The sequence below is a fragment of the Bos taurus genome, chromosome 29 (genome assembly GCF_002263795.3).
Source record: "Bos taurus isolate L1 Dominette 01449 registration number 42190680 breed Hereford chromosome 29, ARS-UCD2.0, whole genome shotgun sequence".
In the NCBI taxonomy this organism is placed as follows: Eukaryota; Metazoa; Chordata; class Mammalia; order Artiodactyla; family Bovidae; genus Bos; species Bos taurus.
The window spans coordinates 26,898,514-26,963,000 of record NC_037356.1 but is presented as its reverse complement, the minus strand read 5'-3'; the positions used below and the strand labels follow the sequence as shown (position 1 = coordinate 26,963,000).

Here is a 64,487-nt window from a genome sequence, read left to right as displayed (position 1 = left end):
CCACTCCAGTATTCTTGTCTGGAGAACTTCATGGACAGAGGAGCCTGGTGAGCTATAGTCCATGGGGTCACAAAGAATCTGACACGACTGAGTGACTAACACTATTCACTATACTTGTAGCCTTGGGGATATAAGTCTTTGTTTTTTTTTTCAACAACTCCTAGACCAATAAAATGAGGACTTATTCAATGAAGACACTGGCGGAATCAAACACTGCGGCCAAGGTGAAGAAGCACCAGGGCAAAGGGGGAAAGAAGAGGAGGAGGGGCTGCAAGAGGATGACAGAAACAGATCTTGAGAAGCTGAAGAAGCAAAAAGTGGTCTCCCTCCTTCCCTTATCGGCAGCATGATAACACACACGTCCCAGGGTCAGAAAGCCAGCCCTAGAGTCTTCTTTCTGCCATTCACTCCTTATGTGTCCTTGCATACACGCGTGCGTGCTAAGTCACTTCAGTTTGTCCAACTCTTTATAAGCCCATGGACTGTAACCCACCAGGCTTCTCTGTCCATGGGATTCTCCAGGCAAGAATACTTGAGAGGGTTGCAGTGCCCTCCTTCAGGGGATCTTCCTGACCCAAGGATTGAACTCCCGTGTCTTATATCCCCTGTATAGACTGGCAGGTTCTTTACCACTACTGCCACCTGGAAGCCCTGTGTGTCCTTAACAAGCCATTTTATCGCTTCCAGTCTTAGTCCACACATCACAAAATGGATGTAATCATAGTAGTATCTGTCCTCTCAAAGATGTTTGTGAATATTACCATACAGTAATATTCCATAAACTATGAAGTACAGTTGAAGTAGTAGCTACTGATTTCTCTACCTCTGCTCAGGAAGGATGTCCAGCTGATAAAGGACCTTCCTCAGAGATGACTTCACCTCTTTATTCCTGAGGCTGTAGATCAGCGGGTTGAGCATGGGGGTGACCAGGTTATTCAGGATCTGAACAGTTGCATCCATCCAGGGGCTTGGGGTTGGCCGTAGGTAAATGAGGACCACTGGCATGTAGAAAAGCAGGATGGCAGTGAGGTGGGCGCTGCAGGTGGAGAAGGCGCGCTTTCGGCCGTCTGCAGAGCGGATCTGCAGGATGGAGCAGACGATGCGGCTGTAGGAGGTGAGGATGAGAAGGAAGCAGCTGAGGGGCATGAGGCCCACACTGATGAACCCCACCATCTCCAGGGCTGAGGTGTCTGCACAAGCCAGCTTCAGCATGACCGGGATATCACAGAAGAAATAATCCACTTCATTGGGGCCACAGTAGGGCAACTGGAAGGTGAGTGTAGTTAGAAATGTGGCCTGAATACAGCCAAAAAATGAGGTGCCCGTGGCCAGGATGGCACACGCTCTGTGACTCATGATTATTGTGTAGCGCAGAGGGTAACATATGGCAACAAAGCGATCATAGGCCATTACCGTGTACAGGAAACACTCGGTACAACCCAGGAAGTGGTAGAAGAAGAGCTGGGACACGCAGCCTGCGTAGGAGATGGCTCGGCTGTTCCCTGAGAGGTAGAAGAGCATCTTTGGGGAACTCACAGAGGGGAAAAACATGTCACACACAGACAGTTTACACAGGAAGAAGTACATGGGAGTGTGCAGCGGAGCGGAGGAGACAATTGCCAGTAGGATGAGCAGGTTCCCCATAAGGGTGAAGATGTAGAAGGACAGAAACAGGACAAAGAGCATGGTCTCCAGGTCCTCTGTGTGCGGGATGCCCAGCAGAATAAACTCAGTCACCACCGAGGCGTTCCTCATAGCTGTGATGAAGTCAGACCTTGAAAAGGGATCAGGAACACTGAGGTCTAAACACCAATATCAAATTATTAAGCTTTTTGCCAATGAGCACATTGGCTGTTTTTAACAAGCAACAACCTGCCTTCCTATGAATGGCAGGTTAAAAATATCATGTATTAAATATATCATATATTAAAAATATCATGTATTAAGAAAAGGCTATTTTACAGCCAGTTTATCAATCTCTTGGAAGGAATGTCTTGAGAGGCTGATGGTTGTTTATGACAAGACCAGAAGTTCCAAGATATATTCAAATCATTTTCCAGTCAAGTTAGAAACCACTTTACAGTTGTTTAATTCATGGATTCACTCTTTTCAGGAACACTTATATTTTGAAATCTCAAAATATCTTCGAGAGGCAAACTCCCACTATGCATTACCCTCTGAAAAATAATCAGGAAAAAATTGTGTTAGGAATCAGAACATTTAATTTTAATTCTGGCTTTGCCACTTATTAGCTATAGTAGTTCAAATAATTTATACAATATCTTCCATACATATACTTTTTTCATACACAAAATGAAAATAATAATTACCTTAGCAAAAACATCAACAACAAAGATACTCTGGTGCCATAGTAAAGTTAATGCAATTTCTATGAAAGTATCTGGGAAAAACATAAATCCTAATGAAAAGCATATTTTTATGTTTCTTAAATATATGTTTAAATATCTTTCTTCAATGTTGGCATTCTAAAATTATTTGCAAATACATGTTCTATGAAATAATATTATTAAATAGACTTACATCACATCCTCTTCAGATTACATCCTTCCAGACTTGGGAGGTACAATGTCCCCAACTCTATCAGGAGATGCTGCTCTGGTTCTTCTAGTCCTTTTAGCGTTTTCTGAGTGGACTTAGAAATATTAAGTCCCAAGGTGAATTTGGAATATTAAGTAAAAGAAAGAATAGCAGCAAGTAGTGTACCAAATACTACAATAACCTATGGTTCTATAATACTGTTTGATTTTTAAAGTCCATTTCAGGAAAAAGAAGCCTCAAGGACCAGGAAGGTCCCTTTATGTGGTCCCCGAGTGTGGGGGGTGGCGGCAGAAGTTAATGATAAGACATGGGCATGGGCAGAGGTTGAAACACTCACATAGTCCACCTGAGAATGGAGTCACATTCTCCAGTGTTATAACAGGACCACATGTTTACTGCCTCTGAGCAGAGAACAGAGTGCTCCAGCCAAACACACTTTAGTTCTCCTACTTATAAGGAATTGAATCTCTTAGGGTTTGTGCATTCGAGACCTATACACACTCCTGCTTCCAGGAGTGCTTCCTTGGAAGTTGATTCAGATCCCCTGAAGCTTTATTTGGGGATGAGTGATAGCTCTGAGGGAGCAATTAGTCTGTTGATCTTATTCATCATCCAGCTGTGAAATAATAGTAGTGCGATCATCAGAAAGGAATTCTCTGAAGTGGGAAATGTCTGTGTTCCTCCAGGAGTATTTGCATGGTAGCATGAGTTCCAATTCTAAGCTTAGATCACCTGCAATGCTATCTCTTTTTTGGTTGTCTTTTACACCTTCAAACTTTTCCTTGTGATATCCTTTGTCTACTGTTTTTGAAATTATCTATATATCCATGCAACTACGTGGTTATCTCTAATAAACATCACTTTTCCAGGTAGAAACTTCATCAGTTATTATTTGCTTTATATATACTATTATTATTTGTCCTTCAGGTCAATATTCCTAAAGACAAATATACATTCATGGAGGGTGATCAGTGTAAATAAAGGGGTTGGCTGAAAACCTTCTCCCCCAAAAAATGATTAACTAAATAGCTAATGTTCAGTTAAAAATTCACAGTAAGCATTTGCCACATGCTAAAGAAAAGTGAAAGTGTTAGTTGTTCAGTCATGTCTAACTCTTTGCAACCCCATGAACTGTAGCCTGCTAGGCTCCTCTGTGCATGGAATTCTCCAGGCAAGAAGACTGGAGTGCGCTGCCATTTCCTTCTCCAGGAGGTCTTTCTGACCTAGGGATTGAACCCCGGTAAGTGTTACGCTAATTCCTAAAATTTATTATTACATTTAATCTCCCAAAGAAACCACATAACAAAGAAACTGAAAAGCAGATTAAATAACTGATCACACAACTAAAAACTGACTGCACTGAGACTGTAATTTTAAAGCCAGTGTTTTTAAGCTCAACACTATGATGAACTCCAGAGATTTGAATTTTGTACCCAGACAGATTTGGGAGAACGGCATTGAAACATATATAATATTATATAAGAAATGAATTGCCAGTCCAGGTTCGATGCAGGATACAGGATGCTTGGGGTTGGTGCACTGGGATGACCCAGAGGGATGGTACGGGGAGGGAGGTGGGAGGGCGGTTCAGAATGGGGAATACGTGTACACCCATGGCAGATCCATGTTGATGTAGACGTTACTTTGCCAACAAAGGTCCGTTTAGTCAAGGCTATGGTTTTTCCTGTGGTCATGTATGGATGCAAGAGTTGGACTGTGAAGAAAGCCAAGCGCTGAAGAATTGATGCTTTTGAACTGTGGTGTTGGGAAGACTCTTGAGAGTCCCTTGGACTGCAAAGAGATCCAACCAGTCCACTGTAAAGGAGATCAGCCCTGGGATTTCTTTGGAAGGAATTATGCTAAAGCTGAAATTCCAGTACTTTGGCCACCTCATGCAAAGAGTTGACTCATTGGAAAAAACTCTGTTGCTGGGAGGGATTGGGGGCAGGAGAAAAAGGGGACAACAGAGGATGAGATGGCTGGATGGCATCACCAACTCAATGGACATGAGTTTGAGTGAACTCCGGGAGATGGTGATGGACAGGGAGGCCTGGCGTGCTGCGGTTCATGGGGTCGGGAAGAGTCGGACACGACTGAGCGACTGAACTGAACTGACTGATGGCAAAACCAATACAATATTGTAAATTAATTAGCCTCTAATTAAAATAAATAAATTTAAATTTTTTAAAAAGGCTTCCAGGGCTGATAGATAAACATTGTATGCACTCTTCCATGTGATGATTCAGGAATCATGGGTATATCTGGTAGAAAGACAGATTTATTTTCAATGCCAAAAATTTAATTACTAGAAATTATACATCAATGAAGTAAACAATCCTTATGATATAGTTGTTTCCTTGTCTGGAAATATCCAAGAAAAATGTAAAACAAATCATCCTTCAGGTATGCCATTAAGGCTTTTCTCAATTTGAATGAATCAGTCAGTTCAGTCACTCAGTCGTGTCCGACTCTTTGCGACCCCATCGCAGCACACCAGGCCTCCCTGTCCATCACTAACTCCGGGAGTTCACTGAGACTCACATCCATTGAGTCAGTGATGCCATCCAGCCATCTCATCCTCTGTCATCCCCTTTTCCTCCTGACCCCAATCCCTCCCAGCATCAGAGTCTTTTCCAATGAGTCAACTCTTCACATGAGGTGGCCTAAGTACTGGAGTTTCAGCTTTAGCATCGTTCCTTCCAAAGAAATCCCAGGGCTGATCTCCTTCAGAATGGACTGGTTGGATCTCCTTGCAGTCCAAGGGACTCTCAAGAGTCCTCTCCAACACCACAATTCAAAAGCATCAATTCTTTGGCGCTCAGCTTTCTTCACAGTCCAACTCTCACATCTATACATGACCACTGGAATTACTTTTAAAGAAATCTGGAACTATCTTAAAAAAAAAAAAAACTTTATTAATCTTATACATGACCACTGGAAAAACCATAGCCTTGACTGGATGGACCTTTGTTGGCAATTGAGTTCAAGTTCTTACTAATTTTGAAATTATTTTATTTATACTGGAAAGTTTATGTCCATTGAATTGGTGATGTTATCTAACCATCTCATCCTCTGCCGCCCTCCTTTCTTTTTGTCTTCAATCTTTTCCAGCATCAGGGTCTTTTCCAATGAGTCAACTCTTCACATCAGTAGCCAAAGTATTGGAGCTTCAATTTCAGAATCCATCCTTCCAATGAATATTCAGAGTTGATTTCCTTTAGGAAGGACTGGTTAGAAATCCTTGCTGTCCAAGGGACTCTCAAGAGTCTTCTCCAGCACCACATTTCAAAATCATCAATTCTTTGGCACTCAGCCATCTTGATGATCCAACTCTCATATCCATACATGACTACTGGAAAGACCATAGCTTTGACTATGTGGACTTTTATCAGCAAAATAATGTCTCTGCTTTTTAATATGCTGTCTAGGTTTGCCATGGCTTTCCTTTCAAGAATCAATAATCTTCTAATTTCATGGCTGCAGTCACCAGCCATGATTTTGGAGCTTCCACACCCTGAGAAAAGAAAATCTGTCACTGCTTCAACATTTTCGCCTTCTATTTGTCATGAAGTGATGAGACTGGAGGCCCTGATCTTAGTTTTCCGAATGTTGAGTTTTAAGCCAGCTTTTCACTCTCCTCTTTCACCCTCATCGAGACTCTTTAGTTCCTTTGTGAATATACCACAGTCTTAATAATAACTTATATTTATTGTGCACTTCCTGTATGCCAGAATTCTGCTGAGTGCTCTCCATTAAGTAAACACTATTATTTCCCTCATTTCTAGTAGAAAATTTAGTCTCAAAAAGTTTAAGTGACTTATCTAATGTAATCGAGTCAATTAATGGATCCAGAATGATATGACTCTTCCCTTTGAGTTATAAAGAAAAAAATAATTCAATCTTAAAAGAAATCAGTCCTGAATATTCATTGGAAGGACTAATGCTGTTGAAGCTCCCGTACTTTGGCCACCTGATGCAAAGAGCCAACTCATTAGAAAAGACCCTGATGCTGGAAAAGATTGAAGGCAGGAGGACAAGGGGATGATAGAGGATGAGATGATTGGATGGCATCACCAACTCAATGGACATGAGCTGAAACAAGCTCCGGGAGATGGTGAAGGACATCACCATCTCCTCGCATGCTGCAGTCCATGGTGTCGCAGAGAGTTGGACAGGACTGAGCGACTGAACAACAGCAATTCTGATTTTCATAACTAATATCACCTTACATTTGTGGTGGGTGAGTTTTTCAATGCAATTTCATGTTTTTAAAGTTAATTTTCTCAATAACTATGTAAGGTAGTTCTTATTAACTGCATTTTACAAGTAAAGCCATTGGACTCAGAGCACCTGTGACTTTTCTAAAATAAAGTTAGACAGCAGAACACAGTCATGTCCAAGCTTAGCCCTCTTTCACTGCATTATCACTGCTTCTCAAGACGACCCCGTGCAGAAAGCAGCTGGCCCTGTGCGAGAGAATTAATAGATTCACTCGAGGGTTTTGGAGGAGTGTTGTGTATGCTCTTAGTGTATGCCTTATTACCATTTTTATCGTGTATTCCATGGCAAGATGATATGAGAGAGAGAAAGAGAAGAAAACCTGTTCAGAATATGTCTTGTTTCATAGGAATCAAGTCTCAGAAATTTCAGTAGGTATTTCTCAAGGGAGCTGTCTTGCTACAATTTATTTGTAGGAAATCTTGCCTTATTTGGATCACTCTTGTTTTAATCAGAAAAAAGGCCCTGCCTTGTTTAATGCCTTTTTTCCTCTACTCCAAAACTCAAGTAAGTCACTAGCACATTCTTGCAACAACTGATTTCTCAACTAATCACTCAGCAGAACTTTCTGATTATAAATAGCAGGGCTAAGTCCAGGCATTCTCGGTCCAGTGACAGGTGCTTTATTGTTTGTTGGTAGGGATGGGGTCTGGCATGAGTAACCAAGTGAAAGTTCCTTCTTTCATCTGCAAAAACTCAGCAGTGAAGAAGTGGACTGTGAGCCAAAATGGAAGAGTAAGATATGGCTACTTACTTGGTCATAAATTTCTTAATCTGTTTTCCCCCTCCTTTCTTTTTCCTTTTTTCCTTCTGGTAAGAAAGTATTCATTTGCTTTACTGGGCTTCCTAACAATTTAATGGTTTCTCTGAAAGAAGTGGAACCCAGTTAATGGAGGAATTAAGTTAATAAATATAGGAATGAAACATACTTTCTGCATTTTTGTTTGGGAGAGACGGGTATGACAGAAATATCAGGGACTTGAATCCCAGGAAACTCTCTTGAGTGGCTTGGCACCTTAGTTATTACCAGTTCTTAAGCGATTCCTTGCATTTCTTTGTGGTCCCCATTCCCATGATGAGAGCTGGTCAACTGCTGGGATATGGTTCAGGTACCCTCAGCAGGCTACAGTACTGAAACAGCCCCTGTGTGTGATGGAGCAGACCAGGTGCTAGCAGAAAGATGACTGACCTAGCAGGTTTGAGATATAGCCCAGTCTGTCAAGCAAACTGCAGTATCCAATTTCCATGGAACAAGCAGACAAGCAGGCCATGGTTCAGAAAGAACAAAACTTTTAGTAACAGCTACCCTGAAAGATACAGGTTCAGGATGGGGAACACATGTATACCTGTGGCGGATTCATTTTGATATTTGGCAAAACTAATACAATTATGTAAAGTTTAAAAATAAAATAAAATTTAAAAAAAAAAGAAAAAAATATGGATAAAAAAGATGCATCTTTGTGTCACATATATGTAAATATATGTGTGTGTAACTATATATATTCAGGGTTTAATTGCTTAGCTTTTTATGTTTATATTCATTCCTGTTTTGCTCTCATTCATTCTAACAATATTAAATCCTGTCTTCATTCACATATTTACATTTCTAGTCCAGTTTCCCCCCTTGAATTCTAGACTTGTTATTCAATATCTCCGTGTAGGGGTCTGGATGTTAGGCATCTCAAACTCACTGTAACCAAAGAGGTACTCTTGTTTTTCCATTCCAAGCTTTCCCACAACTATCTCTAGCTTAGTAAATAAAATGCTACAAAAAACAAAAACAGAGAAAATCTTGAAAAAAGTCAGAGTCAAGCAAAACACTTTATCCACTAAGGAAAAAGGATAAGAATTACAACACATTTCTTGCCAAAAATTATACAACCAAGGAAAAAGTGGAGTGAAATGTTTAAAGTGTTGAAATAGTTAAGCACAGCATATTGAATTCAATAGCCAGTAAAACTATCCTTCAGAAGTGAAGGAGAAATAAATACTCTCAGACAAACAAAATCTGAGGAAATCTATTTCCAGGATAACTATTCTGCAAGAAATGTTAAAAGGAATTCTTCAGAAAGAAGGAAAATAATGTAGGTCAGAAACTCAGATCTACATAAAGAGAGAGTGTCAGAGAAGGAATAAATAAAGGTGAAATAAATCTTTTATTTTTCTTAATCTAAAAGATAACTTTTTAAAGTAATACTAATGCATTGGATAATTATAAAGAAATGAACAACAATGCCACAATGAATGAGATGAAAGAATTATGAAAACTCTCTAACTCATCAAGGTACCTGAACTACATGTAAAGTAAGATAGTGCTATTTGAAGGTGGACCTGATTTGTCTTAAATATATATTGCAAATTCTAAGGAAACAACTAAAAATACATATAAAGAAATATAATCGATATGTTGAGAATGGAGATAAAATGAAATCGCATATAATGCTTAATTAAAACCAAAAGAAGTGGGAAAATGTTTAAAAACAGATGTAAGAAATAGAAAGCAAACTTAGTAAATATTAAGCCAATTATATCACTGATTACAAAATGCGCTAACTAAAACTCAAAGATGGTCAGAGTAGCTAAAAACACGAGTGAAGTGAAGTCACTCAGTCTTGTCTGACTCTTTGCAACCCCATGGACTGTAGCATACCAGGCTCCTCTGTCCATGGGATTTTCCAGGCAAGAATACTGGAGTGGGTTGCCGGTGGTTAAGACTCCATGCTCCTAATGCCGAGGGCACAGGTTCACTCCCTAGTTGAGATACTAAGATCCTGCATGCTATACAGTGTGGCCAAAAAAAAAGGGTGTGTGTGTTTATGTGTACCACTAGAAATCCAATTTAATTATAAAGACATGTTAAAAGTAAAGGAATGGAGAAAGTTATATATCAGGCTGCTGCTGCTAAGTCGCTTCAATCGTGTCCGACTCTGTGCAACCCCATAGATGGCAGCCCACCAGGCTCCCCAGTCCCTGGGATTCTCCAAGCAAGAATACTGGAGTGGGTTGCCATTTCCTTCTCCAATGCATGCAAGTGAAAGGTCAAAGTGAAGTTGCTCAGTCATGTCCGACTCTTAGCGACCCCATGGACTGCAGCCCACCAGGCTCCTCCGCCCATGGGATTTTCCAGGCAAGAGTATTGGAGTGGGGTGCCATTGCCTTATCCAAGAGGATCTTCCTGACCCAGGGATCCATCCCAGGTCTCCTGCATTGGCAGGAGGATTCTTATGAATCTGAGCCACCAGGGAAGCCCTTGGTGAAAATAGCAATGGGTTTACTAATAAGTCTCTGTAGAACAGCGTACCCTGCCCTGAAGGCACTGGACTCAGTCTGAGTAGAAGAATCTTGAGGCCATGTTATCTGCCTTCCTTCTGGCCAAGTCTGCAGCAGCCAGGAAACAACTACAGGAACAGGGTAAGGAAAACCAGTATGAGAGCAGCTTCCTTCCCAGGCTCCTTGCCCAGATCATCAGTTCCTGACAGCACAGATGGTGTTTGATATTTTTCTAAAACACGAAGCACCAGCCTTGAAAGTGGGCTTCGGTGCAGGTGATAAAATATCTTTGTTGGTTCTGAAGATAGACACTTGTTTAGATCTGAGGAATTGATAGTTGGTACAACATTCCATAACACAAGAGCACAACTAGAAAAATAAAAGCATGGGTGTTTATAGTTTATACTTTAAAATGGGAGTTGATTCTGCAATTTAAAGAAGACATAAGTAAGATTATCCTTTGTTTTGTTTTTTGGTTTTTGCTCAGTTGCTCAGTCCTGGCTGACTCTTTGCAACCCCGTGGACTATAGCCCAGCAGGCTCCTCTATCCATGGGATCTTTCAGACAAGAATACTGGAGTGGGTTGCCATATCCTTCTTCTGTTTTTTGTTTTAGAAGTTCCTAAGTCTCAAGTCTGGAAGCTGAGGGTGACAAAGGAGAGACGAACAATGAATGGAATAGTCAACGTCCCACACAATAAATGTAAAGGACTGTCATTTTGTGGAAGAGGGTAATTGTGCAAGAGTCATGGTCCTTAAGAACCTGTCTTTTCTCTCATTACATTGATAGGGACTATCTAGATCATGGGTCTCCAGCTTCTGAGATCTAATGCTTGATGATCTGAGGTGGAGCTGATATAATAATAATAGAAATAAAGTGCACAATACATGTGCTTGAATTATCCTGAAACCAACTATCCCCGTCCCATCACCCCAGGTCCATGGAAAAATTCTTCCACAAAACTGGTCCTTGGTGCCCAAAAGTTGGGGGACCTCTGATCTAGATGACAAACTTGAATGCAAGCCTATTTTATGAAAAGACTAAGCCCTTATTTCTCTAAGTTCAATGTGTGTACAAATCACCTGGTGAACTTGTGAAAATGCAGATTTTGATACTGTAGTTTTGGGGGTTGCCTAAAATTCTGCATCTCTAGCAAGCTTCTCGGTGATGTCAGAGCCATATTGTGTGGGTTGCACTCAGCCATAGTAAACTTGGAAGAAAGTCTTGGGAGGTGAGTCACCACTGGCAAATCTTCCCAATGCCAGTTCATGCAAGAGCCAAATAGGACTCAGCTCTAGGTCATTCTCCACCTAAGTGAACAGACATTGTGGTCTTGCTCAGAATGCTTGACTATTCAAGATGAAAGTAATAATAGAATTCTAGTTTAATCCCTTAGTTGTAGGATGGGAATTCTAAGATCCTGAAGGTAAAATCATTTGTCCCTCCTCACATGACTAAATGTATGGTCAGGATTCCAACAGTGGTTTTCTGGCCAGTGCTCTTTACCTGCCTTATATAAGATAGGAAGCCAGGGACTCCCCTCGTGGTCCAGTGGTTAAGAATCCACTTGTGGTGCAGGGGACGCAGGTTCAATCCCTGGTCAGAGAACTAAGATCCCATATGCCTCAGGGCAACTGAGCCCATGCACCATGACTAGAAAGTCTATGTGCTGGAACAAAGATTACACAGGATACAGTAAAGACATACACACCACAACTAACACCCAATGCAACCAAAAAAAAAATATATATATATACATATATGTGTGTGTGTGTGTGTGTATATATATATTTCTCATTAAAAAAATGATAGGAAACCAGCTTACAACAGAAGATAGGAGGGAAGGACATAGCATGAACAGTAGAGGCACCAGAAAAGTTGGCTGGAAAAAACAAGGGATAATAAAAACTGATGCAGGTTCAGTGAGTAACTCTATAAATAAAGACCAAATACAACAAAGTGCAGGGTAGAGATGGCCATTTTAATATTGATATGATAGCATTTTAGAAGGCAACACATCAAAAAGGGTCATTTCCACCAGGATAGAGTATATGGGACGTAAGTTTCAGAAACACAAGGAGCTTCTTTCTTCCTCATGGGGTGAGTGTTCTAGGTTGAGGTCTCAGAGAAAATTGCCCTTCAACTTGTTTTTTCCTATATTATATGGGGTCAGATCTGGACTTAGAAGCCTCATGAGTTCAGACTAGGACTAAGGAGTCCATTAGTGCTTTCTTACTAAGATGTTTAAGGATTAAAGAAAGACAGGTCTCTAACAGACATAACTCAACCCAAGTCACCAAGGCAGTGGGAGGAAAGGCATGTAGCAGAGGCGAGCAAAGCCCAAGCAGGATCAATCAAGAAAGTCCCCAAGAAATAAAGGGTGGGATGAACTGGGACAGTAGCGTTAAAACATACATATTACAATATGTAAAACCAATAGCTAGTGGGAAGTTGCTGTATAATGCACGCAGCTCATCTCGGTACTCTGGGATAAGCTAGAGGGGTAGGATGGGGTGGAGGGTGGGAGGGAGGTTCAAGAGGGAGAGAGGCCTTATGTATACTATGGCTGATTCACATTGTTGTATGGCAGAAACCAACACAACACTGTAAAGCAATTATTCTCCAAATTAAAAAAAAAAAATTTTTTTTAAAAAGAAGCTCCCCAAGTGCCAGACCTCACAGTGGACCCCTGAGTCTCCCTCTTTGTGATCTTAAGCTTATATTCATCCCAGTGTTGGCTTTCTACCTCCCCTCCAACTCTTCTTCCTATCTAAAAATAGAAAACTGCAAAGTCCTGGTCCAGTCTGGTCCTGATGAGTACCTAAGAACAAAAATAAACAGGAAAAAAGTGCAGGAAATTCTCTAATTCAAGCGTTCCCTGAACATCATTGCTTCAATCTTTAGTCTGGAGTCTACATCACCTGTGTTCCATGTGGTCATTCTGGAAAGTTGAGAAGGAACGTTATAGCCTGGGAATGCTTTGAATTCCTCCAAGAAAGGGAACAGATTCTGGGACCCGTGACACTCAGCTGAGAGTATGAGCTGGGGAAGGAAAAGCACATTCGAAGAGAATCTGGCACTGAGAGGCAAGAGGGTGTGGCCGCCCACTATTGGTGTGATAAGAAGCTGCCAGGATAGGTGTAAACTACAGAAACATCAGAGCAGAAGAGACGGTGAAGGCAAGGACTGTAGCAAAGCAGAGGCACTTATTCTTCTGGATGGTCTCTTCAGGGGCCAAAGATGGCAGGATCCGCAGAAGATTTCATGAAAGCAACTGCAGCTTTCACAAGCTCGTGCCTGACGGACCCTGGTAGAAGGAGGAAACAAAAATGAGGGCTGAGGGACAGCAATGAGAGGACAGGCTCTCCTCCCAGGCTCCCCTAAACTCTTCAGCATCTTCTCTGAGCCCTACTTAGCTGTCTTCAATACCCCTGACTTTTTTCTCCCTACTGCCCAGGCTCCCTTTACTCTTCTCTGGCCCCAGAAATATTCAGCAGCATTGAAACGATAAATACCCAAGGAATAAGGGCTCCACAGCCAGTCCTGCACTCAGTACAGCACACTCTCACTTCACGTCCTTCTCACAGCTCACACTCCCCACCCATGTCCCCTTCCCTCTGCACCTACCTCCTCCACTCCCCCAATTTCAGACTGCACCCTCATCCAACCAGTTCGGGCATCAGGAAAGGTCTGAACCAGGATGGTTGGGAAGGGAAATATGGGAACCCTATCTTGGTAACCCTCTATCAGGCTTGGAGGCTCAATGCCTGGGATGATGGCTAGCTTCCTAAACACGGGGAAAGATGGGGTCTTAGGACTGGGTTCCTACCTGCGTGGATGTGAATCCAGGCCACTGCCTTCCTTTCCAGAAGTTCCCACTCACAAGCCATGTCCTTAGCATTGTCATGCAGCCAGAGTACTGCCAGGACTGTGGCCCAGCTTGAAGAATTCGCATCCTGTACCATAGAGAGAGATTTCCCTGAGGCCCCCACGTTAAGTTCAGGGACTCCCCTCAAGGCCCAGTGGTTAAGAACCTGCCTGCCAATGCAGGGCATTTGGGTTCGATTCCTGGTCAGGGAACTAAGATCCCATGTGCTGCAAATCAACTAAGCCCGTGCACCCTGCAGCTAGAGTCTGTGCACTGCAATGAAAGATCCCTCATAATGCAACTAAGACCTGACACAGTCAAATAAATAAGTATTTTTTAAAAATTCAGATTCCTCATTGAAGGACTCTTCATTCCCCTGATTTATTGATCCAGTTACCACGAGAAGGAAGGAAATGTTAGTCAGACATGTCTTGTTCTCAATGAAACCAAGTTAGAACTTCATGATTCTCATATCTTCTTCCACTTATTTGTAAATTATCCCTTTAATTATTTGTTTTAGAATAGTTATTTCAAGAGAAATATAATGCTAGACACATATATAACTTTAAATGCCCAAGCAGCCACATGTAAAAATAAAGACATAGAATTATTTAATATATTACATTTAACTTAATATATTCAAAATATTATTTTAACATGTAATCAATTTAAAAATAATTATCAAGAATGGTTTACATTTTTATGTTGTCTTTGAAATCAGTTTGTCTTTCACAACTATAGTACATTTCAGTTCAATGGAAAATTTAATTTCTCACTTGCAATTGTCACATTTCAAGCTCTTAGAGGCCACAGGTGACTAGTGGATACTATATTAGATGAGGCAATTATAGCATATTTAAAATTTATTTAATCACCTTCCACATTTTGAAAATTCAGAATGATGGGTGTCCTTCAAGTTTTTGGCATTTGTCTCATATGCCTCATTTGGCATATATCTCAATATTCAACAATTTCTCAATTAGAGGATTCAGTAAGTTACCTTGAAATTCTTGAACATAATTTGTCCTCATCAGCATACTTGAACACATTTGAAATAACTAAGTTGTCCCTATTGATACTTCACATATCCTAACTTTGGTTAAGATAACTTCACCTATCCTAAGTTCTAGACCACTCTGTTTAGAAGAAAGAACATAGATTCTGAAGACAGATAGTCCTAGATTGAATCCAGCTCTGCCACTGACTAGCTGAGTACACTCAAAGATATTGTCATACTTCTTTGAACCCTGGTTTATTCATCTATTAAGCACAGCATGAGTAGGATTTACCATATTTAATTGATTGATGAATAAATAAGGTCATGAAGGGCAGTGCAATGCACAGGGGCTGGCATAGAGTAATTGCTCAATAAATGTAAGTAATTATAACTAAGATGACTGGCAGAAAATGTAATTAAAGAGGATTTTTGCTTTCCCTCTGTCATCCATCAACTCTAAACTGTCAACTTCTACTAGCAGACTAATTCCTTGTTCTTTCTGTTCCAACACAGCCAGAAAAATCTTCAACTGCTATTTCTCAGAAGTTAATTTAGTCTATGACTTCTTGTATTCTCCTTCCTCAGGTGAGTCATGATTCACCCCAATTCTCAGTACTCACCTCAACCTCACAAAAATATACACACTCTCTTTTCTTCTCTGAACCTCACCTTGTCAGGAAGTGCAGCCTGTATGTCTTCCAACTTCATACCCAGGACCAAAGCCAGACCTTCATTCAGATCCCAGGAACCATCTGCCTTTTGAAGGGAAATCAACTCTACAAGACGATTATCTTCAACAACTGTAGGGGAGAAGAAAAGAGAGGATGAGAAATTATGGCGCTAGTGGCCCCTGAGCATCCTGAGAGACAGGTCTGAATTCAGAGACAGGATGCAGTGAGAGCCCAGCACTAAACAGATACCACAAGATCCTCATTTCAGTCGTGTCCCCTAGGACACATGCCCTCTCTCTGTGACAATGCAGGCCACTCAGGTGACATACTGACTGCACTGAAACATTCAGTAACAAGGGAAAGATACAGGCCACTAAAGACCCACAAGACGGTGCTGTTTAGGTCTTACCCAGTCCCGTTTATTTTATTTTTATTTTTTAAATTAATTTTTATTAGCATGTGTTTGCTTTACAATGTCATGTTAGTTTCTACTCTACAATAAAATAAACAGGACTGGGTAAGACTTAAACAGCACCATCATGTGGGTTCTTTAACGACCTGTATCTTTCCCTTGTTGAATTTTGAATTTCCTTCCCATTTAGGTCACTACAAAGCATTGAGTAGAGTTCCTTGGGCTACACATTCGGTTCTCACTAGTTATCTATTTTATACACAGCATCAGTCATGTTTAAATGGGTTTAACTTTAGGTATATTAAAAAAATTCTAGACAAATGTAGCTTGGGTTTCAATTATCAAAATTTCCAAAGAAAGCAGATATAATGGAAGCTGTCAACAGTCTATCTCAAAGAATAGCCTGGTGTCCAATCCTGGTGGTATGAAAATAGCTTAAAGGCCACAAAATTTTCATAGAAAGTATCTCACATCTGGCTATTAATCCTATGAGATGATGTACTTACAGCATCTTGGAAAATTAGTAGGTAAGAAAAACTGTAACCAGAGAAACAGTTCCACTTCAATGGAAAAAGAAAAAAATACCTAAGGCTCTGATTTCAACAGTCTTAGTTTGAAACTCAGCACTCTTAACACTCAAAATGTAACAGTTCTTTAACAGGAATCTCAGCCTTCTCTGTAAATTCAAGACAATAAAGCCTAACACATGACAAAGAATGTAAAGTACTTGGAAGGCCACTAATTAGCTCTCTACAAATAGTAATTGCTAATTAATTCATAAAAACCAGTACCTTATTTTCCTGGGTAATTTTTCTTTCTACTTTGGTAAAAGGATTCATAAGTTAGAAAGCTCAGAGTGGGGATATTCTAAGTTACTGAGATAGTACGACACTACAGACAACCAACACAAACTATTGGTTTGTCCAAAAAGTTTTTCAAAACATCTTATGGAAAAACCCAAATGAACTTTTTGGACAACCCAAGAAGGTTCTTGTGACAACCCAAGGAGGTGAGAAGCTGTGCAGATGAGCGAGCTAAGGCACTAATAAGTGAACTAATGTGCCTAAAACTCCACAACAAATGGGAGTACAGAGCTCTGAATCCACCTTAGACCCTGAAGCTGTGATAATCTAATGAGAATGAGTGCAAATAAGATTTTAAAGAATGAAATAATTGTACAGCACACACTCTGGCTACAAAACCGGAGAGACTAGAAAGAAATGTCCTATAGGCCTATTTTAATAGAAAAGACCTCCCTTCATGGTGAAATGTACTTAGATTCCATTTGTTATGTACATGAAAAGCCAGCTACTTGAAACAAAAGGCAGTGACCAAGAACACTCTTTGGTGACAGACGATCATCAGACAGTATCAGGAAGACCCATTTGTAAACCCAGTCTGTACAAGAATGGCAGTGTAGCAGGGGCCCACGCATGGTGGGTTGTGCAGGAGGAGGGCCCCAGCCCAGAGGCAAGGAGTGTGAGCTGAGATGGCAACGTGGTTTATTTATCTAGGGCTCAACTCAGACTCTACTGGGTAGGTTTCAGGGTCATAAGCTGTAGGGACTGACCCTGGCAAATATAGGGACTGGACAAATCTCACCCTCTGCCTGCTGCTTTTCAAACAGGTAACTCCTGGTAGAGAAAGTTACAGGGCTCCCCAGCTGGCTCAGGTGTAAAGAATCCACCTGCCAATGGAGGCGACACAGGTTCAATCCCTGGGTCGGGAAGATTCCCTGGAAAAGGAAATGGCAACCCGCTCTAGAATTCTTGCCTGGGAAATCCCATGGACAGAGGAGCCTGGCAGGGTACCGTGCAAAGAGTCAGACACAACTGAGCGACTAAATAACAACAACAAAGAAAGCCACAAGATAGCAGAGAATTGAAGATCTGTTCTTCAGTTCCCATAGAAAAGAGGATAAGACTGAGGCCCATCTCACCTGGACCATGAGTTTCCACATTGGTCTTTTTGGCAGAAGCACGAGACTTTGGCTTCTCAAGACGGGCCTCTGATAAGGAAGTGCATTTCTTCTCTTTTCTATGACCAAGACCCAGGTGTGTTCTTCGTCCTATACAGGTGGTAGACAAACACTGGTCAGAAAAAGTCCCTGGAAAGATGCTCACGTAGAGATAACAGGCTCTGTTTAATCACAGGCTTAAAAGGATCAGGATCACAATTATTCTGCTGGTGGGATACCCCTCAGTAATGAGTGATGATCAGTGGGACAAGAAGGAAGATGGAAGTAGGACAAGGCCTCTGAATGAGCTGAAAAACACCAGTGAAGACATAAAGACCAAGGCGCCCTCTATGTTCGGGTGTAGCCAAAGGCCCTGGATAATTTGAGACCCTCCTATCCAGATCAGTTCAGCCACTGTCTCTACTGTGCATTTTTTCTTCTATGATGAGCCCACTTACTGCACACAACATCACCCTCTGAGCGCTTTGTACTTTGTCTTCTGGAACTCTTGACACAGGACAAAGACCTCTTTTGCATCTTAAGTTTCATCACAAGAGGCTTCTTCCGACTATTTATCTTAACTTAAAACTGTTAAAACCTGTTCTTGCCCTACCCCCTCAAATTGCTCGAGGTGCCATATCCCAAGTTCCCAGGTTTGGGAGGTGTGGGTGGAAACCACTTCAGTCCCAATCGTTGCAGCCAGGTCACCAGTCTGCCAATCTCACCTGGGTTACCCTCCTCATATCCTTGCTGCTGGCAACCTCCAACCTCTCTGTCACTTCCCATCACCCACTGGAGTGTCTGAAAGATCACAGACTTGCACTTCATTGCAGGCTGCATCACCTTGAGAGATGTCAACACCTATCTATGCAGATAACCTGTCCAACACCTAATTTAAAACTTCTTGACTTCTTCAATCAAATGGCTTCAGCCTCCCCTTTACTTCACCACTCCCTCCCAAGTCAGAATCTTATTATCAAGCAAATTGTTCCACTTATACAAAATAAACTTTAAAAATATTCTACTTTTAAAATACAGGATCCAGTTCTTCCAGTTTCTTTTCTTTTTATTGATTATGTTTTTTAATTGGAGAATAAATGCTTTAGAATGTTGTGTTGGTTCCTGCTGTACAACAATTCAATTCAGTTGTAACTGTGTGTGTATACGTATGTATCTCCTACATCTGGAGCCTCCCTCACCCACTATTCCACCCCTCTAGGTCATCGCAGAGCACCGGGCTGGGTTCCCTGTGCTATGCAGCAGGTAGCTATCTTACACATGGTAGTGTATATATGGCAATGCTACTTTCTCAACTTGATCCACACTCTCCTTCCCTTCCTGTGTCTATTATGTCCATTCTCTACATCTACGTCTCTATTCCTGCCCTGCAAATAGATCCATCAGTACTATTTTTCTAGATTCCACATATATGCATTAACATAGTGATATTTGTTTTTCTCTTTCTGACTTACTCCACTCTGTATAACAGGCTCTATGTCTCTGACCTCATCTGGATTCTCAATCTGTTTCCTCTATTTTTTTTCCCAATGTAACACTTCCTTCTATCTTTACTTTCTTCCCCATTTAGCCTAAATCTCAGGTCCAACACTATACTACTCTCTTATCAATATCAACTCTATGTCCCTAATTTCCTTTTCATCACACCCATCTGACAAAACCCCAACCACAGTATAAGCCAACACTCTACCTGCTTCATTCTTATACCAAAGCTCCTGATTCCTTTTAGTAGTTCGGTGCCACTAAAAAAGTCAAAAAATCAAAACTAAACTGGACCTTCAACACCGTGCTGAGTCTCCATTGCTGTGTGTAGGTTTTCTCAAGTTGCAGCAGGCAGGCTTCTCATTGCAGTAGTTTCTCTTGTTGTGGATTCCAGGATGAGCAGGCTTCAGTAGTTGCAGCACATGGGTTCAGTGGTTGAAGCTCCTGAGTTCTAGAGCACAGGTTCAGTGGTCGCGGCTCATAGGCTTAGTTGTTTCACAGCATGTGTGATCTTCCTGGACCAGGGATCAAACCCGGGTCTCCTACACTGGCAGGTAGATTCTTAACCACTGAGTCATCAAAGGAGCCTCACTTATACCCTTTATCATCCTGTAATATGGACTGCTTCCTGATCCAAGCCAATAAAACTGTTCTTCATTAGATTGGCAAGGGCTTCTTTGATATTTATCCAGTAGCTCTTTTTCAGCTTTTACCTTGACTTTTCTGCAGTGTCTAATATTTTGATGACCCCATCTGAATATCCTTTGTTTTGAATACACATTCATTTATTATCTTCCCATTAAATTTCTTCTTAATTTCATTTGGAAAATCCTCTGCCATCTATCCCTAGATACTTGGGATACCTAGTCCATGGGATTGCAAAGAATCGGACATGTCTCAGTAACTGAACAACAAGGACCTTTCATAAACTTTTTCTTTAAATGCTGTGTTCAGATGTCCAGAGGCCCTTCTTTTGCATGAGTTTGAATGGGGTAAAACTTACCAGTTCCACACCTCGGTGGTGACAAGGATTGCATCACTGGGGTAGCATACATCAGCATTGGCCTTGGAACATCCCGAGGAGCCAGTGGCCCCTGAATTGGCTTGTTGAGATCCTTGTTGACAGCAATGAAAGCTGTGTGGGAGCTTATGACTCCACACTCCATGCTAACTTTCAACACATCTTTTTTATCACCTGCTGCAGTTTCCCTGAGGCCCATGTCCTTGGTCTGCAGAAAGGATTTGGCTGCAAGTCGGTGAATGGTGAGGCTAAAAAAAAAAAAATCCTGTGATTTAGGGACAAGCACACAAAAGTCAGTTGTACAGGACCCTCAAAAGTTAAGGCTGAAAAGGAGGGAAAAACCACATTAGGGGAAGAAAAAGAGACAAATGGGTTAGGAAGGAGAAGTGATGGTAGGGCCACTACTGAACCCCAAAATAAGAGAAGGAAATCAACCCTGAAGGATGGCAGAGACCAAACAAGAAAGAAAGAAAATAGCAAAGGAACACTGAATTCTCACTTGGCATCAAGCTTGGGTTGTAGGGAAAATGCCACTTTATTCTCCAGACTCTCTCCTTGGAGTGTGTACTTGAGGCAAACTTCTCCTGTTGCCTCTGCTGGCTACAAATTAGAGAAGGGTAAAAATGGCAAAGGAAGAGATTACCAAAAGAAAGGATAGATATGGGGCAGCTCCCCAACCCAACCCATTAAATTTCTGATAGGGAACCAGGCAATTCAAGAAGTCAGAGACTTGAAATAATAGAGAAGGGCCGGGCTGACTCTACCTGGCAAGGGAAATCTCTTGATGAAACTCTACCAGCTTTCATGGACTTGCCCAGAGCAGAGTTTAGGACAATAGCTACTCTGACTAGAGGAACAGACAAGAATGAGAACTCACCGGCATTGTCCCAGTCAACTGGGCATACAGGATTAATCTCTGACCCCTAAAGAGGACAGTCTGTTCTGGGGAAAGCATTTTAGCAGACAGCCCATCAGGCAAATCCCAGCTCAGAGAAACATCGTCTACCACGGGCTGCAGAGAACGTTTCAGGGCTCTAAGTGCCTGGTGAAGGAAAAAGACCAGAATAAGCACAAAACACAGAAACAGCAACAATACTACTACTAACTGAATATCACATGCCAGGTGTTATGCAATGCAATACGTGATACACCCATTCCTTAATACCATCTACACCAGGACATGGGCATTATTACTCTTTCTTTACAAATGAGGAAACTAACATTGAGAGATTGAATGACATAATTATGAAGGAAGGAAGGAAGGAAATGTCTGGGAAAGGAGACCCAGGAGAGGTAGGGATTAGATAAGAGATCTGGGAAAGAGGAATTTAGAAATATAACCAGAGGTGGAAGATGCCTTCCCTTGTGGATATGAAGCAAACGGACTATCAATCTACCACCTCTTCCAAACTACCAGACCTACTACTGCTGTTCTTTCATCTTTACTTTGTAGTATTTGTACAAAGGATGGGGTGCAATACCAAAAGAGGCCCTAAAGCAAACACCTAGAATCTCAGTCATGACATCAAAATTCAGTTTCTCTGTTTTAGGTCTTAAACCTAAAGCCCTAACCTATTGCAGCATCTTGGCTCTGGGCTTCCAACTACTAGAACCAGATGCCATTTCTCCCAAAACTATATCCTGGGCTCCTTCTGCATAAGGCTGAAAGTAGTCCCATTAAGTATATAGCCCAAGTTCTTGGGGATATAAGAAAACGAATGCTGGCAGGGAGTTGTTGCCGCACTCTGCTCCACACTCTGCTGATACTGCCACCTCTAGACACAAGGCCTGTCCCTCACCTTGGCCTGCATTCTCTCCTTGCCTGTGATAAATTCTGAAGTGCCCCGTGACGCCCGGGCAATGCCTTTTACGAGGCTGGTGGAGACTCCTTCACCAATACCAAATGAAAAACATCTGGAATTATAAAAGAAGATGTTAGAGACAGGCACTAAAAAGTGAATTTATAAAATTAACACAAAATGATGAAAAATACATAAAGAGATAGTTTTCTTCCTTGACCAAAAGTATGAGCTACCATTTATGGAGCATATTTCAGGGGACCAGATGCCTTAAATTAATGATGCAATTTAATCATCACAATGTTCCTAAGAGATAGGCTAATATCTCATTTTTGCAGGTAAGGAGCTAAGGCCCGAAGAACTTAAAAAACATGTCCAAGATCACGTATCTACAAAAAAGCAGAAATTGCATTGAGCACTATTCTGGTCATATGATGCTCCTGGCAAACCATTATATATTACACTGATTCTAGAAGCAGAAAAAAACAAATAGGACTGCATCCTCATCAATTATTTTAATAATCAATCCAAAGAATGAATCAGAAATCAGAAGTTAGGAAAAACAGACACTGCCATCAGTGCTTGACTAACACTGTACCGAAACCACATCTGCCCTCAAAAGGCTAGTCTTACGAGAAGGGAAAGTGTCAGTTGTTTAGTCATATCCGACTCTTTGCAACCCCATGGACCATAACTCCTCTGTCCATGGAATTCTCCAGGCAAGCATACTGGAGTGGGTTGCCATTCCCTTCTCCAGGAGAGCCTCCTGATTCAGGGATCAAACCCTGGTCTCCTGCACTGCAGGCAGATTCTTTACCATCTGAGCCACCAGAAAAAAGGTGCCTCCTGCTCTTTTAACTGGAGGGTCCTCTCCCCACCCTTGTTGATGTGCACCAAATAGCTTTTAAATCACAAACAGATTTCCAAATAAGACTGTCTATAAACAGAGATACTACAAATACAAGCATTTTTAAGGGTGTGACAAAAAAGTTATCATTATATGAAATTAATGCACTATAATTTTGGCCTATATATCCATCTCTTTTTAATCAGGTTAATGGGAGTCATCATCCCCATATCTAGTGATATCAGCCTCAAGATTAACACTCTAAACATGGAGATCTAAGAACCCGACATCCAACTGTAGGAACCTAACTGTGATCAAGCCCTCCGGAGATCACAGCCTGCCAGCATACTGGTATTATCTTCTTCAAATTCTCAACATGAACTCTAAATTGGTTTTTTGTTGTTGTTGTTTTTCGTAAGAAAGAACATATTCACAAACCACAGACATGTGAAAAAAAACACAGGAGCAAGTTAAAAGGGCTTCCACTGACCAAACCTAGAAATTCTGAGAATCTAAATAGATGATGAGAGCAATGAATCTTTAAAAAATGAAAAATAATAGAAGAATCCAAAAGTACACATTGATACGACAACAACAAAAAAGGTGGTCGGGGGGTGGACGGAGGTAGTCAGGAAGAGAAAATTCCTCTTTACAGTAGGATGCCAAGTAATGGAATATGGAAAAAATATGGAAAAGTTGACAGAATTGAAAAAATCACCATTTTGTAACCACTAACAGCAATCTGGGCAATAATCGTCAGTGAATACTAAAACTACTGGGTAAACATTGGCTGAAAACAAGATGTTTACAAAAATGTCAAAGTTATATGTCAGATATCACCTTTAACTAAGTGACAAAATTCACAGCCAGGCCCAAATTCACTTTGGAATATTTTTTGCAAAAATATTTAATATTAATCTAAACATAAACTTAAATAGTCAAACAAACATAATTGAAATTTTACAAAAATAACTAGCTAGTACTCTTTTAAAATATCAGTGTCATTAAAGATAATGAAAAGCCCAGAAACTACTCTAGAGGAAGAGAGATTAAAGAGGCATAATAACTAAATAAAATACTTATTATTGGATTTCCTCCTGAACAAAAATAAAAAAACAAACAAAATTCTATATGACATTATTAAAAAATTGGCAAAATGACCTATATTTAAATAATGTATTATATAAAAACTAAATATCCTGAATTGAGTATTGTTTTTTTAATTTACTTATTTCTTTTTGGCTGTGCTAAGTCTTTGTTGCTGTGTGTACTCTCCTCTAGTTGCAGTAAGAAGGGGCTACTCTCCAGCTGTGGTGTGTGGGCTCCTCACTGGAGCGGCTTCTTTTGCTGTGGAGTGCAGGCTCTAGGGCACACAGGCTTCAGGAGTTGTGGCATGTGGGCTCAGGAGTTGTAGCTCCTGGGCTCTAGAGCACTGGCTCAAGAGTTGTAGCCCATGGGCTTAGTTGCTCTGTGGCATGTGGGATCTTCCTGGATCAGGGATTGAACCCATGTCTCCTGCATTGGCAGGTGTTTTCTTCACCTCTGAGCCACCAAGGAAGCCCAAGCAGTTTTATTCTGGCTATTTGTTAGATATTCTTAGTTCTTAGAAGATGAATGCAAAATGATATGCATAAGAAAAGTCATGGCATCTGTGGCTTGCTTTCAACTATTTCAGACAAAAAAAAATTAAGTGAAATCAATATGTTAAAATGTTGATAACTGGTGGATGTGGGTGAACGGTATATGAACATCTATTGCTTTATTCTTGCAACTATTTGCTAGGTTTGGTAAATCTTTCAAAACAATACATAGGAAACACATATTTAGAAAAAATAAAGAAAGACCCAAATGAAAGGAAGGTCATATCATGTAGATAGAGGAAATGTTTGATACAGCAAATACTAAAGTTCTCCCAAAACTGACTTATAAAGAGAATACAATTCTAGTCAATATCCAAACATGTTTCCTCTTTTGGTAAAAACTGACAAGCTAATCATAAAATACAAAAAATCCAAGAATGACTAGGTCTTGAAAAAGAGCAAAGCTGAGGACTTACTCTACTAGAAATGAAAATTTATCAGAAAGTAACATTAATTTATACAGTGTATTGCTGGCACATGTCCAAATAGACAGACCAACAGAGGATCCAGAAACAAACCACACATGTATAGATGCTTGTTTGTGACAAAATGGCTCTGTACATCACTGAGGAAGGGACAAACTTTTAAATAAAAGATACAAGGTCAACATAATATCCACATGAAAAATAAAGAGAGAGAGAGAAAAGAACCCTGACCCCTGACTCATACAATTCACAAAAATAAATTTCAGATCAACTGTGATTCTAACTGTGAAAGAAAATACAATAAATCTTCAAGAAAATGACAAAGGCAAATAGCTTGAAGACCTTGGATAACAGAAGACTTTATAACAGAATAGAAAAAAATACTAATCATAAAGCAAATTACTAAAAGGGAAAAATATATCAAATTAAGAACAATTATTAATCAAAAGATACCCTCTTGAGGGAAAGCCATAAAACAGAATACTATATTTCTAGAACTTGTCAAAAAGTGTTTGTACCTAGACCATAGAATGAACTACAGATCAATTTAAAAAAAAGAAAATCTAATAGAAAAAAATTGGAAAGAGACTTGAAGATCACAAAAGGACATCCAAGTGGTCAATAAATATGAAAATGTGCTCAACTTCATTAATTAGGAAAATGTAAATTAAAACCATGATAAGATAGTACTATACACACCCACAAAAACAGTTACAGTTTTAACAGACAAATAATGCCAAATTTTGGATAAGTAAAGAGGCAACTGGAACCCTGATACAATGCTGGTATGTATTATATTAGCACAATAACTTGGAAAACTATTTGGTATACCCCCAAAATTTCACAACTATGTCAGTGTGTTTGAATTCTATATTATATGAGCATAGATATGTATGTATGTATTCATATATATGTATACACATGTTCATGTCCAAAAAATGCATGTAAAAGAATTAAAGAATGTTCAAAGAAGTATAATTTTTAACAACTAAACCAAAGACTATCAGCAGTAGAATCAATAAATAAATTATGGTATAATCACCCTATGGGATACTATATACCAATGAAAATTATGGCTCCATGCAAAATATGCATGAATCTCAACACACAGCTGAGGGAACAAAGCCAGATACACAGAAATAAAAAACATACATGGGGAACACGTGTACACCTGTGGCAGATGCATGTTAATGTATGGCAAAACCAATACAATATTGTAAAGTAAAAATAATAATAATAATTTAAAAAAAGGGAAAAAAAACAAAAACATACTGCATAACTCATTTATTTTCATTCAAAAACAAGCAAAAATAATCCACAGTGTTATTTTATTTCCTCTTTGGAGAGGAAAAAAATGAGTAGAGAATAAAATTAGGATGTGATGGAAATGGATAAAGAAGTAGGAACCATTCTGGGTCTAGACTTGTGTGGTGGTTACACATGTGTGTCGCTCTGATAATTCACCCAGCTGTATATTTAAAGTTGTGTAATTTTCTGTATTATTTTGATTGCAATGTTTATAATAAAGAAAAAAATCCTACTGTTCAGTTTTTGTTTCCATTGTGGTTTAGAGACACCACAAGATAACGATTTCATTGTGTTGTTGATATTATTTAGAAAACTACTTTTTTCTTTTAGTAGGAAGTAGATTAAATAGAAAAATATTTTCACTATTAAAACTAAAATACTTGAATCATTCTGTCGTCTGAAAGGAATATGAACACTGTTAATAGGTGGCACTAGATTGCATGTGACATTATGTGGGTCCAGGCACATTAAGTCATACCTGTGCCTTAGACGGTGGCTCTTAACTTCTCTAACGACAGTAAATGTATCAGTAACTTCTCCATCCGTAAAGACAAAAACCTGTAGAAAGAAAACATCCATCAAGTCTCTGAAGTATATTTAAAGACACCAGAACTTGCCCTTCAAAAACCTCAACTATTTCATTCCAGAGACTCATGTCACTTTAGACAGGTCAGTTCAGTTCAGTTCAGTTGCTCAGTCATGTCAGACTCTTTGCGACCCCATGAATCGCAGCACGCCAGGCCTCCCTGTCCATCACCAACTCCCAGAGTTCACCCAGACTCACGTCTGTCGAGTCAGTGATGCCATTCTCTGTCATCCCCTTCTCATCCTGCCCCTAATCCCTTCCAGCATCAGGGTCTTTTCCAGTGAGTCAACTCTTCACATGAGGTGGCCAAAGTACTGGAGTTTCAGCTTCAACATCACTCCTTACAATGAACACCGAGGACTGATCTCCTTTAGAATGGACTGGTTGGATCTCCTTGCAGTCCAAGGGACTCTCAAGAGTCTTCTCCAACACCACAGTAGAAAAGCATCAATTCTTCAGTGCTCAGCTTTCTTCATAGTCCAACTCTCACATCCATACATGACCACTGGAAAAACCATAGCCTTGACTAGACGGACCTTTGTTGGCAAAGTAATATGTCCGCTTTTCAATATACTATCTAGGTTGATCACAGCTTTCCTTTCAAGAAGTAAGCATCTTTTAATTTCATGGCTGATTTCACCATCGGCAGTGATTTTGAATCCCCAAAAAGTAAAGTCTGACACTGTTTCTGCTGTTTCCCCACCTATTTCCCATGAAGTGATAGGACCAGATGCCATGATCTTCGTTTTCTGAATGTTGAGCTTTAAGACAACTTTTTCACTCTCCTCTTTCACTTTCATCAACAGGCTTTTTAGTTCCTCTTCAATATTCCCATCTCTTTCAGAATTTTCCACAGTTTATTGTGATCCACACAGTCAAAGGCTTTGGCATAGTCAATAAAGCAGAAATAGATGTTTTTCTGGAACTCTCTTGATTTTTTGATGATCCAACAGATGTTGGCAATTTGATCTCTGGTTCCTCTGCCTTTTCTAAAACCAGCTTGAACATCTGGAAGTTCGCAGTCACATACTGCTGAAGCCTAGCTTAGAGAATTTTGAGCATTACTATACTAGCGTGTGAAATGAGTGCAATTGTGCAGTAGTTTGAGCATTCTTTGGCATTGCCTTTCTTTGGGACTGGAATGAAAACTGACCTTTTCCAGTCCTGTGGCCACTGCTGAGTTTTCCAAATTTGCTGGCATATTGAGTGCAGGATTTTCACAGCATCATCTTTCAGGATTTGAAAGAGCTCAACTGGAATTCCATCACCTCCACTAGCTTTGTTTGTAGTGATGTTTTCTAAGGCCCACTTGACTTCACATTCCAGGATGTCTGGCTCTAGAAGAGTGATCACACCATCGTGATTATCTTAGTCGTGAAGATCTTTTTTGTACAGTTTTTCTGTGTATTCTTGCCACCTCTTCTTAAAATCTTCTGCTTCTGTTAGGTCCATACCATTTCTGTCCTTTATTGAGCCCATCTTTGCATGAAATGTTCCCTTGGTATCCCTAATTTTCTTGAAGAGATCTCTAGTCTTTCCCATTCTGTTGTTTTCCTCTATTTTTTTGCATTGATCGCTGAGGAAGGCTTTCTTATCTCTTCTTGCTATTCTTTGGAACTCTGCATTCAGATGCTTATATCTGTCCTTTTCTCCTTTGCTTTTCACTTCTCTTCTTTTCACAGCTATTTGTAAGGCCTCCTCAGACAGCCATTTTGCTTTTTTGCATTTCTTTTCCAGGGGGATAGTCTTGATCCCTGTCTCCTGTACAATGTCACATAGTTCATCAGGCACTGTCTATCAGATATAGTCCCTTAAATCTATTTGTCACTTACACTGTATAATCATAAGGGATTTGATTTAGGTCATATCTGAATGGTCCAGTGGTTTTCCCCACTTTATTCAATTTAAGTCTGAATTTGGTAATAAGGAGTTCACAATCTGAGCCACAGTCAGCTCCCGGTCTTGTTTTTGCTGACTGTATACAGCTTCCCCATCTTTGGCTACAAAAAGATAATCAATCTGATTTCGGGGTTGACCACCTGGTGATGTCCATGTGTAGAGTCTTCTCTTATGTCGTTGGAAGATAGTGTTTGTTATGACCAGTGTATTCTCTTGGCAAAACTCTATTAGCCTTTGCCCTGCTTCATTCCGTACTCCAAGGCCAAATTTGCCTGTTACTCCAAGTGTTTCTTGACTTCCTACTTTTGCATTCCAGTTCCCTATAATGAAAAGGATATCTTTTTTGGGTGTTAGTTCAAAAAGGTCTTGTAAGTCTTCATAGAACCATTCAACAGCAGCTTTTCAGCGTTACTGGTTGGGGCATAGACTTGGATTACTGTGATATTGAATGGTTTGCCTTGGAAACGAACAGAGATCATTCTGTCATTTTTGAGATTGCATCCAAGTACTGCATTTCACTCTTTTGTTGACCATGATGGCTACTCCATTTCTTCTAAGAGATTCCTGCCCACAGTAGTAGATATAATGGTCATCTGAGTTAAATTCACCCATTCCAGTCCATTTTAGTTTGCTGATTCCTAGAATGTTGACGTTCACTCTTGCCATCTCCTGTTTGACCACTTCCAATTTGCCTTGATTCATGGACCTGACATTCCAGGTTCCTATGCAATATTGCTCTTTATAGCACTGGACCTTGCTTCTATCACCAGTCACATCCACAACTGGGTCTTGTTTTTTCTTTGGCTCCATCCCTTCATTCTTTCTGGAGTTACTTCTCCTCTAATCTCCAGTAGCATACTGGGCACCTACTGACCTGGGGAGTTCCTCTTTCAGTATCCTATCATTTTGCCTTTTCATACTATTCATGGGGTTCTCAAGGCAAGAATACTGAAGTGGTTTGCCATTCCCTTCTCCAGTGGACCACATTCTGTCAGACCTCTCCACCATGACCCACACAGCATGGCTTAGTTTCATTGAGTTAGACAAGGTGTGGTCCGTGTGATCAGATTGGCTAGTTTTTCTGTGATTATGGTTTTTGTGATTCAGACAGGTATGAGGTTCCTAATGTTCACATCCCTCACATGGTCTGATCAGAACCCTGAGAATATTCAGCATCTCCTCTGCTAGTTTCATGTAAGGCTTCTGTCGCACTTCCCAAAAGAGCTTCCTTCATCCATTGTCCATAGCATGGAGCTAAGGGAGAGGAATTCCATCAAATGCCTCATCTTAGTCTCTTTATTATGGGACATAAAGCTAAATTTTGTTGTTGTTGTTTAGTCATTAAGTCGTGTCCAACTCTTCTGTGACCGGGGATTATAGCCAGCCAGGCTCCTCTGTCTACAGGATTTCTCAGGCAAAGATACGGGAGTGGGTTGCTAATTCCATCTCCAGGGCATCTTCCTGACCCAGAGTTTGAACCCAAGTCTCCTGCATTAGCAGGCGGATTCTATACCACTGAGGCTCTACCACCAATGATTCTATACCATTTCACCCGGGAAGCCCACGGCTAAATGACTACCACTTTTCAACAATCCTGTGATGAAGCCCAGAGCTATGGATTCTTGAACAGGGATTCCATTCCATCCCTTTTTTGATCTCTGTTCCAACTCTTACCTGCAGGGGGTGGCCTGGGACAGAAGGCTGCTTGTAAATGTGTTGGAGTGCTGTCAAGATTTCCGTACCCCTGAGGTTAGCCCTCATAAGCTTAACTCTCCGCAGTGCCTCCTCCACGGTACTCTGAGCATACTTCACACTATTCCTGAGAAAAACAAACACTCCCCAGTGAAATGAAGGCTGGTGGACATAGCCCAGTATTAAGTCCCTGAATTGTAAACAACTTTAACTTGAAATCTCCAAAGCCAAAGTCAATTCTACAGCAACCCCTTTAACAATTTAGTCCTTTCTTTAAAGTAGCCTTTTTAAGATTTTTATTTATTTTTTAATTGATGGAAAATTGCGTTGATGTTGTGTTGGTTTCTGACATACAACATGAATCAGTCATAGTTTTATATATATATATCCCCTCCCTCTTAACCCTCCCTCCCCTGTCTCCATACCACCCATCACAGAGGCCAGGCTGGGCTCCCTGTGTTACATAGAAACTTCCCACTATCCATTTTACACGTGATGTTGTATATACTGTCAATGCTACTTTCTCAATTCATCCCTCCCTCACCTTCCCTCACTGTGTCCACAAATCTGTTCCCTACTAGGTTCATCAATATCATTTTTCTAGACTCCATATGTATCAATATATGATACTTGTTTATCTGACTTACTTTACTCAGTGTAAGGGGAGAGAGGAGTCACAACAACTGACTCAAATCTGTTCCTTTTCAGTAATATTTCATTGTATAAAGTAGCTTTTTGAATTCTCTATGGACTTTCTGGAAACTTACGGAAAGAATGCCTCATAAGTAGATCCAAATTCATAGATGTTGAAATAACAGCCTAGAGGCAAACTCTTCAGAAGCAAAATCAGTGTTTCCTGAAAGAAGACCATGTAAGAAGACAGTAAGAAAGGATCCTCTCAATCACATGACTCTGCTAATCTAACTCAGGAATGTGTCTTCACCCTTTCATTCCCCCAGACCCTTCTATTCCAAGGCTAACCTCAGAGTAGTCATGTTAACCGTAACTCAGATGGGGAACAGACCTATAGCTCCAATGGACCCTAATTTAATCCCCAAGATTCACTCCCACTTGAGCAAGTGACCAGGAAAAGAAAGAAACTACTTTTACCTTGGCTACATCTATGCGCAGCTGAGATTTACTCTGTTTACTTATGGGGCTCTGCATGCTTCCTGAGCAGTCCATGAGGAAGATAAATTCTCCGCAGGCAATTGATGGCTGAGCTTCTGGGATATTCGGGTAGAAAGTCACCATTGCAGCTGGATCTCCCAACACACCATCTACTCAGAAAGAATAAAGACGTGGTAAGAAAAAGGGAACTCAAGAATCAATTGTAGTGAGTTACCTAAGGAGCTAAGAAAACACAAATCTAAAACAGCTTAATCTTTATACCATATCTGCTGGCAAAGAGTTTGAGGTGAGTTACAAACATATAAAAGATACAGATGTGTTACAGATATGAAAGAGGGTAGAATTTACTATATACAAGCAATATTAAAATACTATATCTGGATGTAAATCGCCTAGCAGTTGGGAATGAAGTACATCGTTAAAATGTCCCAGGATTTGTCAGAGGAATCAAGCTAATTTATTTGATATCTTCACATCAAATCAAAGGGAAATTTATTTACATGGGGTCCTTAATTCTATTTTTTCTAAATAACTTTTTTATTTATTTTTGGCTGTGTGGGTCTTGGCTGCTGCACGTGGGCCTTCTCTAGTTGTGGTGCATGGACTTCTTGCAGTGGCTCCTTTTGTTGCCCAGCATGGGCTCTAGGGTGTGCAGGCCCAGTAGCTGCAGTTACCAGGCTCTAAAGCACAAGGTCAATAGCGTGGCAATAGCGTGGCACATGGGCTTAGTTGCTTTGTGGCTTGTGGAATCTTCCTGGACCAGGGATCAAACTGGTATCTTCTGATTGGCAGGTCGATTCTTTCACTGAGCCACCAGGGAAAAGAAACTTTTAGTCGCTGAGTTGTCTCCGACTCTATGCCACCCCATGGACTGTAACCTGCCAGGCTTCTCTGTCCATGGAATTCTCCAGGTGAGAATACTGGAGTGGGCTGTCATTTCCTTTTCCAGGGGATCTTCCCAACCAGGGATCGAACCCAGGTCTCCTGGCATTGCAGGCAGAGTCTTTACCATCTGAGCCCCCAGGAAAGCCTGTCCTTAATTCTTAATTACAGCTTTGAAAAAAAACAATGATGACTGTGTGGATAATTTTTATGCTGACAATTTACAAGAGCTGAGAGTGTAATGAGTGTCATACAGGACAAGGAAATCCATCTGTGCTTCAGTTGGGTACAAAGCACTTATGATACTCTCCAGAACAAAGAAAGAGAGGTACGTAAATGTGTGTTGCACTCTAATACTAGCATCATCCAAATAATGGTATGGAAGAGATCATGGGCGTCTAGCCTATGTTACCAAGTTGCAAAAGCCAGAGCTGTGATTCTATTTTGAGGAACAAGTGAAAACAGATACAGGAGATGAAATAAGAATGGGTGGGTTATACCAACTCTAGTTTTACTGTTCAGAGAATATAAAAAGACACAGAATTAAATTCCAGCATCCCATTTTTATAAAGTGATTCTAGGATTACAGTTTTAAATTATCAGTACCCCAGGATTCAGAATGTTAACAAGATCTGGTTCAGTTTAACCTCTTACCTCTGAGATATCTCAATAACCAAAATGGCTTCCAAATAAAATGGGTGTGGCTCAGCAAATACTTGATAAAGCACTGATTCAAAAATAACTTTTATACAATCCTGGATCTCTGGATATAAAGGAGTAGCTTTTTTTTTTTTTTTTTTAATGAGCAAGGTAGATTACTTTCCATTCTGAGAGACAACTCTTTACAGTGGGACTGGCACTGTACTAAGAGGTCAGAGAGGTTACCACAACAATGAAATGAGTCAATATATAACTTTAGAACAATGCCAGACACATAGGAAATACTATATATATATTTCATTTACCATTATTCTTTTGTCATGGCTCAAATTATTTTCATCTCCAGAGTCTCAAGTTCCTCTTTTTTAAATGAGGCATTTCAAATCCTAGCTCCTCTGCTTGCTATCCTGTTTCCTGTGAAATCAAAGTAGTAATACCTGCCTCAAGATTATTTTAAGAAACATGAGTAGAGTCATGGATGTAGAAAACAAACTTATGTCTACCAGGGGATAAGGTGGGGGAGATAGATAAACTGGGAGACTGGGATTGACACATACACACTACCATATATAAAATAGATGGCTAATAAGAACCTGCTGTATAGCACAGGGAAATGTGCTCAGTACTCTGTAATGGCCCATATGGGAAAAGAATCCAAAAAAAGAGTGTATATATGTGTATGTGTAACTGACTCACTTTGCTGTATACCTGAAACACAACATTGTAAATCAATTATACTCCAATAAAAAAATTTTTAAATATTATTTTAAGAGTTAAGTGAGGGAAGTCTGATGTAATACCCTTAAGGAACTCAGCCTATGGTTCAACTTAGATTAAGAATAGTTTTATAAAATTATTTATAAATTGTTTTATGTGATTATTTTTATTAAATTATACATCCTATTTTTTAAAATATCATGTTCTTAATATGGAAAGTACAGCCTATGCATTTCTGTCATCTAGTGGTATGCTTCATTTGGTCGAACTACAAACTGTTTTAGTGAGTCAACCAGTCAGTTGTCATTTGCTTCTTTGTATGGATGGAAATAGCATGTCATCTTGATCAAATACATGATCTAGAAAGCAAGATGTGAATGGCCCTGCTGGACGGGATTCTCTAGACTTGTAAAGCGTCCCCTGAAGTCCTCCTATGGCTAATAGAGCTTGCAAGAAGAGGGCTTGACATTTCAATCCTTACCACTTGAGATTCAACATCATAGAACTTTCTCCAGGGGATTAAAATAACTGAGTAAAGATGAGGTCCAGCTTCCCAGGTGGTTCATTAGTAAAGAATCCCTCTGTCAACACAGGAGTCATGGGTGGGTTCAATCCCTGGGTCAGGTAGATAGCTTGGAGAAGGAAATGAATTTCCCAGTATGCTTGCCCGGGAAATTCCATGAACAGAGGAGCCTGGCAGGCTACAGTCTCTGGGGTTGAAAAGAATCAGACACAACTGAGCATATGAGCATACACATACTCACCCAAAGACCAGGTCACTGTTGCAGGAGAATTTCAGGGGCACTCAAGGGGGAACTCCCCAAAAGGAAAGGACAAAGCCAGGCAACTAATGTACAAAGATGGAGCACAGGGCTTCCTGGAAGAGGAGCTGCTGTAGACCTCTTTGAGGTCCCTGCAATCCAGTGGCCTGGCAGCCCAAGAGGGCCCCACAGAACAAGAGATGGATATGGGTTATACCAGTTTATAAGGAAAAGTACACATATATTAAGAAAAATTTAGAAAATAAGATAAATTGCTATTAATATTTTTTAAAGATTTTTTTTTATATGGACCATTTTAAAGACTTTACTGAATTTGTTACAACATAGATTTTGTTTCATATTTTTGTTTTTGGGGCACGAGGCATGTAGGATCTTAGCTCCCTGACTAGGGGTCAAACCCACACCCCTTACATTGGAAGGCAAAGTCTTAATTACTAGACCACAAAGGAAGTCCCCCAAAGAAGACACATTAAAGAAATTACAATAATAATTTGTATATAATATATTATAATATAATAATAATAACTAAGCAGTAAGAAACTAAACATAGTCTTAGAAATTAAGTAACTAGGACAAGATGAAAAATATCTGCAGATGGATGGTGGTAATGGTTGAACAGCAAGGTGAATGTATGCAAGGCAATGGGATTTTATACTTAAAAATAGTTACAAAGGTAAAGTTGATTATATAAATTTACCACAAAAAAAAAAAAAAAAGAATTCCAGGTGAGATTACGTGAAGGTATATGAATCAAAACCAAGAGAAACTGTTAGATCTAAAAAGTAAACTTACTTTTAAACTAATCACAATTACTTCTTGCATACTTTCTCTGTTTTAAAATGGTTTTTCCCCATGCATAGATTATTTCCTAGTGGTAATCTACTTCTACAACTCATTTTTACTTTAACAATGTTTGGAAACCTTATTTGCATATTATTTCAATCTGTTGATGTGTATTATTTTAGTAGTTACATGGTAACTCATCAAATATACCTAGCATAGTGAATTTAACCACTGTAAGACATTTTGATTGCTTACCGGTCTTTGATATGATTAAATTAAAAGAGAAGAGAACTTTTCAATCCATATTTTTACTTATATTTAGATTTATTTTCATATGTAAGATTCCCAAACCTAGAATTACCAAAATAAACATTTATTTTGACGCTTATGGCCACATTTCCCCTCAAAAGCTTGATACCAAATTATTTTGGTTCAGGAAATCTCTGAGTACCAAATTCACCACACCTTTTAAAGCATCATTTGGAAATCTCTGATAACTTGAAAAGTGAAAATGTCACATTATTACTTTTATTTTTATTTGCCTTTGTAGAGACTGATCATCGTCACATGTTTGTAAACTAGTGTTTCCTCTGGGGAATTATTTGTTCATGTCCTCGGTTCAATTTTGTACTGATGTACTTAGATTTCCCTAAAAGATATAACCACAAGATATTCATTGAACTTAACCATTTCTTTCACATCATAATGTAAGCTGTTTCAATGTTTCACCCACTACTGGATAGAAGGCAATAAAACTGAGGATAATTTGAAGATAATTCCAAATCAGAAAGTTACTCCTCAGGAGGTAACCGCCGAGAGAGAAAGACAATACCTGACTTTGTGGGAGATTCTCCCATCTCCACGACTACACTAGGGGTGTGCACTGCTCTGTAGTAAATCAGGAACTCCACATCCCTATCAAACTTGTGTCCATCGGCCAAGGAAACCTGAATTGGGAACAGACAAAGATGCCATGTTAGGACTATCGCTGCCTCTGCCCAGGGCTGAGGTCAGTGCTGAGGGCTACAGGCTTCTTCCACGAAGGAGAACAACACAGAGCAGGAGCAAGAACAGAGAGAAGGCTAGGGAGATTAAAGGAGGGTGGTGAGGAGGAAGCACAGTGTGATCCCCTCTGGGTTAATAAGAAAAAATAAGGAGGAAGAAGTGAGTGAGGACCAAGGTCAGGATCTAAAGGAAAAGGGTACCAGTAATGATAATGCTCTCTTGTGAATTACCTGAGCAGAAGTCTTGTTATCTCCAAGGTACTCAATAGGACTCAAGGAGCAGTTGGATTGAATCCTGTCAATGCCATGCTGGGAACTGATGGTCGCCACCATGCTGATTGTGTAGGGCAGGTCCTCCAAAGAGACTACAGGAGTCTTCATATTAAGGCAACTGTCCTCGGAACATCCTAAAAAAAGTTATTTTAGTTCTGTGTTCCCTCCCACACTTTCTAGCACCCTACAGCCTTGAAGGGGTTTCCCCAATTACATCAACTCCCCCAGGAATATTTGGAGGGAGAGGAGACTGACCAGAGAGTTGATACCGAGGATTCAGGATAGCAGGGAGCACGTAGCGCAGAGCCCCGTCTGCTTCCAGGGGCAGCTCCTGCACATACTTCAAGGTGAGTTCTGCCTGCGACCCGGGGAGGAGGTTCCCCACGTTACAACAGAACACATCCCTGGAGCACATGTCCTCCTCTAACAGAAAGGCTTGGTGGCCACGGATGATGGCGTTCTCATAGTTGGTGTGTGCCTGAGGACAGAGAAAGAAAGCCAACACAGTCGGTGAAGGTACACAGGGTACAGAAGACAAAGACTAGCAGGGAGAAACGGTGACTGGTATTGCCAAGTTCACACCTGTACTTTGTTTTTAAATTGTATTATTTGCTTTTATTTTTGGTTTCAGTGGGTCTTTGTTGCCTGCTCGGGCTTTCTCTAATTGTGGTGAGTAGGGACTACTCTTCACTGTGGTGCTTGGGCTTCTCAGTGTGGTGGCTTCTCTTGTGGAGCACAGGCTCGCATGTGGGCTTCAGTACTTGCAGCTTATGGGCTTAGTTGCCCCGTGGCGTGTGGAATCTTCCCAGACCGGAGATTGAACCCATGACCGTGCACTGGCAAGCAGATTGTTATCCACTGTGCCGCCAGGGAAATCCCCACAGCTGTACCTTAAGTGACTCTTATTGACTTTCCCTCCAAATGATTTTAGGAAAATAGCAGTTAGAGGGGAATAGAGGAAAGAGCATTCAACATCAGCATTTTCTGTGAAGTTGCATTTGCTAGAGATCCTGAAGAGTATGCATTAGGGAAAGGAGGAAGGAGGTAATATACTTATCCTCAGTACCGTCATCTTGTCCTGTAATTCTGCTTTAATTTTCTTTCCATCCACCATGGCCTCGAAGCTGTAGACAGCTGAGTCTTCATCCATGGGGAATATAAAGAAAGCCTCCAAAGGAACTTCCTCCTCATTCTTGTAGTTTAAGGTTGCAGACACACCAGCCACAAACTCACAGATGGACAAGGTCACAGAGATGCTCTTCAGTGGCACTGGAGACAGACCAGAGTTCAAGAGTTCAACAGAATGTAATTGAATGCCTCCTGTAGGCCAGGTTAGGTACAAAGGCAAGTAAGAGTTATGAGTCAGACTTACCTGGCTTCTCCCGGGGGGTTAGGAGGCCTCCTGGGTGCACCATGGTGACACAGGGATACTGTGGAAAAAAACACATGATAAACAGAGTAACATGCTGGGAACTATTCACTCGAAAATGAAAGTGAAAGTCGCTCAGTCGTTTTTACTCTTTGTGACCCCATGGACTATATAATCCATGGAATTCTCCAGGCCAGAATACTGGAATGGGTAGCTGTTCTCTTCTCCAGGGGATCTTCCCAATCCAGGGATCGAACCCAGGTCTCCCGCATTGCAGGCTGATTCTTTATCAGATGAGCCACCAGACAAGCCCAATCACTCAAGTACCAGCATTATATTTGCTTCTCTCTGGCATAATGGTAGAGGAAGGAACCTAGAAAAAGACTGGATAGGTGAAAAGTTGCTAATAGTAAGAAAAGAGTCAGTTGCTCAGTTGTGTCTGACTCTTTGTGACCCCATGGACTGTAGTCCACCAGGCTGCTCTATCTATGGAACCCTTTAGGCAACCCCTTCTGGAGTGGGTTGCCATTCCCTTCTCCAGGGGATCTTCCTGACCCAGGAATGGAACCCAAGTCTTCTGCATTGCAGGCTGATTATCTACCATCTAAACCACTGGAGAAAACCCAGTAGTAAGGCTCCTTCTAAATGTCAGACCCAGGTGGGGAACCTGTAAGGTTCAATGCTGCTGCTGCTAAGTCGCTTCAGTCGTGTCTAACTCTGTGCAATCCCATAAACGGCAGCCCACCAGGCTTCCTCGTCCCTGGGATTCTCCAGGCAAGAACACTGAAGTGGGTTGCCATTTCCTTCTCCAGTGCATGAAAGTGAAAAATGAAAGTGAAGTTGCTCAGTCGTGGCCGACTCTAGCAACCCCATGGACTGCCGCCTACCAGGCTCCTCCGTCCATGGGATTTTTCAGGCAAAAGTACTGGAGTGGGGTGCCATTGCCTTGAGTATATACTAAATAGGAAATCTCTGAAAAACCCTGAGGCTTGTTCAAAGGCTAGCTCCAGTTTTTTCCAAAGCATATTTAATACACCACTTGTTAGATATATTGAATCAGTGTAATTAGTTTAACCCCTCTGAATCTCAGTATTCTCTTGCTAAAATGAAAACCATAATACCTGTATATCATATATGCACATATGAATTAGTATGTGTGAAGTTCCTAGAACAGTGCCTGACTTATAGGAAACAGTTAATCAATGTTAATAGACATAAGTATTGTTTCTATTATTCCTTTTACTACTATTAAATAGACCTCTGCTGTTACTTTGATCATGCTATTCAGACAAGTAGGAAGCTGCCAAATTCAAAATGGATCCCCTTACAATTTGGAGCAATTACCTTACAGCTTTTCTTTTGTGGCTCATCATTGAAATTGCTGATGGATTCTCCTGTTGATGATACATTTGTTTGTGTGTGTGTGGTTTGTACACGTTTGTGCCCAGTTGTGTCCGGTGCTTTGGACTGTAGCCCGCCAGGCTCCTCTGTCCATGGAATTTTCCAAGCAAGAATACTGGAGTGGGTTGCTATTTCCTTCTCCAGGGGATCTTCCCCACCCAAGGATCCTTGTCTCCTGCATCTCCTGAATTGATAGTGGTGATCCTTTATAACTGAGCCACCTGGGAATCACCTATTTGTTGTGTGTGTGTGTATATATATAGTATATATATATATGTGTATATATATATATATGTATATTACATGCTACATGTAGCATGTCCTCTATTTTAAATCAGGCCATTCTAAACATATCTTCCAAGTTTTACTATAACCTTAGACAACCATTTCATGTGACATGTTAACAAAGAAATCAATGTATTTACATATACTGTGATTTACATTATGATTCCTTTATGCAGAGAAGTAAGAGGTGGAGCTGGTTCTACCATTGAAGATGCCCTGGAACTTTTCTGAACCCAAGCATTTGTGAGATTGCCTGTAAGTATTCGAGGCCATCTATGCTCATCCCAATCACCATTTAAAATATATCACACACTATCCACAATCCAGAGCAAAGTCCAGATTGCCCCTCCAGATGATAGCAATCCTGTTTCTTATCATGGTGCCCCTCCTCAAAAATCAGAGCCAATAAAACAGGCTCTTCCTTCCGTATCTGTTTTTATTTTGAGGAACTGAGTAAAAACTGAGCATGGTAAAATAGCACACTATCTGACAGAGAAACACAGAGCGCAGTAGCAGCTGTGAGGGAGGAGAGGTTTCCAGGCAGACTCCTGACTGGGCTAAATTCCCTGGTAGAACAGGCTGGAGCTGGGGGCAGGAGGAATTTCTAACCACACCAGCAGGGAGCTTAAAGCAGGAGAAGGACACCGACACCGGGTACAACAGCTGAAGAAACTGCGTCAGATGTCAGGCCGCCCATGCTCCAAAATTAGGTAATACTCACCCAGGGTGGTTTTCAGATGGGGTGAGAGAAGCAGAGGGACGTCTCCTATAAAGAAAACAACACTATTTTCTGATTATGACCCCAGATCAAATCCCTCTTTGCCAGACATTTGATTTCCTGAACCCTCTCCCCTACCCTTCCCCAAATAAATGATGCTGCGTCAGAATTAGTTCTTCCTTCAAGAAGGCACTTCAGAAATGCACCCAGCAACAGGTAGGCAGACTGGCCACAGGGGCTGGCCAAGGTCAAAGCCTTGAATCCCAGGCAGCAGGGAGAGCAGAGGATGGCTCACTGAGCCGGGGGCGGGGGGCCTCATGCTAGGCGGACCCTCTGGAATGCAGGAGCCCCGGCAGAGCGGGGGCGGGAAGGAACAGCGGGCGGTGGCGCAGTGGGTCACACCCCTGCAGCCTGCTGCAGGGGAGAAGTGGAGAACCCGGAATCCGGGGGAGTGGGTGAAAGCGGGACTCCTCTAGAAACGGAGAGTGACTGAGTCCTTATTCAGTCCTAAAATTTCAGCATCCAAATACTAACGGAAGGGATCTGAATTTTTATATAGAAAGCTTTAGGGGCTGCAATACGACTGGGGAGGGGGTGGGGGGTGGGGGGGTGGGAGGACTTAGAGAGAGAGGGCTTGAAGCTCCATTTCCCCAGCATAAAATCACATAAAATTGACAAAGCATCAAGTGTCCACAGGAAACAAAGGAAGGAAGAAAGAACGAGAGAAGTTGACCAAAAGTAAAATGAAGTAAAAGAGAAGTGAAGTCGAAAGAGGGGTCTTGGGATTATCCGGAGATGGCTACATCCCCCTTCCACATTCAGCAAGATACCCCAGAACCACCAAACCCGCAGATACCCTCAAGGCATCGCACTCCAGGACTAAGTTCCCTACCCTGGGCTTGCAGTTAAAACGAGCCCCGAAAGATTTAAAGATGGGGAAAGGGAGTTGGAAGAGGCAGGTCTCAATCCTCAGGAGCAAGGGTGCCATTCAGCGCCGGCGCGGGCACCCTAGTCACTTACCTCCAGCTGTTCCCAGCACTCTGCGTCGCTGCAGGCAGAAAACAGCTGCAGACAGAATTTTCAGGAAGCCACGCCCCCTCCTAGGGACCGGATGTAAGGTAGTGACTACGTGACTAAGGGATCGATGGAAAATTCTTACACAGAATATTGAAAATTTCACTTCTCTCTGGTTCAAGTCCTCAACCCTGGAACGTTTGTTTTCTTTTCTTTTTCCTTTGTCTGGTCTCAATTAAGGAACAATCAGAGGAGAGGCACAGGGAAGGGATTTTTCCCTTCCCTGTAGTTAATGTAGTTAATGAAACTACATTAACATCAAAAATCACATGTTTTTGTAATAGACTGAATTAGCATTTCTTCATTCTTACTGTGCTAGGCACCAAACTATATTGGTTTTATATCATTGATTCATTTTTCATTTGAGTCGTTTGTTCCAAGATTGTATCCCCTCCTACAATATGTGGGGAAAATGAGGAGCCAAGGAAAGGCACCCACAGACCAAGTCTTTCAGTCATGAGTCACTTGTGGGTTTTTCATTCTGACTATAAAATCAAATGCTGGGGGCTAACAGTGCAAATAACTGAGAATATTTGTGCTCATTCAGGCCTTAGGTGCATTTTGGAATTCAAAAGCAATTTAGCAATTTAAAAGCTACATTTTTAAACATTTCCATGTACTACATACTACTATTAAAACTATGAGAATTGAAAAGTATTTTTTCAAAAGTGAAGTCTAGATCATGATTGCTCAATAGAAAGATAATGCAGGGTCTTCCCTGGTGGTCTAGTGGTTAAGACACCACCCTTCCAGTGTAAGATGTGCAGGTGTGATGTGCCAGGGCCGGGGAACTAAGATCCCACATACCACATGGCCAAAAAACTAAAAAGAAAAAAAAAATTAGAAAAGGAAAGATAATACAGTCACGTGAGTGATTATAATGTCCTAGAAGCCCATTTTTTAAAAGCAAAGAAAAAAAAAAGTAACTGAAATCAATTTAATGCTGTATTTAATATGGTATATACAAAAACTTCTATTTTAACATATAATGATGTAAAACTCCTTATGAAGCATTTTGCATTTTTGTGTACAAATTTTTGAAATTAATAATGTATTTATATTTACACTATACCTAAAATCATACTACATTGTAAATGCTCAGTGACCACACTTAGCTAGTGACTATAATATCCAACAGCACGGGTCTAGAATATAATTTTTTAAAAATCAAAGTTGACTGTCAAATAATTGCCCCCTTTTAAAGAAGGGAACCATTAACACAGAAGTGGCAGAAACAGCACTGAATGACGAGTTAAATACATTTTGTTTCAGTACACAGGGTACCGTCTGATCCATCAGAGAGGCTCTCTGAGCTCATGTTTTAACCTGTAAAAAATAAATAATAAATACTTCTAAGAATTGCCATACAAATTAAACAAGACATTTTGTGCATTGTCCATTGTGTATAAAAATATTTCTAGAATTAAATTTCTATTTTAGAGGCTGATGATGTCACACACTAATTCACACATTAGACACTATGTGACTTAACTAAGCATTAAGTGGACACTACACATCTGAGTTTAAGATAGGTGTCCACAGGCTCTTCTCTCCACTCCTATGGCTCGGTGGCCTGCAAACATCAGAACCTCTAGCTTACGGGAAAATCAGGAGTTAATTTAGAATCTTTTTGTTTTAATTCCTATATAACATGAACATTGTGACTATGAAACTCACCTTCCTCCTCTGAAACTAGCTGGGTATCTTTTCTTTCCCTAATCTCATCATTTTAAGAGGAAAGATGTCAGTTATTCCTTTTCATCTTTACATTAAGAAGAAGCAGGTTTAAATGAACGTGACTTCTGTTCTCAGTTCAAGTATTTTATGCCGAGAAATATAAAAGCAAGTGTCCCTCAAGGAATTCTGATTTCTGGGGTTTAGTGGCCTGAGTATTTGTAAGAATATATCCTCTAATATTCTTTTTACAAGTGGAAACCGTGTGATATCACATTTCCTGAACAATGCAATTAATATAGCCTAATATCAGATACATATTTAGAACACAATGATGAAGAAATAGAATGTGTAAAAGAAAGAATGTAATATTCTCTTAAGTATTTTAAACTATAGTGGTAGATTTCCAGTCATATTTTTTAAGTAAGACATGGATAAAGTTTTAATTTAAAAAATATAAGAATAATTCAAATATTACATAAATTTATTCCTACCCCAAAATTATATAACTATTCTTTCTCCCTTAAAAATTTTTGTTGACATGTAGTTAATTTGCAATGTTGTATCAGTTTCAAGTATACAGTAAAGTTATTTAGTTATATATATATATGTATGTATGCTTTCTTTTTCACATTGTTTTCCTTTATAAATTATTACAAGATATTGAATATTGAGTATAGGTCTCTGTGTTATATGGTAGGTCCTTGTTGTTCATCTATTTTTATATGTAATTCAGTTCAGTTCAGTTCAGTCGCTCAGTCGTGTCCGACTCTTTGCGACCCCATGAATCGCAGCACGCCAGGCCTCCCTGTCCATCACCAACTCCCGGAGTTCACTCAGACTCACATCCATCGAGTCAGTGGTGCCATCCAGCCATCTCATTCTCTGTCGTCCCCTTCTCCTCCTGCCCCCAATCCCTCCCAGCATCAGAGTCTTTTCCAATGAGTCAACTCTTCGCATGAGGTGGCCAAAGTACTGGAGTTTCAGCTTTAGCGTCATTCCTTCCAAAGAAATCCCAGGGCTGATCTCCTTCAGAATGGACTGGTTGGATCTCCTTGCAGTCCAAGGGACTCTCAAGAGTCTTCTCCAACACCACAGTTCAAAAGCATCAATTCTTTGGCACTCAGCCTTCTTCACAGTCCAACTCTCACATATATGTAGTAGTGGGTAGCTACTAATCCCAAACTCCTATTTTATCCCTCACTTTTCAAACCTTTGGTAACCATAAGTTTGTTTTCTATGCCTATTTCTGTTCTGTAAATGAGTTCATTTGTATAGTTGTTTTCGATTTCACATATAACTGATATCATATTTGTCTTTTTCTATTGGACTTTCTTCACTTAATATAATAATCTCTAAGACCATCCATGTTGCTGCAAATGGCATTTTTCATTCTTTTTTAATGTATGAGCAATATTCCATTGTATATATTATATATACCACATCTTCTTCATATAGTCATCTGACAATGGACATTTAGGTTGCTTCCATGTCTTTTTGTTGCTGTTGTTTAGTCACTAAATCATGTCTGACTCTTTTGTGACCCCATGGACTGTAGCCCGCCAGGCTCCTCTATCCATGGGATTTCCCAGGCAAGAATTCTAGAGCAGGTTGTCGTTTCCTCCTCCAGAGGATCTTCCTGACCCAGGAATCGAACCCACATCTCCTACTTGGCAGTGGAAATCTTTACCACTGAACCACGTCTTGGCTATTTTTAATAGTGCTACTATGAGCATGATGGTGCATGTATCTTTTCAAATTAGTTTTTGTCTTTTCTGAATATATGTCCAGGAGTGCAAAAAATTCAGTCACATAATTGTAAATGACAAATGATGGAATCTTTTAAATTTATTTATCAAGTATTTTGGAGGTTCTCTCACAGTCCAGTGATTAGGACTCAGTGCTTTTACTGCTATGACTTTTGGTTTCACCCCGTGGTTGAGGAACAAAGATCCCACAAGTCACAGAACATGAGCCAAACAAGTATTGAGGATGTCTACTACAGATGAGCACACTGAAAGATGATGCAGCATCATTCTCTTCACAACCTTGCAGTCTAGTGAGGAGAGGACTGGCCAACACATGCCTCATCCTGATCAACTGCTGAATGAGTGAAGCACTGTATCCAGTGCTCTCTTTGACTTAGAACCATCACTCCTAATGTATCAAACCCATCCCTGAGGAGACCAACAAGTCATTATAAAAAGCAGTAGGAACTGGTTGAGTTTCAGAGATGAGGCAGACCACTACTGTCTATAGCGATAACAGCAGTCTTTAGGGAAGGGTAGATTTTAAACTGTATTCAGAAGTAGGGAGAATTCACTTAGGCTGAAGGACACAAAGGGATATTCAGATGTAAGATAAAATATTCACCACCAGATACCTAATTCAATCAGAATACTTTGTTTTTCTCCAGCTTAGAGATCCATGGCCTGAAAAAGAGGTAAGATACACTAATTTATATAAGAAGTTTTTCGTTTCCTAGAAAAATCACAAAATGAGATTGGGTGTATCCCCTAGATTTACTGACAAAAAACTGACAAATAAATATTGTGTATGCTTAAAGTGTAAGCTTCCCAGGTAGCCCAAGTTTAAATGTATCCACTTGCCAATGCAGGAGATGCAAGAGTCAAGGGTTCAATCTACAGGTTGGGAAGATCCCCTGGAGAAGGAAATGATAACCCACTTCAGTATTCTTGCCTGGAAAACTCCATGGACAGAGGAGCCTGGTGGGCTATGGTCCATGGGATCTCAGAAAGTCAGACAAGACTGGGCAATTGAGTACACACACACATACATACTTAAAGTGTACAAACTGATGATTTGGTATATTTTGAGATGATTATCACATTAACACATCAACCACCTTATATGGTGACTGTTTTAAAAAGTTTTAAGTTATAAGATAAATTCCTGGAATCTGATGTACAGCATGTGAATTTTATTCATAATGCTATTTTTTATACTTGAATTTGGCTAAGAGATCAGCTCTTAATGAAAAGAAATGAGTCCTCAAAGATGATTTATGGTACTAGAAGAGTAGATATTTGACACAGTATTCTTGCTTCTCCTTAAAATAAAATATTACAGATAAACATCTGTTCTCCTTATATATCTTCTAGCAAAATTATTGTGTAAGGTATACTGGAGTCAATATTTTATTTTTTATTTTCATTTAAAAAAATTTTTTTGTGTTAAAATACACAAATTTTAAACACAAAGCTTCAAGCATATCTAAGACCTATATGAGCCCTCTACCACCCCATGAATCACGCATATTGTGAATAATGTTTAGTAAAATAAATCTCATAACAGACTATTATGATCCTGTGAGTGTGAGTGTGTGTATGTGTCACTGTCTCACCATGCAAGTAGTTTGTTTGGAACTAAAAATTATTTGTAATTTGCTGCAAAATTATCTTGAGGGGTGATGCTGCTGCTACTAAATCGCTTCAGTCATGTCCGACTCTGTGCGACCCCATAGACGGCAGCCCACCAGGCTCCCCGGTCCCTGGGATTCTCCAGGCAAGAACACTGGAGTGGGTTGCCATTTCCTTCTCCAATGCATGAAAGTGAAAAGTGAAAGTGAAGTCGCTCAGTCGTGCCTGACTCTTATCGACCCGGTGGACTGCAGCCTACCAGGCTCCTCCGTCCATGGGATTTTCCAGGCAAGAGTACTGGAGTTGGGTGCCATTACCAGATTGCAAAAAACAATAAATGTAATTCAAAGGCAAGAAGTGTTCAAACTATCTCATATTCTTTTTGTAACATGGATAAGTCAAAGTGAAATGAGCTAAAGCAATGTCTTCACAGTTATGCCAGGCACATATCTCATGTGGAAGGAGATAATTTAGGTGATTCTCTCTGTGTTCTAACTTATGTTTGTTGAATTAAAGGTGAGCTAAGTCCCTATACATAATTGTTAATGTGTTATTTGACTTAGAATAATTATTTCAAATATATCAAATCCTTCTCTGTGGGGCAAAGCAAATCATTGATCTTATTCCCATACAGATAATTACATAATTTATTTTCCACCACGGTTGGAAATTCTTCTGGAGCAGGGCATGGCAACCCACTCCAGTATGCTTGCCTGGAGAATCTCCATGGACAGAGGAGCCTAGCAGGCTACCAGTGCATGGGGTTGCAAAGAGTCAGACATGACTGAGCAACTGAGCACATATTCCACCACTGGCATGGTGCAGTCATCCAAAAAAAATACTAAGGGGTACATGTACCTCTAGGAGATATTTTTATTTAATCCTTAGACAGAAAATAATATAGGACTTGGGTTATTAGGATTATGTGAAAATCAACTCGTCTGCTGCTTTGGGGATATCAATATAGAAGATTTTATTGACTTTATACTTGTCACCCTCCTTTGATTCCTTGGGGAAAGTTTCTGAAGTGGAATAAATCTTAGAGATCAAGAAGTTACACAGAGAGACAAGCACTAGGAGTAAATGCAGAGAATGACTTAGATGCCATTTCTCTTCTTCCTCTTTTCCTTTATCCAAAAGCCATGGTTTAGGTGCTGCTTCAAGGTAGAGGAAAGAAGAACATTTAAAGTCATGTGAGCTAGGGAAAAGCCTGGACACTAGAGAAGTGGTTTTTGTTTTTTCATCCTTTTTTCAACTGTTTAGCTCTTTTTAAGCTATGACCTTCTGAAGCTTTCTGTTGGGGCATTCAGGTTTGGAAAGAACCGCTGCTCCCTTCAAACCCTGCTCTCACTGTCCTAAGTACAATCCACCAGGGAGAGTGCCCACTCCACCACCACCCACAGTGCCTGGCAGCCCCCATGGGCACCCTGGGCTTGCTGCTGCTCCACCAGACACGGCTGCTTTAGTCTGAAGGGAGCCGTGGTCGGTGGAGTGAAAACACGTTCTTACACTTGGTCTGCATGACTGTTATGCTTTGCTGGTATTTATCCTACAAATGGTAATGTGCAGCAACATCTTGTAGAGATTTCTACCAAAATCAAATGTGGGGTTTTAGATCCCCCGGATACTGTGAAAATGCAAAAAGGAAATGGTCCAGAGTCCAGTCTCAGTGAGAGCTTCACACTGTCCTCAGGTTTTACCTGTCGGAGGGGAGGCAGAGCTAAAGTGGCTCCCTCTAACCCCAGTTGTCTGATTATGCAAATCTGGGGTTGGAAAATGAAATTTTTAATTTCCGTAGCATTCCAGTTCAGTTCAGTCACTCAGTCACGTCCGACTCTTTGCGACACCATGGACTGCAGCATGCCAGGCCTCCCTGTCCATCACCAACTCCCGGAGTTTACCCAAACTCACGTCCATTGAGTCGGTGATGCTATCCAACCATCTCAGCATTCCAGAGAGGTACATAATCAAGAAATCCTGGGCTAGAATGTAGCAAAATGCCACCGCCCAGTTCTGCAGATCAGAGTCTGTCCTGAAGGTCAAAGTCCACACCTCAGAAAGACATCTGATAAAGAAGGGAATGGGGAAGCCAAGTGACATGAAAAGTATCTGAGTGCAATACAGACATGGACCATAGAGATGCTGTATAGAGACTCTCCACCCGTAAACACTGCAATCATCACCTTCACTAAGTTCCAACAGGCAGAAGGGGATTTTCTGCCTACATACATGTGCCGCAGGGTTCGGATTGACCCTCTGTGCCTTTCTCTTAAAGATGATGTTAGGAAGAGCTATTTCAGCTATGGGGATCATGATAAAGAGCTATGTATTCAGTTACCTAGAATACATATCCCACAGGCAGGAATCAGACCATCCAGGTCTCAGGTAGTGAGGAGTATTAGCCTATGGTCTCTCACTCCCAAACTGAAGGGTATTCCAAGTAGAGCAGAGGAAGGTAGCTATCATACTTTCATTTAGAAAAAAAGGAAAATAAGTGTCCATGAGAGAGACCAGAAACAACACAGTCCTAGACTTGTCCATGGTACCCCAACCCAGGGGACAGAGTCTTAGAGGATACTCTTCTCTTAAAATTGTTTGGCTCACAGAGCTCTGCACCTAATCATGCTGATAAGTGACACAGACACTGCTTTAGATGAATAATTATTCCATTTTTTTTTTGGTCTCCAGAGTTCCTGGTGTTTAGGAAAAGATTCTGTTTTTTGAGGGGAAGTGGGAGGGGAGCTGGGCTCCAGGGAGGTTGGGGCAAGGGACACAGAGAAGGGCAAAGAAGAGAGGCCCAGGTAATCTGGGCATTGATCTTCCTGCCCCACTGAGAATCTGCATTCATTCCTGCCCTCAGGTGTATGAGAGGAGCTGGTTTCTTTTTGAAAATAATTCACTTACTTTATTTAAGGCTGTGCTGGGTCTTTATTGCTGCATGCAGGCTTCCTCTAGTTGCGGCAAGTGGGGGCTACTCTTAATTGCAGTGGACGAGCTTCTCATTGAAATGGCTTCTCTTGTTTCAGAGCAAGCGCTGCGTGTGCACGGGCTTCAGTGGTTGTGCTGCACTGGCTCAGTAGTTGCAGCTCACAGGCTCTCCAGGGCAGCCTCAGTAGTTGTGGCTCACAGGCTTAGTTGCTCTCAGCATGTGGGATCTTCCCAGATCAGGGATCAAACCCATGTCCCCTGCACTGGCTGATGGATTCTTATTCACTGTAGCACCAGGTAAGTCCCAGGAAAAGCTTTAATTGTCCCAGATGGGACTATGTTCAGTTATTTACTAATGAATCTTGCAATCATGAATGCTACAATTGTATAGTTTCTACTTTCCAAGATATATTCAAGTGGGAAACATTTGTACATGTGAACACAGTCCCAAATAGATTTCAATGGTGAAGTCAAAATTAACATTAAAAACTGTCTACTGTGGAAATATATGAGACATAAGCCAAGAGTGAACCCTCACATAAACCATGGACTTTGGACAATAATAATATGTCATTGTAGGTTTATAAATGTAACAAATGTACCACTTTGGTGGGGATGTTGAGAACAGGAAAGGCTGTCCCTGTGTGGGATATACAGGGAGTATATGAAAAATCTCTGCATCTTCTGCTCAATTTTGCTGGAAAAACATAACTGTTCTTTAAAATATTATTTTCTTAAACTTGTTTAAATAGGAAAAATTATATGAGATATAGCAAACTCTGTGCACAGATAAATATAGGTCACCTTAAATCCTGGCATATTAAAGAAGTTTTAACTATTTTAAGAAATTTGAGGGATAAAAAATTAATCTGAAAGGGAAATAATGAAGTAAAAACTTAAAGTAGTAAATTCTACTTAAAATAATATTTTCAAATGGATAAATATGTAAAGGGATCTTGAATATTATCAACAAATTGATAGCCCTCTAATAAACCAGATTAAGAAAACAAAGAGGGAGAGTAAGTAAATCTATGAGGAAAACTTAATCCTTATATTTTAGTGAAGCCAACAAATATTTAAGGATGAAATTCTCTGAGTTTGTTTCAGAATAACTCAGGGATGAGCACTGAAGCAGGGTAAAGGGTACACGGGAATCATCCCACTAGTCTCTCCTTTTTCAAAATTTCATACTTACCTTTTGAAACTAAAACTCTAATTTTCTTTTTCCATTTATTGTTATTTCTTTAATCTAGTTGTCTATTTAAAAAAAAAATGAAAACATAAAACCTAACAATATCCCTTCTACTTTCACTTCTCCCATTGTTCTGCAGAGAATGCCATGCCCAAAACCACCAATGACATTATAATCATCAAATCAAGTGACACATGTTCAGCTTCCACCTAATTAGATTTCTCTGCAACATTAGGAATCTAATCTCTCCTCAAAACTCAAGCTTCCTTAATTAGTCAGCAGCATTTGTATTTTTCTAAGTGGCTTTAGTGGTAAAGAACCCACCTGCCAATAGGAGATATAAAAGACAAGAGTTCGATCCCAGGGTAGGGAAGATCCCCTGGAGGAAGGCATGGCAACCCACTCCAGTATTCTTGCCTGGAGAATCCCATGGACAGAGGAGCCTGGCGGGCTACAGTCCATAGGGTTGCAACGAGTCGGACACGACTGAAGCGACTTAGCATGCAAGCACACACACACAGCCTTGCTCTGACCTCTACTTCTTTGCTCTTTCTCATAAAAGATGATGTTAATCAGAATTTCCTTCACTGCCTCTTGTCACCTTCCGTGTGATATCCTCTCATGGTGATATACACACCTATGCTTCAACTGCCATTCCTAGGTTGATAACTTTTAACCTACTGTTAAGTTTCAAGACTAATTCTATCATATGCTTTCAAGGCACCTTAAACTTAACCAAAACTTGTACTTACTAAATTCTTTCTCATAAGCAGGCTTGTGCTTGTTCCCATGGTTTACATCTTATTTAATGGCATCTTGACTCCTGTTTTCCCTAACTACATATATCATTTCTTCTCTGACCTGTGTCTCACTAATCCCTCACCTATCTTCAAAACACCCCAAATTACGAGTGGTCATTCTCTTTTGTGATGCTAGCTACTTGACATCTCACACAGTGATCCAATTACCTTTTTCATTTCCTTGATCCCTAATGTTCATCAATCCTGGAACATATAATCCTGATGTCTTCCATCATACACGTCTAACTTCTTTCAGGCCTCTAGTTGCTCCTATAGCTGACAGTGTTTTCTATGTGTGATTTCATACGTCCTTCTGTATCTGGTTCCTCTTTCAGGGCCTCTGATGCTGCTGCTAAGTCACTTCAGTTGTGCCCGACTCTGTGCGACCCCATAGATGGCAGCCCACCAGGCTCCGCCATCCCTGGGATTCTCCAGGCAAGAACATTGGAGTGGGTTGCCATTTCCTTCTCCGATGCATGAAAGTGAAAAGGGAAAGTGAAGTCACTCAGTCATGTCCAACTCTTAGCGACCCCATGGACTGCAGCCCACCAGGCTCCTCTGTCCATGGGATTTTCCAGGCAAGAGTACTCGAGTGGGGTGCCATTGCCTTCTCCGTCAGGGCCTCTAGGCCCCTTGGTGATTCCACTGTAGTAGGTCTCAGGGTCAAGGGTCAGACCAAGATGATTCCATGGCAGTTGGCAGCCGTGACAACAGACTAGCCCAAATGGAGGAGTGGGGAACAGTAGGATTTATCTTCTCTGCTCCATAGGCTACTTCACTTTCTACCACTGCCATTGCGTCAGCAATCACTAAAAGATTTCCCACTATTTCTTGTGACTAATCCTATCAGAGAAGAAGCATGTGAGATATTGGTGACAGTCTCTGCTAGAAAACCCCAATCACAGTGGTGCACATACTGGTCAGAAAGGTCGAGGCCACCAACCTGTTCTTTTCCTCCTGGGTCTTAGTCCTCTTGGCAATAGGACTCATCATAGAAGAATGGGCTGAGCTGAAGTTGGGACCCCAGAAACCTATGATAAACCGCAGTCTGTGGATATGTTGTACTTCACTGTGGCCATCAGGTCAGAGCTATTATATGGAAAGAGATAGGTGGAGAATGAGGGTTCATCCTTCCTTGACTTCCATTCATCTCACCATTATCCTCTAGTGCAACCACCTATGGTTGCAGTGTGCCTACTTGCATAATCAACACAGTCAAGGTCTATCCCAAAAGCTCAGCATTTGTACATTTTGGAAAAAAGTTTAGAAGCTCACAGACTTAACTGATGGATCTCTGAGAAGCCCTGACAGTAACAACAGGGTATCTAGCACATCTAGAATGTAAGGATATAAAAGAAAGGTGACTGGCAGCAAATAAAACATGTTACATTGTCACTAGAGGAAGACAAGAGTTTAGCAAGAAATACATTTTGAAAAAATAGAAGAGAAAGAAGTTTACAAAGATAGAAAGAGAACAGTTTCTTTTGGTTCTGTCTCCCATTTAGCTTAAGACCTCGACCTCTTTCTTGCCCCATCTTTGCTCTTTATTATTTAATCAAATGTTTCACCTCATTCATGTTTACCTAGAAATTTGTGTGCCACAGGTAGAAATAAGCCTAGAAGAAATATCTGTCCTTGCCTCAATACAGCTTCTTCTTTTCAACAGATGGCCTGGAAGTGATCAGGAACATTCTGATTGTGTTGTTCAGCCTTTCCTTCATGCATAACTTACTCCTGGGTTTTGAATTCACCTATATGATTCCTCAAACCAAATATACTCTCATTATGACTGCCTGCCTCGCTTTCCTCACAGGTAACTTCCTGTCTTCAGTCACAAGTAACTTCCTGTTTTCCCTAACATAGGATTGGAGGCATACTTGGTTTGTAGATCCAGGCTGTGGTCTCAGACTAACTCAGCCCTCCCAGTTCTTTGGCTTAGATACGCAGCTGCCAAATTGGATCCACCACTCAAGTGGCATTGGCCTTTGGGCAAGGTGCAGTTGTGAGTGGTAGGGGTTGGGAAGTCAAGCATATCTCAGGTTAAGACTTAAGTACGGGAGCCAGGGTCCATCAGAAGGGACTTTTCTTTCTCCTTTTGTCTGGACATCAGGCATCCTTCTGCTCGCTGTGCCCCTACTGTATCACCACATGCTAATTCAAGGTGAATCCATGTATTATTCAAGTTACAAGGTCTCCTGGGTCATTTTTACTACATACTTAAACGTTTTATTGTTATTCGCCTCTGGTGAGTGTCTTCAGGGCCCTTGATGGGTGCTAACAACCAATCCATCTCTGATAGGCGGGAGAGTGAGAGGATGGGAAAGAAGACAGAGGGAAAGTTACCAACCTTTGCATTTTAAAGGGCTAGTGGGGAGTTAGACTCACTCTGAGGATGGTTCCTACAGGATGTGGGCTGAGTGAGATTTTCAAAATGCTTGCCTCCAAGGGAACCCTTCCTTTCCACCTTTTCTTTCATACCTGCCCCATTCAGAGTGGAAATAACTGCTAACTTCAAGACTAAAGAGAATGGCTGATAGGGAATGTTCACTCATGTGGAGACAGTGACCCTGGCGGCATAGTGTCCTGCCAGGACAGCCTGAGGTCAGAGAGAATCATTGTCTGATTCACGGTGACCACCTACAAACACCAGAGAGTCTTCTAAGAAGTCTTTAAAATTTCCCTTGGAATTAAACTTCCTAACTCAGAAGCATGTCCTCTGTCAGAAAGAATTCTCAATTGTGTTGAGTTGAGCACTGCCTGTGTGTGTGCTCAGTCACTCAGACATGTCCAACTCTTCCGAGACCCCATGGACTGCCAGGTTCCTCTGGCCATGAGATTTTCAGGCAAGAAGACTGGAGTGGGTTGCCATTTCCTCCTACAGGGGATCTTCCCAACCTAGGGACTGAACCCAAGTCTCCTGCATCTCCTGCATTGCAGGTAGATTCTTTACCTGCTGAGCCATCAGGGAAGCCCCAAACCTTGTGCATGTGTGCCCAGTTGAGTCCGGCTCTTTGTGACCCCATGGACTGTAGTTGGGCTGTATTTAAGCTATTCTGCACACACTTTTAAAGTGAAAGAAAGAAAGTGAAGTTGCTCAGTCGTATCCGACTCTTTGCAACCCCATGGACTGTAGCCTTACCTGGCTCCTCCATCCATGGGATTTTTCAAGCAAGAGTACTGGAGTGGGTTGCCATTTCCTTCTCCAGGGAATCTTCCCGACACAGGGATCGAACCCAGGTCTCCCGTATTGTAGGCAGATGCTTTTACTGTCTGAGCCACCAGCATTCTTCTGCTAAAGCATCCCCCTCCTGAATGGCTTGGGACAGTTCAAAGGGAACCATTAGGCTTTAGATCTGGGCCTCATGGCCCATAGGGAAGTAAGTGTTTCTGTGACTTTTCTATTGTTCCTTCATCACCCTCCCCTGGCTTCTCTTTCTCCCAGGATTCCTCTCTCTCTTACAGTGCAAGCAGTCCATAAATGGTTCTGGCAGCCTGATCACCATCCCCAAATCTACCAGAGAAAGTCAGGTTGTGTAGAAACATGGGGTTTCTATCAAAGTTGTCACTTTACCAGCTGGTACTGCAATGCCTCATAGTATTGTCTGGATACACTCTGCCCACATGAAAGAAGATTCTCCAAAAAGACCACACATCCAAGCATGTGATGTAACCTGGGCTCTATGATTTGACAATTTATCTTTCTATATATGTTCATCTTAATAGCAACAGCTTGTGCATATGTGGTGTGTGAAGTTCCAACTGTATGGTGTGGTTTGGAGTTACATAAATGACTATAACTGGATTGGGGTCTATAAGAAGATCCAGAAGCCTTTAAAAAAATTGTTTTACCCTGACGAGCTTTTATTTGTTCTCACCATTTAATAGCATCTGTTATTAATATAGTAAATATCATCATATAACTGATAGTTTCTGTATTAACTTTATATATCACAATGATTTGGAATAATGTATATTACCTTTAGTCTCACTGATTTTATTGTAAAATATTTCAACCCTTCAGAAAAAATACAAAACAACATGATAAACACCTGTGTATACATCACCCAACTTTCACATTATAGACATAACTGATATTCCCCTAATTGTTTTTCTAATCTTAATTCCCTCATTTGTTTCACTGTAAAACACCTTTAATGATGCATTGTTGATAATTTTACATTCATGTCATCTTTCCTACAACTTTATGCATCTATAAAAATTGTAGAAAGTAGCTCTCCAAGCATTTAAAGATCATTAAATATTGTACTGTACAGATCATTTTTAGCAACTCACTTTTTTCACTTGACTTTATGGTTTTGTAATTCATTGATAAGTTTTGTTCTACTTCATTCATTCAGGCTACTGTTAAGTTTTTCCCTTTAGGGATATAATGTGAAATACTCATTTTCCAGTTGATGAAAAGCTAGCAGTTTTCTTTTGTTGTTTTGTCGCTAAGTTGCATGCAACTCTTTTGTGACCCCATGGATGGTAGCCCACCAGTCTCCTCTGGCCATGGGATTCTCCAGGAAAGAATACTGGAGTAGGTTGCCATTCCCTTTTCTAGGGGATCTTTCTCACCCAGAAATTGAACCTATGTTTCCTACATTGGCAGGCAGATTCTTTACCACTGAGCCACCAGGGCAGCCTTGGTTTCTTTATTTTGTTAAAAATAGTGCTGCTATGAATATTCTTATACACAGTTCTCTCTGACCATGAGCTGGACTTTCTCTTGGGTGTTTAGGACTAGACCAGCTGTATCAGAGAGTGTTTTCAATATGATAACTACCTGTGTTATTGTTGTTCATTTGCTGTCGTGTCTGACTCTTAGCAGCCCCATGGACTGCAGCACACCAGGATACCCTGTACTTCACTATCTCCCACAGTTTGCTCAAACTCACGTCCATTAAGTCAGTGATGCTATCTAACCATCTCATCTTCTGCTGCTCCCTTATCTTTTTGCCTTCAATGTTTCCCAGCATTACAGTCTTTTCCAATGAGATGGTTCTCCACATCAGGTAGCCAAAGTATTGAGTTTCAGCTCCAGCCTCAGTTCTCCCAATGAATATTCAAGGTTGAATTCCTTTAGGATTGACTCATTTGATCTTCTTGCCGTCCAAGAGACTCTCAAGAGTCTTCTCCAGCACCACAGCTCGAAAGCATCAATTCTTCCACGCTCAGTCTTCTTATTTGTAACAAATACTAAAGTGTTTCTTTTTATATGTGTACTTTTCTTAAGCCATAAGCTCCTAGAAGGCATAGGATTGTCCCCTAATAATTCCTCAGCATCTGAAATAATACCTATCAGAAACCCACAAAAGTGTAGGGCCTAAGAACTGAGGCCCCGAGGCATAACTTACTGATGTTTTTCCTGCCCTACACTCAGGTCTACAAAGAAAAACATTGACTTAATGCTATATAAGCTTTTGCCTGTGGGGTAATAATTCTATTGGATCAGCTAAAATTGGTTCCAAGAAACATGGGAAAAAGGGATTTTCATTCCTTCAGTGTTTGTTAAGCAAATATTTATTCAATACCTACTATATATGCCTGGTGTTACTCTAAGTTGCTACAAAAATAGCACTGAACAAAAAAGACAAAATCTCTGCCCTTATGGAACTTAGATTCAAATGCACCTGAGCATATCAATGTGTGTGTATGTGTTGTGAGAAAACAAACTAAGTAAACAAATAAGTGACAAGTATTTCATAGAGGGGTAGGTGCTGTGTATTCAGGAAAGATCACCTGCTTTTCTATTTGAGGATGTGCCCCATTTGGCAACAACAAAAAAAATATGCAAAATGGTTTACTTCCAATACATCACTGTTATAGTGAACTCAGCTTAAATGCAGAGTAGGTAATTTCTCTTTGCTACAAATCATGATCTCTGGGGAAAAGACAATGAAAACCTAAGACTTCTAAGTTTTAATCAGGTCCCTAGGATTTCACAATAACCCCTGGGTCATATTAGCAGGTGGCTCCCTGGGCACCAGCAGATGCTATTTCCACCCCCTGAACTGGAGAGGACACTCTGGCAGAGCCACCATCAGAAATCATGACCTGTAACTCCTGGCACCTCAGAGCCTGGGGTACCGAGGTCTGTGCTCTGACTCTCTCAGTCCAAAACGCACTCAAAACAGAAACAATAGCAAAGAAGAAGAATCTCTGTTCTGGGCTGTTCATCTCTAAAATTCATCAGAGCCACTTGCTCTTCCTTGAGAATAAGGAAGCAGAGGTAGCAAGTCCCAACACTGAAGTCTCCATACAGAAGGGTGAGTGTTGAATTTTATCTGCCCTGTTACTCATCTTGCAAACCTCATCTCTGGAAGCCAAGGATTCCCTGAAATGACAGCTTTGTCTCTGCTCAGATAACCACTGATCATTGGGTGGGTCTGATAAACTGTCAGAGCAGAAGTGGAACAGAGATGCTGTTGTCATGAGTCCATGGATTACTGAATTTTATCCCTGTAGAACTTGCCCGATAGTGTTTTTTATACACTTCTTTAAAAATTTCCCCAGCCTTTATACAGAGGAGAAAGCAAAGACACACAGAACGGTGGGTGGGGGTTCTTCTCAAACTCTGGGACTGTCTCAATAATCTGGGATTGGGTGGAGAGAGCGGGGTACTCATTTTTAACGTTATGCTCTGTCCTGTTCCCACAGGTATGTCCTAGGGAAGAATGGCCCCAGGGAATGAATCTTCAGTGACTGAGTTTATCCTGCTGGGTTTAACACAGCAGCCAGGACTCCAGCTGCCTCTCTTTTTCATTTTCTTAGCAGTTTATGCGGTCACTGTGGTGGGGAACGTTGGCTTGATTATTCTTATTGGTCTGAACCCTCACCTGCACACTCCCATGTACTACTTTCTCTTCAACCTTTCCTTCATTGATCTCTGCCACTCCTCTGTCATTACCCCTAAAATGCTGATGAGTTTTGTAAGCCAGAACATCATCTCTTATGCAGAGTGCATGACTCAGCTCTGCTTCTTCTCCTTCTTTGTTATTGATGAGTGCTTTATTTTGACATCAATGGCCTATGACCGATACGTGGCCATCTGTAAGCCCCTGCTCTACAAGGTCTCCATGTCCCATCAGGTCTGCCTCATGCTGACGGTGGGTGTATACGCGATGGGGCTTGTGGGGGCCATGGCCAATACTGCGTGCATGCTGCGACTCTCCTTCTGTGATGGAAACATCATCAATCACTACATGTGTGACATTCCTCCTCTCCTCCAGCTCTCCTGCACAAGCACCTCCATCAATGAGTTGGAGATTTTCATCGTGGTGGGTGTCAATGTCATAGTGCCCAGTGTCACCGTCTCCGTTTCTTACACCTTGATCCTCTTGAACATCCTTCGCATCCGTTCTGCAGAGGGCAGGTCCAAAGCCTTCAGTACCTGCAGCTCCCACATAATTGTGGTTTCTCTTTTCTTTGGATCATCTGCATTCATGTATCTCAAGCCTTTTCCTGCTCGGTCTCTGGATGAAGATAAAGTGTCCACAATTTTTTATACCATTGTGGGGCCAATGGTGAATCCTTTCATCTACAGTTTGAGGAACAAAGATGTCCAAATTGCATTGAGAAAGACCTTGAAGAAAAGAGTAGTCTGAACTAAAATTTTGTTAGTTATTGATGCCACATCTTAGTATGGACATACAATGTATAAAGACATGGAGAACATAGAAATTAAAGTAGAAATGTAAGTGATTTAAATCAGAGCATAAATTAAGTTCATTATATAAATCACTTCATAAGAAAAAACACTGTATGGAAAAGGAGGATCAACCCTTCATCCTTTCATAGAAAATAGGGGAAGGAGTCATTGTGTCATTGTGCAGCTTATTTTCAGAGACTATATGGTTTTAAATTGAGAAAATTGAATGATGATGTACCAAGGAATGGTAAGATTGTCAGATTTTTCAGGGTGAGTAGGGAGAATTGAGAGAGTAGCATTGACATATATACACTACTGTGTATAAAATAGATGGCTAGTGGGGAGCTGCTGTATCGCACAGGGAGCTCAGCTTGATGTTCTGTGATGACCTAAAGGGGTGGGGTACAGGGTGGGAGGGAGGCTCAAGAGGGAGGGAATATATGTATACACATAGCTGATTCATGATATTGTACAGCAGAGACTAACACAGCATTGTAAAGCATTTATACTCCAATTTTCAAAAATAAATAAAATTTTAAGTAAAGATTTCAGAAGTTTCCCTTTAGGTATCCCAGGGACATTAGGTACAAATAATATAGTTTATTTAATCAACAAATTGAAATTGAGCAACTATTTTGCATCAGTTTGTGTTTTTAAACAGCAGAGATACCATGGTGAACAAGGCAATGTTTGTGGTCTCATCAGGCTAATTGTCTTATGGGAAGGTGGAGATGGGGTGCAAGTGGGCAGCAGGAGGAGTCAGATTATGAGCAAATAAACAGATACACATGTATAGATGGGAAATGCCATGTAGAGTCTTGAATTAAGGAGATGGTACAAGAAGTAACTATGGTTACTTCAGACTGGGTGTTCAGGAAGGATTTTTCTGAGAAGGAGACATTTTAACTGAGAAGAAAATTGGACACACAGAGAGAGAAGAATATTCTTCACAGGGGAAAATCCACAATGGGACACTGGAACAGAGTAGCCATCTGCAAGCCAAGGATAAAACAAACCTGCAAACACCTTGATCCTGGACTTAAAGCTTCTAGAACTGTGACAAATAAATGCCTATTTTTAAGCCACCTAGTATGGTATTTCTTTATAATAGCCCTAACAAACTAATGCATGGACTATTTACTGAACACTATGAAATATTTTTAAAAGAGGTGAGACTCACGATATAAACATCTCTTTTTAATGCTAAATATAGTCACATCAAATTTGATGGTCAAAAAGCCGTACCTAACAAACTTACTTTTACTGAAAGACTAGTCTCTCTTTATTTGAGTCTTTTCCTTAATTCACTGAATTTCAAGACTGTATTAAAAATAATATTCATCAAGATGTCAGGAAGTGAATAGTTTTATGCTTGTGCAGAATTAGTGCTTTTGGAACAAATTTCCCTGGAATTCAGGTCATAGGACAAATCTTGGAAAGGTCAGAATGGAGGAGGCAGGCTCCACTCCGCCCCCGATTTCCTGGAGGGAAGGCACAGGAAGGCCAGTCTCAGAGCCAGCAGGCTGCAGCAACCTCTTTCCTCTTTCTGATGTTCTTAGCTACCGCAAGCATCCAGGCTGTGGGTGAGAGAGAAACTTGTTCGTTGTTCCATGTGAGCTTGAGAAAAATGTACATACGGCTGTTGTCAGATGCTATTCCATCTCCCAATTTCAATTGTATCCTTACAGTGCTGCTGCCTGCTTAATTATTATCATTCTGTAATGCCTCTTCTTTATTAAAGATTAAATGTCCCTGGTAAGCTTCCTATGTCCTTAATGTATGTTTTCTGAAGTTAATATAGTGACCCCAGCTTTCTTTTGAGTGTTACCATCGTATGTATTTCTCCATCCTTTTACTCTTAACTTAAATCTTTACATTTAAAATGAGTTTCTTCTAGACAGTGCAAACTTGGTATTTTTTTCATTATCCACTATAAAAATTTCTGTCTTTTTATTGGTGTATCTATACGACATACATTTAAAGTGATTGCAGAGCTTTCTCAACTCACGATGGGGTTCTGGGGCCATTTCATGACTTAGCCTAGCCTCCCTTCAATGTGTTCAGCATACTTACATTAGCCTAAAGTTGGGCAAAATCATCTAACATAAAATGTTGTTTTGATTAAAATATGCAAAGAAAAAAAGCTATTTATAATAAAGTGTTATATACCTCATGTAATTTGCTGAATACTGTGCTGAAAGTGAAAGGCTTTGCAATTGAAAAAGTATGGGCTATTTACCGTCATGGTCAAATGATTGATGGGGAACTGCAGCTTGTGGCTTTTGACCCGTATTTATTTTAGACCCATGGTGAAGTTGAAAAATCATAAATCAAACTGTCCTAAGTCGGGGACCAGTTGTATTAATAAACCTGAGTTAATATCATGTTTATAAGTGTTTTCTACTTGTGCACATGTTGTGTTCTTTGTTTCTTTATCTTCCCCTTTGTTTTCTTATTCTCCAGATTTAATTGAGCATTTTCTATTATTCAATTTTATCTCATATCTTAATACATCAATTATCCTTCTTTTAAAATATTTACACTGGTTATCCTAAAGTTTACAATACACGTTTTAATTTAATCGAATCCACATTCAAATAACTCTATACAATATCATCTGTAGTACAGGGAGTTTGGACAGTTTCTACTTATTTTCTTCTGTGCTAGTATGACACTGATGTTATTCATTTCACAGATCAGATCAGATCAGATCAGTCGCTGAGTCGTGTCCGACTCTTTGCAACCCCATGAATCGCAGCATGCCAGGCCTCCCTGTCCATCACCAACTCCCGGAGTTCACTCAGACTCACGTCCATCGAGTCAGTGATGCCATCCAGCCATCTCATCCTCTGTCGTCCCCTTCTCCTCCTGCTCCCAATCCCTCCCAGCATCAGAGTCTTTTCCAATGAGTCAACTCTTCGCATGAGGTGGCCAAAGTACTGGAGTTTCAGCTTTAGCATCATTCCTTCCAAAGAAATCCCAGGGCTGATCTCCTTCAGAATGGACTGGTTGGATCTCCTTGCAGTCCAAGGGACTCTCAAGAGTCTTCTCCAACACCACAGTTCAAAAGCATCAATTCTTCGGTGCTCAGCCTTCTTCACAGTCCAACTCTCACATCCATACATGACCACAGGAAAAACCATAGCCTTGACTAGACGGACCTTTGTTGTAATTACTAATGCACTGTTGCTACTATTATTTTAAACACACAGTTATCTACTAGATAAATTAAGAAGAATAAGACAAACTTTTTACGACTATTTTTTCCCTCTAATGCTCTTTTTAAAATGTCAGTTCAAGCTTTTGACCTATATTCTTTTTATGGTACAGGGATGGAGGAAGGAGGAGGGTTCAGGATGGGGAACACGTGTATACCTGTGGCAGATTCATGTTGATATATTGCAAAACCAATACAATATCGTAAAATTAAAAAATAAAATAAAATTCAAAGAGGAAAAAAAAAAGAATTTCTTTTAGTATTTCCTGCAAGGCAGTTCTGTTGACATCAAACTCTCTTAGATTTTGTTTGTCTGAGAATGTCATCATTTCACTTAGAAGTTGAAGTATAATATTATCGGATTTAAAATTACGGATTGGTGATTTTTTTGTTTCAACATTTTAAATATTTCGCTCCATTCTCTTTGATTGCGTGGTTTCCAATGAGAGTCCCTCTGTAATTCTTATCTTTTTTTTTTTTTTTTTTCGGTTCTGATAGTTTTATTTCATGTATTTGGCAGCTCTTTTGTTTGGCACATGCACATTAAAATTGTTACATTATCTTGGTGAACTGGCTCTTTAATTATTACATAATGTCCTTCTTTATCCCTGATGATTTTCTTTGCCTGAACTTTATCCAATATAATTTAGCCACAGCAGCTCTCTTTTGATTAGTATTTGCATAGCATATGCTTCTCCATTCTTTCACTTTTAACCTACTTATACGGCTATATTTTAGATGTGTTTTTATATGTAACATATAGGTGGGTCATTTTTTTCATTCTCCCACTCTCTCTTTTAATTCATAAATCTAGATCATTTATATTTAGCACAATTTCTGAGGTCTAAACAATTACGTCTTCCATTATACTATTTACTTTGTTTTTTTTTTAATTTTATTTTATTTTTAAACTTTACATAATTGTATTAGTTTTGCCAAATATCAAAATGAATCCATCACAGGTATACATGTGCTCCCCATCCTGAACCCTCCTCCCTCCTCCCTCCCCATACCATCCCTCTGGGTCTTATCTTTGTTCCTCACAGGTGAAACACTTCTCGCCCTTGGCTTCTTTAAGATTTTTGTTGTTGCTGTTTTGTTTTGTTGAAATATACTTGATGTACACATTATGTTATTTTCAGGGGTACAACTAGTGATTCAATATTTAAACACATTATGAAATGATCACCATGATGAGTCTGGTAACCATCTGTCCTCATACAAAATTACTATAGTTTTACTGACCATTTTTCTTTTTTTTTTTTTTTGACCATTTTTCTTATGTTGTGTATTCCCATGACATTTATTTTATAACTAGATGTTTGTACCTCTTAATTCCCTTTGCCTATTTCTCTCATCCCCCACACCATCTCCTCTGGCAACTGCTCATTTTTTCTCTGTATGTGTGATTTTTGTTTTGTGTTTTAGAATTCACATTTTTGTTTTGTGTTTTAGAATTTTTTAGAAATTTTAGAATTTTTGTTTTGTGTTTTAGAATTCACATATGAGATCATACATTATTGTCTTTCTCTGACTTATTTCACTTAGATGCATCCATAGCATAAATGGCAAGATTTCATTCTTTTTTGTGACTGAGTGACATTGCAGTACTCCATACCAATCTTCATCCATTTGTCTGTCAGTGGACACTCCGTCACCATCTTGTCCTTTTTTCTATTTTAAACTTCTTAATTTTATATTTTACATGAGTACCTATGATTCATTTTGTGACAATTTTGTTAATGTTATGAGGTACACATTGAATCTCTTTGTATATTTGTTTGCTTTTAGTATATCTAATTATTCCTGCCTCACTGCATTAAAAGCCTGTCATTTC

The 64,487-nt window shown here is 40.4% G+C and overlaps 3 protein-coding genes and 1 long non-coding RNA gene across 4 annotated transcripts; 2 read left to right on the top strand and 2 right to left on the bottom strand.

Moving 5' to 3' along the window:
• Positions 1-819: 819 nt before the first annotated feature.
• Positions 820-1,755, bottom strand: OR10D1 (olfactory receptor family 10 subfamily D member 1). Its single transcript, NM_001390056.1, has one exon. It carries the CDS (start codon positions 1,753-1,755, stop codon positions 820-822), a length of 936 nt encoding a protein of 311 aa, NP_001376985.1.
• A 10,312-nt stretch (positions 1,756-12,067) lies between these two features.
• Positions 12,068-41,786, bottom strand: VWA5A (von Willebrand factor A domain containing 5A). The gene is made up of 19 exons (XM_002699100.6): positions 41,755-41,786; positions 40,738-40,782; positions 38,334-38,391; positions 38,028-38,230; positions 37,217-37,439; positions 36,920-37,095; positions 36,517-36,631; positions 31,840-32,009; positions 31,497-31,585; positions 30,712-30,856; positions 27,031-27,110; positions 22,333-22,447; positions 21,411-21,575; positions 21,033-21,133; positions 20,516-20,781; positions 17,995-18,123; positions 15,642-15,772; positions 13,937-14,063; positions 12,068-13,414 (listed from the first exon to the last, which is right to left on the bottom strand). The coding sequence occupies exons 3-19, from the start codon at positions 38,374-38,376 to the stop codon at positions 13,335-13,337; spliced, it is 2,358 nt and encodes a 785-aa protein (XP_002699146.2). The 5' UTR covers positions 38,377-38,391; positions 40,738-40,782; positions 41,755-41,786; the 3' UTR covers positions 12,068-13,334.
• Positions 41,787-52,492: 10,706 nt separating this feature from the next.
• LOC132344185 (uncharacterized) lies at positions 52,493-56,009 on the top strand. Its single transcript, XR_009493331.1, has 3 exons — positions 52,493-52,864; positions 53,449-53,595; positions 55,225-56,009. It is a non-coding gene; the product is annotated as an uncharacterized lncRNA (long non-coding RNA).
• A 2,154-nt stretch (positions 56,010-58,163) lies between these two features.
• On the top strand, positions 58,164-59,813 carry LOC112441454 (olfactory receptor 8B3). Its single transcript, XM_059883056.1, has one exon. The coding sequence runs from the start codon at positions 58,460-58,462 to the stop codon at positions 59,387-59,389; it is 930 nt and encodes a 309-aa protein (XP_059739039.1). The 5' UTR covers positions 58,164-58,459; the 3' UTR covers positions 59,390-59,813.
• Positions 59,814-64,487: the final 4,674 nt, after the last annotated feature.

What these genes read in the sequence shown, in the direction of transcription:
- OR10D1 (NM_001390056.1), bottom strand. Translation starts at nt 1,755, where the DNA reads ATGAGGAACGCCTCGGTGGTGACTGAGTTTATTCTGCTGGGCATCCCG.
- VWA5A (XM_002699100.6), bottom strand. Translation starts at nt 38,376, where the DNA reads ATGGTGCACCCAGGAGGCCTCCTAACCCCCCGGGAGAAGCCAG. An exon ending in AATTACAGGACAAGATGACG is followed by an intron (nt 37,440 to 38,027) that starts GTACTGAGGATA and finishes CTCTGTCCTCAG; the next exon opens with GCACACACCAACTATGAGAA. An exon ending in ATAACAAGACTTCTGCTCAG is followed by an intron (nt 36,632 to 36,919) that starts GTAATTCACAAG and finishes TTCCCAATTCAG; the next exon opens with GTTTCCTTGGCCGATGGACA.
- LOC112441454 (XM_059883056.1), top strand. Translation starts at nt 58,460, where the DNA reads ATGGCCCCAGGGAATGAATCTTCAGTGACTGAGTTTATCCTGCTGGGT.